General features: G+C 34.4%; 2 protein-coding genes and 1 pseudogene across 2 annotated transcripts; 1 reads left to right on the forward strand and 2 right to left on the reverse strand.

The window, feature by feature from the left end:
* The first annotated feature begins 9981 nt into the window (after window positions 1-9981).
* On the forward strand, window positions 9982-11187 carry LOC142641401 (zinc finger BED domain-containing protein RICESLEEPER 2-like). Its single transcript, XM_075815868.1, has one exon. The coding sequence runs from the start codon at window positions 9982-9984 to the stop codon at window positions 11185-11187; it is 1206 nt and encodes a 401-aa protein (XP_075671983.1).
* A 6001-nt stretch (window positions 11188-17188) lies between these two features.
* On the reverse strand, window positions 17189-38678 carry LOC142641495 (xanthotoxin 5-hydroxylase CYP82C4-like; annotated as a pseudogene).
* Window positions 38679-43544: 4866 nt separating this feature from the next.
* On the reverse strand, window positions 43545-46188 carry LOC142637804 (cytochrome P450 CYP82D47-like). Its single transcript, XM_075811790.1, has 2 exons — window positions 45089-46188; window positions 43545-44260 (listed from the first exon to the last, which is right to left on the reverse strand). The coding sequence occupies exons 1-2, from the start codon at window positions 46022-46024 to the stop codon at window positions 43637-43639; spliced, it is 1560 nt and encodes a 519-aa protein (XP_075667905.1). The 5' UTR covers window positions 46025-46188; the 3' UTR covers window positions 43545-43636.
* Between the last annotated feature and the right edge of the window lie 25901 nt (window positions 46189-72089).

Raw genomic sequence — 72089 nt, forward strand, 5'->3', positions numbered from 1 at the left:
AAATGTGGCTAGAGTTTTCCCTTTTATACCTAGGGCAAAACATAAAACCCTACACATCAAACTGGGCTTGGGCTGAGTTGGAAAATTCTGCAGAAAAAACAATCTGCACGAACTTCGACAGATCGAGTCTAATTTTCGATCGATCGAGCCAGGTAGATTTACACAGTAAATCCTGCAGTGCACTCGATTCTTACTTTACACTTAAACATACTTTGAGCAAGTTTAAAACAAAACCAAACATTTTGATTATGGTTTTTCAACATTACAAATTGAAGTTCTAATACATTTAAACCTAAATTCTTAGAACCCAACAACTTCATCTTATAGTAGCATTCTTTCCTTTTGATGCACAAACCTCCAATTTGTGGCTAACTCTTTGCACGAATCCCAAGTATGTGACTAACTCCAACAACTTGAGCAGATGTTATTGGTTGCAAAGTTCTTCACTTCATCAACAATGAAGATCAGGAAGCACTCGGTTAAAAGACCCTATGGCGTACAGACGCAATAACTTCACACAGAGAAAATAAGTCTCATGGTCTTTGTATCCATATGTGACAGCCTTTAAAATAAGCCTTATATATGTCTAGGGTTGTGAGAAAATAAATCCTATCGAGTTGCCTTTGTATCAAAACTAGGCCGAATTTCAGATCTAGAAAATCAAAAATTGTAGTTCTCGATAAATCGAGCTGCTATCAACCTATCGAGCTTCACATTAAGCCTCAATAGCAAGCATCTGTCAAGCTATCTGTCGAGACTAAATAGACAGCTTTTCTTCACTTGTTAATTGGATCAATCTTCATGTCTTTAATATTTGACTTGATCAAAATGTTTCTTGAAGTACAAAACCCATCTCAGATCTACCAAATTATAAGTAAAGTGTATTTTGTCAAAGGATTAACCAATTACAATAAAATATGACCCTAAAAAGGTTTGGGTTTGGTTTTATTCTGGGATTTGGGTTCCTTGGCCATGAATAAGAGATAACATAAGATAGGCCAAGAATATATTGACCCCTTGTGATAAATTAATTGATTAATGAGCCAATTTAATTAATTAATCCAATTAACATGCAAAACATGTGATAACACAAACAAATCACCAACTAAGTTAATATGCAGCGAAAAATAAAGTTGACACGGTGATTCTTTTAGGAATGAGGAAAACCTCCAAGGCAAAAATCCCACCGGGTGATTTTAAGGTCACTACTCCCAAAAGTTCACTATTATCACAACAAGTGGTTACAAGTAAAGAAATCTCAGTACCTTATACCAACCTACAGTTGAACCCTTACCCCAATACACAACTAGACTTGTTCTGTAGTGACAATCTCTCATTTTCAATGCACGGCTCCTAGTACGTAACTAACCAATAAATGTGCGAATCCTAGTACGCAACTTAATCACCAACTTGAGAAAGATGTTGGTTGCAAAGTTCTTGAATTCATCAACATGATGAAGATCACAAAGCTCATTGGTCACAAAACCCAACAGCGTACAAATGTAGTACCTTCTTCAAGAGAAAGATGAACTAGGGCAAATTTTGTCTCTGGTCACAATTTGCATGAACAAAACTTTGCTTTACACTCGCGCAACTGTGCAACCTTTGATGGCCCTTAGAATAATCCTTATGTATGTTTAGGGTTGTGAGAAAAGAAGGCCTAAACATGTACACATGAATTGGAGTGAAATCAGATCTGAAAAACTAATTTTCATAAATCTCGATAGATAGGATATCTATCGAGCAGTTGTCGAGCATTGGGCTAAAGCAGCCTTTTAAACCTCGATAAATACTATCTATCGAGCTAGCTTTTGAGTTTTAAAATCCAGCACTTGTTCACTTATTTCTTGAATAGATTTGCATGGCTTTAACACTTGGACTTGAAATTTTGTTCCTTGAAGTATTAAACACATCCAAGATCTACCCAATTACAAGAAAGTGCATTTTGTCAAAGGATTAGCCAATTCTAAATGACATATGTTCCTAACATGATTCTCGTATGTCCTAACAATATAAATTTAATTAGTGGATTCCACCATGAATGTGAGAGCAGAGAGCATCATTCTTCGTGCTCCGGGAGTGCGTAAGAATTACTTATATTATAAAAGTTAGATCCCTCAAATTGGTGGATACACAAAATGATGACTTGTGTCTCATTCACAATACATAAAACAATCTATAATCTCCTATGACACGTGGTAGACATCTCTCTCTCTCTCTCTCTCTCTCTCTCTCTCTCTCTCTCTCTCTCTCTATATATATATATATATATATGTGTGTGTGTGTGTGTGTGTGTGTGTGGGTTCCATCATTTCTATGGTTACTTCTTAAACAATGAAATCCCTTCTTAAAATTAGCAAAAAAAAAAAAAAAAAATTCATAAGTAGTATTCAATTTATGTTAGAATTTTAATATGTGACTAATTACATTTACATTTTTTTGAAAAAAAAATTGATTAATTATTTAAATTCTTATGATAAAAAATGTGTTTAATTTCAAAGGTATCTATAAATATGCATTAATACATGTGTTACATGCTATTTTTTATATAATAATTTCACTAACTATTTATTTTTTTATAATGAAAATTGTGTTTAATTTTAAATTCATCCATGCATTTGTTACAGGATAGTATATTATAAAAGTTGGATCCAAGTCTCATTCACAATATAGAAAACAATCTATGATCTCCAATGCTATTTGGTAGAAAATTATTGATTCATGCTGCTTATCAAACGCCACATGGCATACAACCATTGACAAGTGTCAATCATTTTGCCATGTATCACAAATAAATAAAGAAACATAAATCTCCCTTATCAATCCCACCATCTAAATAATTACCCACTATAAACTCAAATTAATCCATTAATTTTTCCATTCTTTTTATTTTTTTACTTTGCATTAGTTACATGATAGTATATTATAAAGGTTGGATCCCCTAAATTGGTGGACACACAAAATGATGACCCATGTCTCATTCACAATACAAAAAACAATTTATAATCTCCAACGCCATGTGGTAGAAAATTATTGATTCACTTAGCCTATTAAATGCCACGTGGCAGACAACCATTGGCATGTGTCACGCTTTCTACTAGGTATCACCAATAAATAAACCTAAATCTTCATTATTGATCCCACCATTTAAATAATTACCCACTATAAACTCCTCAAATTGCTCCTGAATATTTCCTTTCTTATTATTTTTTTTCTTTGCATTAGTTACATGAAAGTATATTATAAAGATTGGATCCCTTAAATTGGTGGACACCCAAAATGATGACCCATATCTCATTCACAATACAAAAAATAGTTTATAAACTCCAACGCCATGTGGTAGAAAATTATTGATTCATGTAGCCTATTAAATGCCACGTGGCAGACAACCATTAGCATGTGTCACTCTTTCTACCAGGTATCACCTATAAATAAACCTAAATCTTCATTATTAATACCGTCATTTAAATAATTACCCACTATAAACTCCTCAAATTGCTCCTGAATTTTTCCTTTCTTATTATTTTTTTCTTTGCATTAGTTACATGAAAGTATATTATAAAGATTGGATCCCTTGAATTGGTGGACACCCAAAATGATGACCCATGTCTCATTCACAATACAAAAAACAATTTATAAACTCCAATGCCATGTGGTAGAAAATTATTGATTCATGTAGCCTATTAAATGCCACATGGCAGACAACCATTAGCATGTGTCACTCTTTCTACCAGGTATCACCTATAAATAAACCTAAATCTTCATTATTAATACCGTCATTTAAATAATTACCCACTATAAACTCCTCAAATTGCTCCTGAATTTTTCCATTCTTATTATTTTTTGCTTTGCATTAGTTACATGATAGTATAGCATTAGTTACATGATAGTATATTATAATGGTTGGATCACTTAAATTGGTGGATATGCAAAATGATGAGCCATGTCTCATTCAAAATAGAGGAAACAATTTATAATCTCGAAGGCCATGTGGTAGACTATTATTAATTCATGTCGCTTATCGAACACCACGTGTTAAACAACCATTGGCATGTGTCACTCTTTTCGCCATGGATCACAAATAAATAAAGAAACTTAAATCTCCATTATCAATCCCACCATTTCAATAATTACCCACTATAAACACCTTAAATTCCTCCATAAATTTTTCCACTCTTTTTTTTTTTTTTTTTACTTTGCATTGGCTACATGATAGTATATTATAAAGGTTGGATCGCTTAAATTGGTGGATACACAAAATGATGATACATGTCTCATTCACAATACAAAAAACAATTTATAATCTCCAATGCCATGTGGTAGACAATTATTGATTCATATAGCTTATTAAACGCCACGTGGCAGACAACCACTGGCATGTCTCACTCTTTCTGCCATGTATAACCAATAAATAAACCTAAATCTTCATTATTAATCCCACCATTTAAATAATTACCCACTATAAACATCTTAAATTGCTCCATAAATTTTTCCATTTTTTTTAGTTTTTATTTTGCATTAGTTACATGACAGTATAATATAAAGATTGGATCCCTTAAATTGGTGGACACACAAAATGATGACCCAAGTCTCATTCACAATAAAAAAAATTAAAAAAAAAACAATTTATAATCTTCAATGCCGTGTGGTAGAAAATTATTGATTCATGTAGCCTATTAAATGCCACGTGGCAGACAACCACTGGCATGTATCACAATTTTTACCAGGTATCACCAATAAATAAACCTAAATCTTCATTATTAATCCCACCATTTAAATAATTACCCACTATAAATTCCTTAAATTGCTCGTTGATTTTTCCATTCTTTTTATTTTTTACTTTGCTATAGATACATGATAGTATTTTACAATGGTTGGATCGCTTAAATTGGTGGGTATACACGTTGATGAGCCATGTCTCATTCAACATGAAGAAAACAATTTATAGTCTCCAACGCCATGTGGTAGACAATTATTGATTCATGTCGCTTACCGAACGCTACGTGGCAAACATCCATTGGCATTTGTCACTCTTTTTGCCATGTATCAAAAATAAATAAACTTAAATCTCCAATATCAATCCCTCAATTTAAATAATTACCCACTATAAACTCCTCAAATTACTCCATAAATTTTTCCATTCTTTTTATTTTTTACTTTGCATTGCCTACATGATAGTATATTATAAAGGTTGGATCCCTTAAATTGAAGGACACACAAAATGATGACACATGTGTCATTCACAATACAAAAAACAGTTTATAATCTCCAACGCCATGTGGTAGGCAATTATTGATTCATATAGCTTATTAAATGCCACATGGCAGACAACCATTGGCATGTGTCACTCTTTCAACCATGTATCACCAATAAATAAAGAAACTTAAGTCTCCATTATCAATCCTGCCATTTAAACAATTAGCCACTATAAACTCCTTAAATTACTCCATAGATTTTTCCATTCTTTTTCTTTTTTACTTTGCATTTTTGCATGATAGTATATTATAAATTTTGGATCCCTTAAATCAGTGGACACACAAAATGATGACACATGTCTCATTCACAATACAAAAAACAATTTATAATCTCCAATGCCATGTGGAAGAAAATTATTGATTCATGTAGCCAACTAAATGCCACGTGGCAGACAACCATTGGCATGTGTCCCTCTTTCTACCATGTATCACCGATAAATAAACCTAAATCTTCATTATTAATCCCACCATTTAAATAATTACTCACTATAAACTCCTTAAATTGAAATTTTTTCCATTCTTTTTATTTTTTTACTTTGCATTGGTTACATGATAGTATATTATAAAGGTTGGAACCCTTAAATTGGTGGACACGCAAAATGATGACCCATGTCTCATTCACAAAAAAACAATTTATGATCTCCAATGCCATGTGGTAGAAAATTATTGATTCCTGTAGCCTATTAAATGCCACGTGGCAGACAACCATTGGCATGTGTCACTCTTTCTACCGTGTATCCCAAACAAATAAACAGAAATCTTCATTATTAATCCCACCATTTTAATAATTCCCACTATAAACACCTTAAAGTACTCCATAAATTTTTCCTTTTTTTATTTTTTTACTTTGCATTAGTTACATGATAGTATATTATAATGGCTGGATCCCTTAAATTGGTGAATACACAAAATGATGAGCCATGTCTCATTCAATATACAAAAAACAATTTATAATCTCCAACACCATGTGGTAGGCAATTATTGATCCATGTAGCCTTTTAAACGCTACGTGCCAGACAACCAATGGCATGTGTCACTCTTTTTGCCATGTATCTCCAATAAATAAACCTAAATCTTCATTATTAATCCCACCATTTAAATAATTACCCACCATAAACTACTTAAATTGCTCCATAAAATTTTCCATTCTTTTTATTTTTTTTACTTTGCATTAGTTACATGATAGTATATTATAAAGGTTGGATCCCTTAAATTGGTGAACACACAAAATGGTGACCCATGTCTCATTCACAATACGAAAAACAATTTATAATCTCCAACGCCATGTGGTAGGCAACTATTGATTAATGTAGCTTATTAAATGCCACATGGCAGACAACCATTGGCATGTGTCGCTCTTTCTGCCGTGTATCACCAATAAATATACCTAAATCTTTATTATTAATCCCACCATTTAAATAATTACCCACTATAAACTCCTTAAATTGCACCATAAATTTTTCATTCTTTTCATTTTTTACTTTGCATTATTTTCATGATAGTATATTATAAAGGTTGGATCCTTTAAATTGCTGAACACACAAAATGATGACCCATGTCTCATTCACAATAAAAAAAACAATTTATAATCTCCAACGCCATGTGGTAGGCAATTATTGATTCATGTAGCCTTTTAAATGCTACATGCCAGACAACAATTGGCATGTGTCACTCTTTCTGCCATGTATCACCAATAAATAAACCAAAGTCTTCATTATTAATCCCACCATTTAAATAATTACCCACTATAAACTCCTTAGATTGCTCCATAAATTTTTCCATTCTTTTTATTTTTTTACTTTGGATTAGTTAAATGATAGTATATTATAAAGTTTGGAGCCCTTAAATTGGTGGATACACAAAATGATGACCCATGTCTCACTCAAAATAAAGAAAACAATTTACAATCTCTAAAGCCACATGGTAGACAATTATTGATTTATGTCGCTTATCAACGCAACGTGGCAAAGAACCATTGGCATGTGTCACTCTTTTTACCATGTATCACAAATAAATAAAGAAAATTAAATCTCCATTATCATTCTCACCATTTAAATAATTACCCACTATAAACTCCTTAAATTACTCCAAAAATTTTCCGTTCTTTTTATTTTTTACTTTGCATCAGTTACATGATAGTATATTATAAAGGTTGGATCCCTTAAATTGGTGTACACGCAAAATGATGACCCATGTCTCATGCAAAAAAAAAAAAAAAAACTTATAACCTCCAACGCTATGTGGTAGATAATTATCGATTCGTGTAGCTTATTAAATGCCACGTGGCAGACAACCATTGGCGTGTCACTCTTTCTACAAGGTATCACCAATAAATAAACCAAAATCTTCATTATTAATCCCACCATTTAAATAATTACCCACTATAAACTCCTTGAATTGCTCCTTGATTTTTCCATTCTTTTTATTTTTTACTTTGCTATAGTTACATGATAGTATATTATAGTGGTCAGATCGCTTAAATTGGTGGATATACAAATTGATGAGCCATGTCTCTTTCAAAATAGGGAAAACAATTTGTTAGGGCTGTCCAGTGACCCGTGATATCCGACCCACCCGACCATACCCACTCAACCCGAAGGTCCACGGGTGAATCCGAGTGCTTCTATGGGTCGGTCACGGATATTGCTTTAATAGGAACCGATTATTCGGTTTGGGTCTCGGGTTACACAACAAAAAATCCGAATAACCCGACCTGGCCGAATATTTGTTAAAATAAACTCAACCAACCAATTTCCACTCAGCCTCAAGCACTCACATCATGTAAGTAAAGTCAAATCAGGAGCTTTGGTTAGTGGGTAACATGTAGTGGAGAGCAAAACCTGTCACTTTTTGGACACAAGTTCCCAATTTTAAATCCGGCTGTTTAAATCTTCAAATCAACGGCTATGATTTTTTTTTATCAAAGTGATGATACACATCCGGCTGATTTTTTTGGACAGACCACAGAGACATCACATCATATCAGTATCACTTTAACTCTACATACTAGTATACTACAAACGTAACAATTAATATCAACGGTTCAAATTAAAACCAACAGTCACAATTAAAATTTTAAAAGTAAAATATTTGTCACCTCACAGGCTTCAAATCATGACAGACCACACCACACTCACAATCCAACGGTTACAAATCATGAGAGAAATATGTAAATTTTAATCTCATATCCCCTAACAATTCAAATCAACAGTTCAAATTAAACTCATATTGCAATCCAACGAACCTAAAATCTCTCTTCAGTCTTCACCTAATCTCATTCTCATATCTCTCACTCTCAAACTCTCACTCTCAGTCTCAGACAGACTCAAACGTTCTCTCTCTCTCTCTCTCAAAACACCAAATCCTCTTAAATCTCTTCACCACCAAATCCTCAAATCCCTTCACCAAATCCTCAACCTCAAGTCTCACACAGTCACAGACGCTCTCTGCCTTCACCAATTTCATACGAAATCTCTTCACTCTTCATCAGTCTTCAATCTTTAGTTCTTCACTCTTTAAAAGCTTTGATCTTCACCAATGGACAGACCGCACTCTCAAACTCTCAGTTCTCACTTTGCCTCTCTCTACTACCAGTTCTTCACACCTAGTGGCCGCCGCCACCACTAGTAGCAGCCACTCCTCTCTCTAATCTCTCTCAAAGTCCCAGTTCTCACTTTGCCTCTCTCTCTGAAGTCACTGGTTGTGAGGTACACAAAAAGCAATCTTCTTTTTCAATTTTCATTTGCTTTTATCATCTGGGTTTTCTTTGGTTTTTGTTGTTGCTAAGTTTTTTGTTCAATCAGTTATCTGGGTCTCGTTTCATTTTCATTTTTTTGGGGTTTAATTATTCTTTATTCGGGTCTAGCAAGCTTGATAATTTTTCGGAAACTGAATTTTTACCAAGCCATGTATTATATATATATATATATATATATTTTTTTTTTTTTGGTAAAAGCCATGTATTATTTATCACTATATCTGTGTTGTGTGAAACTATCAGGCACAAATTATAACAACTCTTTTGAAGAGAATCTTAACTGATTCATAAGTGCTTTGCTTTGTTAATGATGGGTAATGCTAAATATGAATGAAAGATCTCTAAATTATTAAATAGATAGAGATTTTTGTTTCCCTTTGTTTTTTGTATTCAAAGTTGGGATTTTGTTCGTTTTTTGTTAGAGACTTAGAGTTGATGCGTGTAATTTAAGCTGCTGTGAATGTGTTCAATGTTTTTGTTTTTATTATTTAGTAAAATTTATACTGTTAAAAATCAAATAAACTCCCAAGTTTTATAATTTGAAACACTAACCAAAAAAAATTGAAACCCTAACCATTTTACTTTTTTTGTTCTTTGTTTATTTGTTTCATTAATTTTGTTCCTATTTTAATTTTACTCAGGAATTGAAAGTTGTCCAAGTGGGGTTTTCAGTCTTCAAATTCAAAACTCCAACAACCCTGGTTTCTTTAAGGTATGATTTTTGTTTCCCTTTGTGTTTTGTTTTAAAAGTTGGATACTGTTTTATGTTAGAGTTTATGTAGGATACTGTATTATGTTTTCTGTTTAGTTTTTTGTAGGATATTGTTTTATGTTAGAGTTTTATGTTTTATGTAGAATACTGTTATCTGAATTCACGCATCAAAGATTTTCCTTTTTGGTTTGTTTGATTATTATTATTAATTTTTGTTGTTCTAGTTTGCTAATTTCTATATTTGATTTTTTGAGGTCATGGATTCCTCCACTACACAACTTGATGGTTCCACCGCCACCCAAGCTAATGGTGCTACTACCACCCAAGAGGTTGCTACTGCAACCCAAGCTGAAGCTACTAATGGTGAGTTGCCCCCAGTTCCACCTAGTGTAGTGAGTAAGACTGGTAATGGTAGGAAAAAGTCTTTAGCTTGGAATCATTTTGAAAAAGTAAAGGTAGATGAGGATGTCACTATGGCTGTATGTAATTGTTGTAAAAAATCATATCGTGTTGATAGTAAGAGTTATGGTACTAGTAATTTGTTAGCTCATGAGATAATCTGTCCCAAGAACCCTAATAGAGAAGATAAAAGGCAGAAAACCTTAGCTTTTGAACCCAAAAATGATGGAGATGAAGGGTTCAAACTTGTGTCAACAACTTTTTCTATTGAGGCTTCTAGAAAGGCACTAGCTGAAATGATTGTAATTGATGAGTTGCCTTTTAGGTGTGTTAAGGGTTATGGGTTTAAGATATATGTAAATACCTTACAACCTAAGCTCCATCTAAAGGATATTCCATCTCATCAAACTGAGGCTAGAGATGTGATTGGAATTTATAATAGTGAGAGAGAGAAGCTAAGGAAGTCCTTGAAGGGTTGTAGGGTGTGTGTTACTACGGACACATGGACTTCTATACAAAATTTGAATTATATGTGTCTCACATGTAACTTTATTGATGATGCTTGGAAGTTACATAAGAGAATTTTAAATTTTTGTCAAGTTGAAGATCATAAGGGGGAGACTATAGGTAGAAAAATTAAGATGTCTTCGCGTGAGTGGGGTATTGATGGCATATTCACTTTGATAGTGGATAATGCGAGCTCCAATTTAACCACAATTAAATTTTTGCAAAGGGTAACAAAAGATTGGAATGTGGCAGTTTTAGAAAATGAGTTCATGCACATGAGGTGTTGTGCCCATATCCTAAATCTCATTGTTGGGGAGGGTTTGAAAGAAATTGATGGATCTATTGCTAGGGTGCGTGAAGCTGTGGGGTATGTGAAGTCCTCGCCCAATAGAAATCAAACTTTTAGGAATTTTATGGAGAGGTTAGGTATGGAGTCCAAGAGTCTTCTTTGTCTAGATGTACCTACTAGGTGGAACTCAACTTACCTTATGCTAGAAACTGCTGAAAAATTTGAGAAAGTATTCCTTAGGATGGACTTTGAAGATGATGGTTATTAATCATACTTTAGGAGCAAGGAAGATAATGGTGGTTTGGGATCTCCTTGTATGAGTGATTTCCAAAATTGTAGGGCATTTGTGACTTTCTTGAGGCTTTTTTACAATGCAACAAAGAAGTTCTCTGACTCTTTGTATGTTACCTCAAATGCCTTTTTTGATGAGATCTTTGTTATTCAGGAGAGTATTTCTCATTTAGTTAAATCCTAAAGCATCCTCTTGAAAAATACAACCATAAACATGCAAACTAAATTTGAGAAGTATTGGGGGGAAGGTAATAAAATTAATCCTCTTTTGTATGTGGCTGTGGTTCTTGATCCACGAAAAAAATTGAGGTTTTTGAAGTTTTCTTTTCTGAAATTTATGGGAATGAAGTGGGGAAAGTGAAGGTTGATAAGGTGAAAGATATTTTGATGAAGTTGTATACTTTTTACTATTCTGTTAATTCTCCAAATGTGCAAGAACCAAGTGGGAGTGAGAGGACACAAATGGTAGGTGATGCTAGTGATCCATATGTGATGGTTCACTCTCGATATGAGCTTTTATTAGAAGCTGAGCAATCTGTAGGCTGTACTAATGAGGTTGAAAAGTATTTGGTTGAAAATTGTTATGGTAGAAGGGATGTGAATTTTGAGGTATTGGGGTGGTGGAAGGACAATTCTAGTAGGTACCCACTGTTGTCCAAAGTGGCTAAGGATGTGCTGGCTGTACCAATTTCAACTGTTGCATCTGAGTCAGCATTTCGCACCGGAGGCCGCATTGTTGATCCATTTCGAAGTTCTCTCTCTCCTCTCATGGTTCAAAACCTTGTATATGCACAAAATTGGCTTCAAGCCACAGTACCAATTTCTCATTGCCAATCAAGGGATGAGGTTGAGGCATTGGAGGAGGAATTTCATGATTTAGGTAATATGTTTAAATTCTAGAACTTATACTCTATTAATTATTATTGAATGTCTCATGTTCAAACAAATTTTAATATGTTGTATTTATTTCCTTTTCTTTTCTAGTTTTAAATCAACAATCATCATCAAGTGCATCAGCAAGTACCAGCACCAAATTCAGTTCTAGCTCAGGCAAACAACCCATAATTAGTGTTGAAGATTGATAACTGACTTGGTATGTTATTGCCTTTGGCTTCTTACTGTTATAAACATGCTGCCTTTTATATTTGGTCTTGTATTTGGTAGTAATATATTATTTGTTATATATATATATATATATATATATATATATATATATATATATATATATATATATATATATATATATATATATATTGTCTTTGGAGGCGGAATCATTTATTTTGTAATGGAGGCAGCCTTTTGGGAACATTGTGGAACCTTTTTTGTAAATTACTTTTCTAACAATACTAGTCTTAATGCTTATAGAAAAGAAATCCTAGGAATCATATAGGTTTTCTTTTCTATTAGTTATAAGCTTGAGTATTTGTCATTTAGTGCTTGGGAAAAGCTATTTTTTTGGAAATACCTGTGGTATTTTATAATTGTAATTATATTGTTGGGAATATTTTATAGCCAACAAGGTTACTGCCTTCTTATGATTTACTGCCTTATAAACTTACAGTAACCTCATTTTAGCCTATATGACTTGCCTATTATATAGATGGAAGTATTGCAATATAAATCTGTAGCTTATGCTTGCTGTGGTTGGAAATACTACTTGTGTGGTTGTTGGAAATACACGTTTTGTGTATTGGTTTGCTATTTTGTCTAGGTTATTTGTTGTGTTAATTTTTGGGTAGTCATTGTGGCTATTTAACAAGTCACAAGTGATGAAAAATGAAAATAGGAAGTTTTCAAGGTAGGTTGTTGAGGTATTTTTTCCAGAAAGTTTTTGTTTTGAATGCGCAATATATTATAAGTTAAGTAGCTTAATTTAAGTTTACTTGAAGGCCCATTAAAAAAAGAAAAAGAAAATGGAGGCCCAATCTATTTTATATGGGAAGTTAAAAAAATGACAACCAAATAATTTTTAAAACTGCCACCAGACTCGTTAATTTGGGCCTAAAGGGCTGAAAATTTTGAACCAAAAAATGTTCCATAGAAGTCCAAAAACTAGGCCCAGTAATGGCCCAAACCCGCCTAACCGCCAACTCTGACCCGCCCATCTGGTGGCCTGAAGCGCCGGATCCGACCCGACTATTTGCTCGAATATGGGCCTGAGATCCAACCACCCGACTCAGACGAGTTGAGTTCGGTTTAGGCCCAGACCCGAACTGGCCCGACCCATGGACAGGCCTAGTGAAGACTGAAGAGAGATTTTAGGTCCGTTGGATTGCAATATGAGTTTAATTTGAACTGTTGATTTGAATTGTTAGGGGATATGAGATTAAAATTTACATATTTCTCTCATGATTTGTAACCGTTGGATTGTGAGTGTGGTGTGGTCTGACATGATTTGTAACCATTGGATTGTGAGTGTGGTGTGGTCTGTCATGATTTGAAGCTGGTGAGGTGACAAATATTTTACTTTTAAAATTTTAATTGTGACCGTTGATTTTAATTTGAACCGTTGAGTTGAATTGTTAGGGTTGTAGTATACTAGTATGTAGAGTTAAAGTGATACTGATATGATGTGATGTCTCTGTGATCTGTCCAAAAAAATTAGCTGGATGTGTATCATCACTTTGATAAAAAAAAATAAAAAATCATAGCCATTGATTTGAAGATTTAAACAGCCGGATTTAAAATTGGGAACTTGTGCCCAAAAAGTTAATAGATTTTGCTCTCCACTACACGTTACCCACTAACCAAAGCTCCTGATTTGACTTTACTTACATGATGGGAGTGCTTGAGGCTGAGTGGAAATTTGTGGATTGAGTTTATTTTAACAAATATTCAGTCGGGTCGGGTTATTTGAATTTTTTGTTGTGTAACCCGAGACCCGAATCGAATAATCGGTTCCTATTAAAGCAATATCCGTGACCGACCCGTAGAAGCACTCGGATTCACCCGTGGACCTTCGGGTTGGGCGGGTATGGTCGGGTGGGTCAGATATAACGGGTCACTGGATAGCCCTATACGTACCCAAAGATTTTCTCTTGTCTTACCTCGATGTCATTTTACTTTGCAAATCTGGCCTAATTTTAGTATGGGTAATTATTGGATATTCTTTGAATACCATAAATGCGTATTCCTTCCTTTTACAGAACTGTGGGTCTTACTAATTAAATTTATGGTGGGACCCACAATTTATGTGAGAGAGGGGAGTATGCATTTTTTATTGTCTCGGAGTATTCAATAATTTTCCTTTTAGTATTTTACCACAAATCCAAAAACAGAAACATTGATGGGGAAGGATCTTTGCATTAAAATCCTTCATTTTTCTCTAATTTTAATTCTGGCACATATAAGATACGTGATATTTAAAAAATTAATGGTGTTAAAAGATTCATATAAATCACACAAAATCAAATAAATGTTATATGTCTTACATTTATCTAAAAGTTAAAGAGATTTAGAAGATTTAAGTTGGAGTAATCTTATTCTATCAAGTTGTTGTTTGTTTGACTCGATCATAGCTTATATAGCTTATAGTCAGTGGTGGCTCCACATGCAAGCCAGGATGGTCACAAGATCACCCTGACATAAAAAAAAATTGTATATATACAGTTGCTAATATATATATTCGTGGTAAGTTGTTATGATTATAATTTGGGCCTAATACTAATATTATTTTTTTTACCCACCAATAAATAGCTTTTTGCACAACATTTATTGTAAAAATGCTGTGGAAGTACCATTACTCCAAAATCAATTCTACCCCCCCCCCCCCCCCCCCAAACATGATCCTTAATCCTTTTTTTTAAAGGCTTAAATAAGAACAATAAATATTAGCCCAAATAATAACAAGTATAAATCAAACAAAATTAAGACAAGACCAAACAACAACAAGTGAACAAATTATTCAACAAAAAGCTTACTATAAAACAAAAAGATAAAAATTGATAATCATTCAAATTTGTAATTTATTCAATCTATTCAATAAAAATAATCTTTAATTTTATTTTTCCTTTAAAAATGATATCAAGAAAAATATTGTAGCTGTGAGTTTTTCTTGATGATGATGATAGTTATATTTTTTTTGGCTTTGTAGTCGCAACAATTTTGCTCTCCTTAGCAACTTGGCATGCAGTTACAGTAAATATTTAAGTTATTACTATATTAGATTTTGTATAATTTAAATTTTATAGCGACAACCATTAAAAAAAAAAAATTTCCTAGAATCACCATTACTTAAGTAGGGCAGGCTTTGGAAAGGGAAGGTGCCGACGAATTCTGCTTCTTCTTCAAAGCTGCTGGTTGTACAGAATGAATGAACTTTTGTGATGGGGCCAAGAAATCAGAAACTTGAGTGATTTAAACGATAAGTCCAAGAAATTAAGTAAAGACACATGTGGAAATTAACGCATCAATTTTGTTTATTATATCGTCAATCACAATAATTGTTAATTAAGTATTATTATACTTTTGGGTCCATATATATACAAGTACGATTAAGTCAGTAGAAGATCTTCTCAAAAAAAAAAAAAAAAGTCAGTAGAAGATCTTTGGGTATTTCGAATGTAAAATGACAACCCAAATTTCGTTTCAGCTTGCTTGTTTGTTTGAGCGTGAAGTCAAGGATTTTGACAGAAAAATAGAAGAGAAGGTCATTTCTTGCTTTTCCCATACATGCAGAACAGGGAACGATTCTGCACATGCCCCGGCAAGATTAGAGAAGGAAACAGAGGGATCAAACGTTGGGCCAGAAACTATACCACGAATATTAGAACGTATAAAGCAACCAAATCAACCTTTATTATTTTTTTAAAGCTGATGGTTCTATAGAATGGATGAGTTTGTACGATGGATCCAAGAAAATAAGTTAGAAACCTGTCAAGTTTTTCAATTAACTTCTTCTCAATTTTTTGACTTCTGTCTCAATTTTCTTTACTATATCATAATTCTCAATAATTGTTATTATGATATTATTGGGTCAAGATCCATCTTACCTCATCAGTAAAATGAAATTGATAAAATATCATTTTGTAGGCATAAAATTTCTCTTTTACAAATGTAGCCGTTACTATCACTTAGATTATGATCGAAATATTTCACTTACTCCTTGGTAATCCAAACTTTCAAACGTGTACCGATAGGATAGGTGAGTGTGTATGGATAGCAAAAGTTCCTCCCAAGTATACTTAGGGATGGAGGAAAATTCTCAATATAATAAAAGTTATACTTAGCAAAATGGACCGAATAGATGGAAGTGGACCGACTTGGATAAAAGTGGACCAAGTTTGACTGTCATGTTTCTATTTTCAGATCGAGCCATGTCGACATTCTTTTGAGGAAGATCGAGCCATCAATGACGAGCTATCAACGACATGGCTTTAGCACGTCAGTGTCGTCATCAATGACGTGCTATCAACGACATGGCTTTAGCATGTCATGTTTCTATTTTAATCTACATCTTTAAATCAAGTTCTTCCAAGTTGGGAAGAATTATTTTGTACATCTAATGTATTACGCATTCTCACATAAATATGTTGGTTCCATGCGCAAGGCTTACATGTGGACTGGGGAGTGTTTGGTTGATCAAAAAATGAACGAAATTTGGTCAAAATAGATCTCAGTAATCTACAGTAGGTTGTATTAGCAAAGATGGGAGCATATGGAACCCACTCTAAGAATTGATTTATTTCATTTTTTTAGTGAATCTTTTAGAGCATGCTTGCTTGCAACGGTGCTTATAGAACTCATAAACAAGAAGTTAGCCCTATGAAAATCCTCCTTGCTCTTACCTTTTCTGCACTTTGGCCATTGGCATTGTTGAGTGGTTGCAATTGCAGTTTATATGGATATTGATTAAGTAGGCTTTTTAAAAATCTAAAGTTAGTCCATATGAAACTGATAGCCAATGCTTGTGATACTTTCTTGGCTCTTGCTTGGTTTAGGAATTCATAAATCATGAATTTTCTTTGAGCAATCAACCATAATATCCAATACATTCTGCGAGAGGACATACATCTTGTAAATGTCAATATGACAATATCCAAAACAAAGAATAAAATATATACAAGAACAAATAATAAACTAAAAACTACCTAAAATTGAGGAATTTATTGGCTAAATTCTAATACTAACAGACTACTAACAACTCTCTTGGATAACTGACACTCTGCTTACGACCTTGCTAGTCATTTGTCCATTCTGTTGCTGCAAGATATTCACATTATTTATGCTAAAGTGATGTTGTCGCTAGAGTACCCTTGTTGAATGCCAAGGCTTCTTTGAATCATAACAGAAGCGTGCCACTTAGTCCAACAACTTCACTTAATAAATTGAGAGGGTATAGTGCAGTAGCTGCAAGCATGTTGAAGCCTCCAACATCAAGTCAATTAAAATCACAAAACAAAGAGAAGTTGCACTTCACAAAGACAAAGTTATGTAACCAGGGTGGTACTGGTATTATGACACCAAATGGGTTTGCAAATTAAAGCATTGTGTTCCTCATAGAATTAGAGAGAATAAATTAGTCTTTAAGAAGATTTATAAAGTAAAACGCAATCAAAACCAAAATGAAAAAAAAGAAAAGTGAAATATTGTAATTTTTACATGATATAAGACAAAATAAACTTATTTCTGTTTGAGAAATAAACTATTCAATACACCAGATTTCACAATTTAAAAAAAAAAATTTGAGACAAACAAAAATTCTTTGAAGCATTTCAACAAGCACTTTCTATGCCACGGGAAAAACAAATTGTGGGAGATTGACTCTTTGCCTAAATCTAGTACTTCTGATCCCAGCCACTTCCAGAAGCTATCTGATCGGATCAAATCCAACAAAGACTAAAACATTTTTTTTCTTTGTATATAGGAAGCAAAAACTAAAACTATTCCCCATATTTAATAATGGATAAAGTTAAACTATAAATCAAATCTGAAATCTATTTTCATGCTTTATAGAACCTAAAACTTCAACAAAGTGCCACTCAAGTAACACGATTAAAGCTTGACCCATTTAATATAAAACAAAAGAAACCCAACAAGAACTTAACCAAGATAATACTGAGCTAAGAAAAAAAAAAAACCGAAAAGACTTCAAATTTACCAAGTAAAATAATTAAAAGATTTATCACCTAGGTGGCTCACATTCAAGGTCAAAAACCAAAATTCATATGATGAAAATGGCCGTGAGATAGCTAAAGAAAACTAATATATTTATAGTGATCCAAATGGAGAAAACACACAACTTTGTGGTACAACTCATAAGATCAAAGGTTTTTACATATTATTTTCATATAACATATGAATTGATATTATTTATCACAAAATACCATGCAAATAAGGTGTAAGACTGACTTCTAATGGGGTGGCTTTTAGGTTGGAAAGCCCAACTTTCTCAGTCATGTGCACTGGTTCATTAGATGGGGTTGCAATTTCGAAAGCATGCAACAAGGTAGTTAGTGTGAGTTGTGTAACTTGTAGAGCAAATGAAATTCCAGGGCACATTCTTCAACCACTGCCAAATGGTATCAACTCAAAATGTTGGCCCTTAACATCAACATCCTTGTGAGTTGTAAGGAATCTTTCAGGTCGAAATTCAGTTGGATTCACCCACAAAGTTGGGTCTCGATGGAGTTTTTGAACATTAACAAGAAGTCGTGTACCTATTGGGATGTTAAAGCCCACCAAAGTACAGTCTTACAAGGACTCATGTGGCACTAAGAGTGGTCCAGCAGGGTATTGTTTCTTTAAGGATAGCTTGGAGATACTCCAAATTTTTCACATCTGATTCCTTCACTTGCCTTTCTCTACCAACCTGGATGTCTAATTCTTGTTTAGCTTTCTTTAGAGCTTCACGGTTGTTGAGAAGTAAAGAGAGAGCCCATGTCAATGTTACTGTTGTTGTATCTGTGGCCGCTAAGATAAGGGTCTGCAAAAGTAATGTAATTGGAATAAAAGGACTTAATAAGTGGCTTGTACTCCGATTGTTTTAATGCAGCCATTATGTGAGGATAATTTTTCACATTTTTCATAATTTGGTAGTATTCAAAAAAATGGGTTAAAAGGAAAACTATTTCTTAACTTTTTTTATTTAGCTTAGCATGAGATAGAGTTATTTTCCTCTAAAATTTTCTAGAAAACAATTATATCTCACACAAAACTAAAAAGAAAGTCATGAGAGAGTTTTTCAACTCATTTTAAGGTCGCTACCTAGTATAGGAATATGAGTTTTTTTTTTTTTTTTTTAAATAGTTTTTGGAAAACAATTTATTTTCCAAAAAATATTACTTTGAAACAAACAAAGAGAGAGCTTTTTACATTGATGCTTTTAAGTTAAAACTAGTTTGGTGGTACGTGCGAGGCATGTGTTGCCTCTTGAGTGAGAAAAATAAAATAGAACTTTTATTTGAAGAAGTATGAAACCACTTAAACTTATAATAACTATTTGATATATGAATATCTATTTGACATGATAGGTTCTTAAAACATATTTGCTAAAAGCAATATCCACTCACTAAAAACTTCTAAAAATTGTTGGAAAATTTAGATTCCGGTTGATAGAATTAACAAGTTTAAAACCCAAGTAGTTAATTAGATTTTTTTATGCATAAAACTTGTTAAAACAAACAAACATCAATATCATGTCAAAATCATATGCAACAGAAAAGTAAATAAGACAAAATATGATGACCTAGGAAAACCAATGAAACCAACCAGTTTCAAAGTAAAAAACCTAGGGGAAAACCTTCCCGAAAAGAAATTCACTATAGTAAAGAGAAGTTTTAGATCTAGTACAAAACTTTTGTCCCTAGACTCTACAATCCGCATAGATGAACTTATTGCAGAAACCTTTTACCGCTTCAAAACCTCTAAACTCTTCAATATATGAACGCCACCCTTTGATGCACGGATCCCAGTACGTGACTAACTCCTTTGCATGAATCCCAGTACGTGACTCACTCACCAACTTGAGGAAGAAGAATGTTGGCTGTAAAGTTCTTCACTTCATCAATAATGAAGATCAAGAAGCACTTGGTTACAAAACCTTAAGGCGCAAAGACACAGTAGCTTCTTTTTGAGAAAATAAGGCTTTGGTCACCTTTTTCATATGTTCTCCTTTTATTCTCTTATGTGACGGCCTCTAAAATGAGCCTTATATATGTCTAGGGTTGTGAGAAAAGAAACCTACACAAATACAAAAGCATGGGCCGAAAATCAGATTTGAAAATTCTAATTTTCGTAATCTCGATAGATACCTCGATAAATAGCAGGTGTCGAGCCTCATTAAACCTCGATAGATAGCAGGTGTCGAGCCTCATTAAACCTCGATAGATAGCTATCTGTTAAGAAGCTGTCAAGAAGCTGTCCGCAAGTGTTCGCAGGTGTCGAGCTATTTGTCTAGTTTTAGTGAACACATTTTCTTCACTTGTTTTTTGGTCCAATCTTCATGGTTTTGATACTAGACTTGAACAACATGTTCTATGAAGTATTAAACATATCATAGATCTATCCAAATACAAGTAAAATACATTTTGTCAAAGGATTAGCCAATTACATAAAAGAACGACATATGTTCTTAACAAGTGAACCACATATATTCTAACAATCTCTCCCTTTGGCAATACGTGACAAAACCACAACAAATAAATGAACATATGAGAGAAGTCATAAATCACTCAACTCATACTCACTTGTTAAGTACAATAAAATTTATCCTAACACAAACTTTTGAAAAACTTTGCAAGAAAAGAATTTATGGCAAGTAGACTTTGACAACCTGTATTTTTGAAACACTTTAAACAAAACACATCAAGGCATCTTTGTGTGAAGTAGAAATAATAGATTGCATACAAATAAGAAGTATATGTATAAAGAAAGAAAAGAAACAACACATGTAGAGGTAGGTGAATAAAACATACATTATCATATATATCACTTGATAAGCATCATGTATGTGAAAATGGTCACAAGACCTAGAGTACAAGAAGAAGAAGCTAAAAGTAGCTCCTACAACAACAAGGAGGTAATCACTGCCCCTAACTAGATAAAACACATCTCCCCCTTACAAGGACATTTATTTCTCCTCCTAACATGTAGAATCTTAAAAAGAAACCACATATTTCCAAAATTTCTCCTCCTTTTTGTCATGATTGACAAAGCGTACAAGAAGCTATAAAGCTTCACCGAGAAACATAAAGATGATCAAGGGGGCACAAAGAATCCATATAAATGCATGAATGTAATGAAACAAAATGATATGGATGACGAGATAAGAGAAACATGCAAAACATGTGAAAAACAATGCATGTAGAGGATCTCGATGGATCGAGAAGGTGTCGAGGATCTATCGAGCAGACAGGAGATATCTTGATCGATCCATCTAGCTATCGAGAGGTGTTGAGATTGCGATAAGATGCAACAGAATAGCTCGACAAATAAGCCAGGTATCGAGAGGTGTCGAGAAGATTTCGAGATGGCTTAAAACTAGTTTTTCAAGAAGGGAAAACACACAGATATGAATGCAATCAAACATGCAACTCAACCAAAGATCCAACCAACATTTTAGCCTCTCAAAAACATCTCTTAATCAACAAAGAGTTAAGCATTTAGCTCCCAAAACACACACACATACACACACTAAACAAGTCTAACGAATTTTATATTTCAAAAACAAGTTAAGACAGTTTAGTGAGCATACATTAACACATGTAAATCTTGTGATAGCCAAATCACATTGTACCTGCACATGTATCAAAAGTAGCAAAGAATATTGAGTGTTGTGTGTGAAAAACATTGCAAAATTGCATAAGTGTCTCAATATTATGACGATTTGAGATATGAGAAAATCATTTAACTCACACACAATCATAACTGTTTGATGGGGACTATCACCTTCGAGGTACATCCTATAACTCCTACATCTCCTAGAAAACACACTTGCAATCATATTTTAAAGCATTTTGTTCTTTTTGCTTTTATTTCTTTGCATATTTTCTTTTTATTAAGCAAACCATGCATGGGTATACAAAGGAGAGAAAAGAAATACCCAATTATGTTAAGCTTTTTGACATTGCATTTTTGCTATGCCGAAGCATACAGATCTCATTGACATTGCACTTTTGCTATGCCAAAGCATACAGATGTCATATCATGATTGGCGGTTAACAGTGGTGAGATAATTATTTATGCCTTTCTCTTAGGATTTTCTAGTCTTTCCCGTCAAAAAGAGTAATACGAATGTTAAGTACAAGAGATCACTTAACCTTATTCATCACAAACAAAGTGCCACAAAACTCACTTACTTAGTTGTGCATAGAAATACTCATCTAAGTTACAAAAGATACAAAATTTAGAAAACTCTATTTCAATGACCATTTTAAGGTTCATAAGAACCAATATACACAAACGCACACACTGTTTTTGTATTTTTCTGATTTTTCCCTTTTTTTATCTTGAAAACAGAACAATATAAAAACTAAACAACCAAACAAAAAGAGACAAACAACATGAAAGAATGAAAGAAAGATGTATATATATGAAAGCATGATAGAAAGGTGCAGATGCATGCAAGCATGATTCTAAAAGCAAATAAGAAATCAAGCAAAGAGAGTTCTACTTTAGATAGAAAGAATTAAAGTAAAGGATAAACAGAAAAGACAATTAAGTCTTAGGCTCCTTCTTCACTCACACAGCACGAGTCTTTGGCCGTGAAGATGAAAAGGCACCTATCCTAGTTAGACTACTAAAGGACAAAGAGGAATTAGAATTCCCCTGAACTTGAGTTAAAAAGCTCAAAACTTTTAATAACTCACCAAGAGTTTCCATAACAACTAGGGCCAAGAATCACACTCAAGAAATTAATCCAATCAGAGTGAACTCGCTTTGATACCACTTGTTGGGAAATTTAGATCCCGGTTGATAGAATTAACAAGTTTTAAACCCAAGTTGTTAATTAGATTTTTTTGTGCATAAAACTTGTTAAAACAAACAAACATCAATATCATGTCAAAATCATATGTAACGAAAAAGTAAATAAGACAAGATATGATGACCTAGAAAAACCAATGAAACCAACTAGTTTCACAGTAAAAAATATGGGGGGAAATCTTCTTGAAAAAGTAATTCACTATAGTAAAGAGAAGTTTTAGATCTAGTACAAAATCTTCATCCCTAGACTTTACAATCCCCGTAGATGAACTTATAGCAGAAACCTTCTACCGCTTCAGAACCTCTAAACTCTTCAATATATGAACGCTACCTTTTGATGCACGAATCCCAGTACGTGACTAACTCTTTTGTACGAATCCCAGTATGTGACTCACTCACCAACTTGAGGAAGAAAAATGTTGGCTGCAAAGTTCTTCACTTCATCAACAATGAAGATCAAGAAGCACTTGGTTACAAAACCCTAAGGCGCAAAGACGCAGTAGCTTCTTTTTGAGAAAATAAGACTTCGGTCACCTTTTTTATATGTTCTCCTTATATTCTTTTATGTGACGACCTCTAAAATAAGCCTTATATATATTTAGGGCTGTGAGAAAAAAAACCCTACACAAATACAAAAGCATGGGCCAAAAATCAGATTTGAAAATTCTGATTTCTGTAATCTCGATAGATACCTTGATAGATAGCAAGTGTCAAGCCTCATTAAATCTCGATAGATAGCTATCTGTCGAGAAGCTGTCAAGAAGCTGTCGGTAGGTGTCCGCAAGTGTCAAGCTATCTGTCCAGCTTTAGTGAACACATTTTCTTCACTTGTTTCTTGGTCCAATCTTCATGGCTTTAATACTAGACTTGAACAACATGTTCTTTGAAATATTAAACACATCGTACATCTATCCAAATACATGTAAAGTGCGTTTTGTCAAAGGATTAGGTAATTACATAAAAGATCGACATATGTTCTTAACAAGTGAGCCACATATGTCCTAACAAGAATGACGATAGAATGATAATAAATATCATCATCTTACAACAATAAGCAATTGAGTTTTGCTAAGACATTGTCACAATATTTAAATTATCACAACGAATGATGCATATGCTACAATAAAATTGAAGGTCTTCATAAAAAACCTACAATTATCGACAATGAAGATTTTGTTATTGATATTTCCTTTTATCATCTTGCATTTTATGAGTCTAGTTACGATGTTTTACTTAGGCATGTGCCAATGAAGTTTCAATTATATAAAATTATAAGTGTAGAAGATTTAAACCTAGTAAATCAAAGTTCTTTAGGCAACAAATAGAACACCTTACATCACCATTCCAACTTTTCAAGTATGAGTACCACATAAAACTCAATATACATGAAGAAAATTTTTGTGATATTAAAATTTAATGGAGGTATTTTAGACATTACACAATGAAATATTCTTGAAATCATAAGACTTCGTTATAATTTAATTGAGAAAGTAACAATAACGGGTACTTGTCCGATTTTAAAAATTAGGGAGAATGAAACTACCCCAAACATAAAGAGGTCCTTTTTTGGGTGTAAAACTAGGGTTTTTTTTTTTTTTTTTTTTTAACAAAAAAATTATAAAAAACACAAACAAAAAGTACGCCTAAAAAATTGTGCATGAAACAGTGAATTTTGGTTCCCCAAATTTTACTAAAAAAAAAAAAAAAAAATAGTCTAGGAACATTATAAAATGTTACAACATTTTCATAATACATTTATTTTCAACTCTGTTGGATCCTAATCTGATATTTCATTTTAATTTAGTTTGACCTATAAGGAACTTAAACCTTAAATAGTTGTGAAAATATTATAATGACAACAAAAATGTCACGACAGTTTTACAATACAATATCTTTATTTTCAGTTATGGTGGATCTTGGTTTGATATTTTATTATTTTATTTTATTTTGATCTATTAAGAATTGATACCTATGTCACAAAATTTTCACAATATCTTTATTTTCAATTTTGGTTGGACCCAGCCTCAATTTTTATTATTTTATTTTATTTTGACCTATAAAAAATTGATACCTCTACAATTATAAAAATATTGTAGCAATTTTTTGTAGAGAAATATTACGTCCACAACAATTTGACAACAAATTATATGTGGTAAATTGTTATTAATTTTAATTTAAAACTACTACTGAAATTACTTTTATAATAACCTATCACTTATGATTTGTTGTAAAAATATTGTGAATATATATATATATATATATATATATATATATATATATTTTTGTATCAGTATAACAACCCCTAAACCAAAATATGCATATAAACATTAGAGAACAAAAATAAGCTCAAACCAAACTGGGTGTACTTGAAACAAATAAAAACAAAAGAACCAAAGCCATCTCACCAAATTGACCAAACCAAAGCCAGTATAGAAAGTATGAAATAGAGCATTTTTTTAGCCTCGTGAATCTTTTTATATAGTTAATACAAAAAGAAATAGATATAACTCAACAACTGAATTTCATAGTAATTGTAAAATAAGGAAAATTTTTTTTTAAAAAGTTTCAAAACGTGATCCTAACTCCACAAGTCGACATCCACAATAAGACGTGTGAATCAGTTTTACTATTTTATATTCTTAGGATCCAAAATGTCGCCCTAAATCACTAAAAAAAAAAAAAATGTCGCCCTAAGCTTTGACAATTTCAGTAACATGTCGTAGACGATTTCTTCTTTACTGGCGGTTTAGTTGAATAACTTATTTGAAAGGTTGATATTGAACCACCGATTTTGATTCTTTGAATGGACTCAGATCATTTATAAAATGGCTAAAGAAATAGCTTATTTGAAAGGTTCATATTGAGCCACCGATTTTGAATGGAGTCATTGATTTTGATAATTTCATGATTATCAACAAAAAGAAAAAACAAAAAAAAAGAATCAAATTTGATTGTTACTTTCAATTTTTGGGAGTTGGGATCACATATGGCTTCTCAAAGGATTTCTTGGAGGGTTCAAATAGCTCTTAAAAAATACTACGTTTACCAATGCATATTTGATACTGGAGATTGTGACCTATATTTTATTTCGAATAAGGAAATATTCTAATTCACTGGTTAATATATACTCTGTATTTACTAACTTGCAGTGTTTATAATTTCACATATCTTATTCACAATTTTTAAATACATCCACACTTAACATGTGAAATATTTAATATATACAAACGATGTACACAAAAGAATATGCAAGTAACAGTACCATATTCGATATTAGCAAGGTTTCTAATGGTGTACAATGCAAGAGAGTCAATTTTGTATTAAAGTGTGTTTCATTTTAACTATGAAAACAATATATTTTATATCCTTTCAGAGCTACTGTTATATTTGTGTTTCAGTTTAATAAATGAAAATTTACTATAATAAATGTTTTGTAAAATGCTATAAATACTACAAATTTTACAACATAAAATTTATAAATTGATAAGATAATAAACATAACTAGTAAATTACTATAACAAAATAAATAAATATCAAAATTATTTTTTATGATCGTAACATATTAATTTATAATATTTTTAACATTTGTTGCTTTTTAAATTTCTTTTATTCTCCTCCATTCGTCCTCTCCACCTTTATGTTTTTTCTTTTAATTTTTTTTTCATCTTTTAATCTCCTCCTACATGTTGTCTGTCATCATGCATGTGACCATGTGAGCGTTTTGGGTAGTAAAGTCTTATCTCATTTTCATCATCACATGGGAAATCAAAATGTAAAAAAAAGAAACAAATAGAGAGAAACAAATGGTCACAAAGGAAAACATGAAGGTCTGTGAGGGGAAAAATTAAAGACAGAAAGGAGCTGAAGATTGATCAGGAGCACACTGAGAAAGGGAAGAAAAGTAAGTAATGTGAAGCAAAGAAAAAACAAAGATGAAGAATAGAAGAGTCTGAGATAGGAGAGAGTCAGAGCAGATTGTGAAATTTGGGGAGAAATCTGATCTTAGGTGAGTGAAAAATACTAGTATTAGGTGTAAAATAATATGGTTATGAATTTTAAAGACTTTGAATTTTAAAATTATTTATTATATAACAAGATTTGGGTTCTAAAAACCACTATTAAATCAAGTTCCTACATTCTCCCTACGCCAAGCAGCTAACATTTATTAATGACTTTGATAAATTACATAATTTCGCCGCAAGTTGGTTCTTCGATTTCCTTTAGAATGAAAGTAGCTATGAAGTCCCTTTCTTTTAGTTTGGGTTAGGTTCAAATTAAACTCTAAGTTTGGAAGAAGGCGATGAATCTATATTTGCTATGCAACCCCCCAACTCAATGGCTAAACGTAACGGATTGGGGTATGAACAATCGGAAAGAAAGAAGCCTACAATCTGTTATCAGCAAGCTGTGATGGGGGGTTATAGTATACCACATTTGAATTCAAAGAAACAAAATTTTCCATGGTAAACAAATCAAGTATTAAAAAAATATTGTCCAGTACGTCTGTCAGATTGGAGATTAAAGTTCACGTGGATGTCAAAGGAAGGTTCAGCGATTTTGTACCATATTAAATATTTTTCGTTCAAGTGAAAATTTCTCTAACAGTTAGGTTGTTGTTTAAATTACGTAATTATAATATTATATTATATAAATTGAGAATGAGTTTTTAAAATGATTTTTTTTAATAAAACATAATTGATTGATTAATTTGAACATATCTAAGAATATTAAAAAAATGTACACCCCAATTCTACAGCACATATTAAACATGTGATATTAAATTTAACTTATTATATAGGTTTATTACAATTATAGCATTTTTTTTTTCTTTCCAAATATAAGTATAATGCTTATATTATTGAAACTTGAACTTTAAAGTAATATTTCAATTCAAATATTTAAATATATATTTTTTTTAAGGGTTCATATCTCTAATTTCTATACCTATTTTATTTGTATTTTTTAGCCCAAAAGTAAATATTTTAGCCCAAATAGGAAAAAAAAAAGTCATACTTTCAACCCAAAATTAGAGTGGTACTCCCGAAGTGCAGAGAATGGTGCTCCATTCTTTTACATTCATAATGGGGCTCACTCATTAAATTTATGATAGGATCCATTATGAATGTGAGAGGAGGGAGCATCATTTTTTCATACTCTGAAAGTACCTAAGAATTTTCCCAAAAATTAAGAAACAAAAAATAAAAATTTGAGCCTAAAACTAGAAATGGACCGAAGTAGACTGAGTGGACCAAACTGGACCAAATAAATCAGGAATGGACAAAATTGGATAAAATTAGAAATAATGGATCGAAACGGACCGAATGGACCAATTTTACTGTAATATTACACTGATATGGCTCAATAAGAGTGTATAACAATAATAAATACAACTCTTTAAGATAGCTTGACCCCGATTAATTATTCAATTACCCAAGTTGATTAATTAAATTCAATTTGCATGAAAATGTGAAGGCACCAACAAATCACCCAAATGCTAAGTACAACGGAAAATAAATTTGACACGGTAATTTGTTGACAAATGGGGAAAACCACGTAAGGCGAAAACCCCACTGAGTAATTTTAAAGTCACCACTCCCAAGAATCTACTAAGCAACAATTAAGTAGTTACAAGTATAAGGAATCTTACCAACTACCCTAGCCTATTCCGAAATGCCAACCTACAGTTGAACATTTGCTCTAATATCCAATTGGACTTAATCTTGTAGTAGCCTTCTTTCCTTTTGATGCACAAATCTCGAATTTGTGGCTAACCTTTTGCATGGATCCCAAATATGTGGCTAACCTTAAGCAACTTGAACAGATGTTATTGCCTGCAAAGTTCTTCACTTCATCAACAATGAAGATCAGGAAGCATTCGGTTACAAAACCCTATAGCGTATAGACGTAGTAGCTTCCCACAAAGAAAATAAGTCTCATGGTCTTTGTATCCATATGTGACGGCCTTTAAAATAAGCCTTATATATGTCTAGGATTGTGAGAAAATAAACCCTAAACAAATATGCAAGACTAAGCTGAATTTCAGATCTAGAAAATCTGAAATTGTTGTTCTCGATAGCTCAAGCTGCTATCGAGCTATCGAACTTCACATTAAGCCTCAATAGCAAGCATTTGTTGAGCTATCTGTCAAGACTAAATAAACAGCTTTCTTCACTTGTTACTTGAATCAATCCTTATGTCTTTAATACTTGACTTGAAAAACATATTTCTTGAAGTACTAAACTCATCTTAGATCTACCCAATTATAAGTAAAGTGCATTTTGTCAAAAGATTAACCAATTACAATAAAATATGACCCTAAAAAGGTTTAGGGTTTGCTTTTATTCTGGGATTTGGGTTCCTTGGCCATGAATAAGAGATAACATAAATTTAATTAGTAGATCCTACCATGAATATGAGAGCAGAGAGCATCATTCTTCGTACTTCGGGAATGTCTAAGAATTACTCATATTATAAATGTTGGATACCTCCAATTGGTGGATACAAAAAATGATGACCTGTGTCTCATTTACAATGCATAAAACAATCTATAATCTCCTACGCCACATGGTAGACATCTATGATCTCTCTCTCTCTCTCTCTCTCTCTCTCTCTCTCTATATATATATATATATATATATATATATATTTATATATATGTGTGTGTGTGTGTGTGTGTGTGTGTGGGTTCCATCATTTCTATGGTTACTTCCTAAACGACGAGATCCCTTCTTAAAATTAGAAAAACAAATGTTCATAAGTAGTACTAATTAAATTTATTTAAGAATTTTAATATGTGACTAATTACGTTTACTTTTTAAAAGAAAATTGATTAATTATTTAAATTCTTATGATAAAAATTGTGTTCAATTTTAAAGCTATCTATACATATGCATTAATGCATGTGTTACATACTATTTTTTTATATATAATAATTTGACTAAATATTTATTTTTTTATAATAAAAATTGTGTTTAATTTTAAATTCATCCATGCGTTTGTTACATGATAGTATATTATAGAAGTTGGATCCATGTCTCATTCACAATACTGAAAAAAATCTATAAAATCTTATGCCATTTGGTAGACAAATATTGATTCAGATCTCTTATCAAAGGCCATGGCAAACAATCATTGGCAAGTGTCAATCTTTTTACCATGCATCACAAATACAGAAACTTAAATCTCCATTATCAATCCCACCATTTAAATAATTACCCACTATAAACTCCTTAAATTACTCCATAAATTTTTTCCATGCTTTTTATTTTTTACTTTGCATTAGTTACAAGATAGTATATTATAAAGGTTGGATCCCTTAAATTGGTTGATACAGAAAATGATGAGCCATGTCTCATTCAAAATAGAGAAAACAATTTATAATCTCCAAGGCCATGTGGTAGACAATTATTGATTCATGTAGCTTATTAAACGCCACGTGGCAAACAACCATTGTCATGTGTCACTCTTTCTGACATGTATCACCAATAAATAAACCTAAATCTTCATTATTAATCCCACCTTTTATATAATTACCCACTATAAACTCCTTAAATTGCTCCATAAATTTTTCCATTCTTTTTATTTTTTACTTTGCATTAGTTACATGATAGTATATTATAAAGTTTGGATCCCTTAAATTGGTGGACACACAAAATGATGACCCATGTCTCATTCACAATACAAAAAAAAATTTATAATCTCCAACGCCATGTAATAGACAATGATTGATTCATGTAGCTTATTAAACGCCACGTGGCCGACAACCATTGGCATGTGTTACTATTTCTACCACGTATCACCAATAAATAAACCTAAATCTTCATTATTAATTCCACCATTTAACTAAGAGAAATGCTAACGAATGCCCTTAGGGCATAATTACCCACTATAAACTCCTTAAATTGCTCCATAAATTTTTCCATTCTTTTTATTTTTTATTTTGCATTAGTTACATGATAGTATATTCTAGGGTAAAATGCAAAACTAACCCTTTAAGTTTCTTTAGATTTCATTTCAGTCCTCTAACTTTGCTTTTGTTCATTTCAGTTCTCTAACTTTCAAGTTTATTCAATTAAGGTTTTTCCATAAACTTTTGTTATATGTTGTAGTTAATTTTTCAATTTTATAAATTTTTCTTCAAATCTTTTAAATTATAAAAAATTCAATTAATGATTGAAAAATATTTTTCAGATTTCTTTTTAAAAAAAATTTTAACAAAAGTTGACGGAAATGCTTTATTTGAATAAATCTAAAATTCAGAGGACTAAAAGGAACGAAAACAAAGTTAGAGGACAGAAATAAAATTTGAAGAAAATTAGAAGGTTAGTTTTGCATTTTAACCTATATTATAGAGGTTGGATCCCTTAAATTGGTGGACACACAAAATGATGACCCATGTCTCATTCATAATACAGAAAACAATTTATAATCTCTAACGCCACGTGGTAGACAATTATTGATTCATGTCGCTTATCAAACGCCATGTGGTAGACAACCATTGGCATGTGTCACTCTTTTTGCCAAGTATCACCAATAAATAAAGAAACTTAAATCTTCATTATTAATCCCACCATTTAAATAATTTCCCACTATAAACTCCTTAAATTGCTACATAAATTTGTCTATTATTTTTATTTTTTTTAATACAAGATAGAAATTCTATTACCACCACACACCCTTGGTGTGATGGTCACTCCACAAGTATAAGTGCTTGTGGGGTGTGGGGGGAAAGGCCGGGGTTCAAGTCTCCAAGAAGGATCTTCACACACATATACACTTAGATTAAGCTAAAGTAGAATTCTATCTTGTATCAAAAATGATGAGCCATGTCTCATTCAATATACATAAAACAATTTATAATCTCCAACGCCACATGGTAGATAATTATTGATTCATGTCGCTTATCAAATGCCACGTGGTAGAAAACTATTGGCATGTGTCACTCTTTTTGCCATGTATCACCAATAAATAAAGAAACTTACATCTTCTTTATAAATCCCACCATTTAAGTAATTTCCCACTTAAACTCCTTAAATTCCTCCATAAATTTTTCTATTCTTTTTATTTTTTAATACAAGATCTCATGCGTACCTTCTAGTATGTATAGTTAGTGTCATTAAATAAAGGATGTATAATAAGAGATTGTCATCTATCCATGACAAATAGGGGTCAATGGATCACACAATAAAGATTAACTTTAATCAGAGTGTGCCCACTCTGATACCACTTGATAGGCCAAAAAATGTAGTGACCCATTTAGCAAATCAATTAATTAATTATCCAAGTTAATTAATTAAGTCAATTTAACATGCAATAGTGTGGTAGCACAAACAAATCACCAACTAAGTTAAATGCAATGGAAAATAAATTTGACACAGGTGATTTGTTTTCAAATGGGAAAAACCACCGAGACAAAACCCTACCGGGTGAATTTAAGGTCACCACTCTCAAGAATCTACTATTATTGAAATAAGTGGTTACAAGTAAAAGGAATCCCAGTATCTAATACCAACCTACAATTAAACTCTTACCCCAATACCTAATTGGACTTGTAACGTAGCAGCAATCTTTCATTTTAATGAACAAATCCCAGTACAAAACTAACCAATGATGCACGAATCTCAATATGTAACTAACTCCTTTGCACGAATCCCAGTACGTGACTCACTCATCAACTTGAGGAAGATGTTGGTTGCAAAGTTCTTCAGTTCATCAACATGAAGATCAGGAAGCTCCTTGATCACAAAACCCTTGGCGTAAAGACGCAGTAGCTTCTACAGAGAGAAAGATGAACTAGAGCAATTTCTGTCTCCGGTCACAAAATACATGTAGGGATTCTCCACAAGACCTTTTGACGGCTCTTAAAATAATTCTTATACATATCTAGGGTTGTGAGAAAAGAAACCCTACACAAATATATTTGGATATGCATGTAATCAGATCTAGAAATTTTGATTTCGTAATTCTTGACAGATATAGCTTCTGTCAAGCTTCAACATTAACCCTTGATAGATAGGCTTCTGTCGAGATATAATGAACAACACTTCTTCACTTGTTTATTGTGATAGGCGAAGAATGTATTGACCCCTTGTGATTAATTAATTGATTAATTACCCAAGTTTATTAATTAATCAAATTAACATGCAATGTACGAGGCACCACAAACAAATCACTAACTAAAGTATAATGTAGTAGAAAATAAAGTTGACACAATGATTTGTTTACGAATAGAGAAAACCTCCGAGACAAAAATCCCACCGGGTGATTTTAAGGTCACCACTCCCAAGAATCTACTATTATCAAAACAAGCGGTTACAAGTAAAGGAATCCCAGTACCTTATACCAACCTAAAGTTGAACCCTTACCCCAATATCTAATTGGACTTGTTTTGTAGTGACAATCTCTCATTTTTAATGCACGGCTCCCCGTACGTGACTAACTAATCGATGTGCGGATCCTAGTACACGGCTTACTTATTTGCACAAATCCCAATATGTGACTAACTCCACTACAACCCTTTGATTGTTGTAGTTGATTTGCAGCAGCTTCACATAAAAACATCAATAAGATCTTCATTATTGGTGCAAGAGACTTTGCTTGGTTACAGAACCCAAAAGCGTACAAGAAATGCAGCAAGAACTCTGTCTTTAGTAGGAGAAGGCTAGGGTTTCAAAAAGAAAACCTTATGAAGCTCTCTAGGGTTAGGTTTTTCTTTTTCCACCTCCTTTAAATAGGAGCTTAATGGGCTCTCCTATTCCAAATAGGGTTACACAAACCTTGGGCTTTCCTAGTCCAATAAAGATTATATAAACCCACAAACAAATAGCATTTTAGAATAAAAATGTTATTGGCTATAGTCTGAATCCCATAAGCTCGATAGATCGAGACATGTGTCGAGCTTTAATGAATCTCGACAGATCGAGCTTTAATGAATCTCGACAGATCGAGCTTCTGTCAAGGAGCTATCGAGACTTGCAGATTGCAGTTTTCTTGAGCAGTTCTTGAGTAATCTTCATGTCTTCAATTTAACCACTTGTAATGATCATCTTGAACCTTCTTAGATTTACCCAAATACAAGTAGAGTGTGTTTTGTCAAAAGATATGCCAATTACATAAAAATATGTCCTTAACAATCTCTCCCTTTGGCAATCCGTGACAAAACCATAAGAGTACATTGAATGTTCTAGAATACATTTTACTCAAAATTACAGAATAAATAAGCCTAGTCTAATAGATCTGAACCTTGGAAGTTGCTGCAAGAAGAATGTTCGGAATCTTGACTTGGCTTTAACTTGTCTTTCTTGAAAGGCACTAAACAAAACACATCAAGGTACCATGTAGAAAATAATGACTGTGTGTATAAAGAGAGAAAAGAAACAACACATGTGAGATAAAGAGTGAAACACATACATCATCATCAAATATAGAAACAACACATGATGTATGTAAATGGTTACAAAACCGAAAGATACACAACAAAAAAATATATATAAATATCAATATGTATCAAACTAACTCTTCCCCTAAGTTAGTTACATAAAAAAATTTCTTCCATTTAACATAAAGTTCTCCCCCTAAGTCTATTACTCTCCTTGAGAATAACATTCAATTCTTAAATTTCTCGCCCTTTTTGATACGATTGTCAAAGGGCATAAAAGCCAAAAGACTTGACTGGAGATAGACAGAAAACTAATATAAAGGGAATGAGGAGAACAAGGAACCATAAACCTGCAAGAAAAAGAAAAAAAAAAGATGCTATGGACACAAAGGAAAACAAATACAAAACAAAGAAAAATGAAATGTATGCAAGGATATCTCGATCGATTGAGAGGTGTCGAGAATCTATCGAAAAGAAGCCAACTTCAATGGATCGAGAATATGTTCAGGATCTATCGGCCAAACAGAAAGTTTCTTGATGGATAGAGAAGCTATCGAGATTGCAATAAAAAGAAGCTGAAGAGCTCGATAGATAGCCTAGCTGTCGAAAGGTGTGGAGGAGCTGTAGAGATTGCTTAAAAACAGTTTTTCAAAGAAGAGAAAAACACAGACATGATTGCAATCAAACTTGTAACTCAACCAAGGATCCAACCAACATTTTAAGCTCTCAAAATCATCTCTAAAAAAAATGTCATGCATTCCAAAACACACACACACACACACTAAACAAGTCTAACCAATTTTATATTTCAAAAACAAGTTAAGATAGTTTAGTGAGAATACATTAACACATGCAAACCTTGTGATGGCCAAATCACATTGTACCTGCACATGTATCAAAAGTAGGAAAGAATATTGCGTGTAGTGTGTTAAAAACATCGCAAGATTGCATGAGTGTCTACATGTTATGACGATTTGAGATACGAGGAAATCAATTTAACTCACACACGATCATAAATGCTTTATGGGGACTATCACCTTCGAGGTACATCCTATAACTCCCACATCTCCTAGAATACATCCTTGCAATCATATTTTAAAGCATTTTGTTTCTTTTGCTTTAATTTTTATTTGCATATTTTTCTTTTGTTAAGCATATCATGTATGGGCATATAAGAAAGAGAAAAGAAATACCCAATTATGTTAAGTTTTATGACATTGCACTTTTGCTATACCGAAGCATACCGATGTCATTTCATTATTGACGGGCAACAATGGTGAGATGGTTATTTATGCCTTTCTCTTAGGATTTTCTAGTCCTTCCCGTCAAAAAGAGTGATATAAGTGTTAAGTACAAGAGATAACTTAATCTTACTCATCACAAACAAGAGCCACAAAGCTCACTAGCTTAGTTGTGCATAGAGATGCTCATCTAAGTTATAAGTGATACAAAGTTTAGAAAACTTTGTTTCATTGGCCATTCAAGGTACACAAGTACCAAGGTACACAAAACACACATTGTTTTTGTATTTTTCTTATTTTTCTCTTTTTATTTAGAAAAACAAACAAAATAAAGACTAAATAATAATAAAAAAAAAAGACAAATAACATGAAGGTGTGAAAGATAAATGCAAATGCATGATTCTAAAGCAGATAAGAAATCAAGTAAAGAGAGTCTTACTTTAGATAGAAAGAATTAAAGTAGAGGACAAATAGAAAAGACAATTAAATCTTAGGCTCCTTCTTCACCCACACAGCACGAGTCTTTGGCTGTGAAAATGAAAAGGCACGTGTCTTAGTCTGTATACTAAAGGACATAGAAGAATTAAGATTCTCCTGAAATTGAGTTAAAAAGTTCAAAGTTTTTAATAACTCTCCAAACAAAGGTGTAGGTTTTTGAGAGAAAACCTGTGACCATTTGGACACTTGCTTTTGTGGATACAATTTAAAGTAATTAGGACGAATGTGTCCAAAAACACCATAATGGTGACAAACATGAGCAGTTTTAGAGCTACTTCGCTTCCTAGAAGGAGGTCTAACCTTAGAGGTTGACAGACACCTCAACTTAGGACAATTTGACCTAATATGACCAACAATATAACAATGATGACAAGTGTGGACAAATTCAAAATTTTTATTCAACCTAGGAGGAGTTTAGAAATAGGTTTAGAAACTTTAGCGTTAACATCAAATTGTTTACCTTTATTTATCCTAGTAATATTAGCCTTCAACTCTTCATTATTCCTTTTAAATGGAGGAATACAAAAAAAAAAAGAAAAAAAAAGAAAAAAAAGAGTTAGGCTCAACAATAAGTTTGGCACTAGTTAATTTTTCAACTTCAATTTTAAATTCAACTAGTTGCTCTTCCAAACTCTTTATTTTGTCCACCTGAGATGAAATTTTATTTTTAAAATTCTCATTCAAATTATTAGCTTCATCCAATTTTCAATCAAATCATCTCTTTCAAGTTTAACCTTTTTAAAATTAGCTTTTGATTTTGTAGAAAGTTTAAGAGATTTCATACAAAAATTATAAAGCTTACTATAGGCATCTTGAATATCATCATCTTCATTCAACACAAAATAATGCAAATCAAAACAATTAAGAGTTTCCATGACAACATGGGTCAATGGATCACATAGCGAAGATTAAACTTAATCAGCGTATACCTGTTCTAATACCACTTGATAGGCTAAGAATGTATTGACCCCTTGTGATTAATTAATTGATTAATTACCCAATTTTATTAATTAATTAAATTAACATGTAATGTACATGGTACCATAAACAAATCACTAACTAAAGTATAATGTAGTGAAAAATAAAGTTGACACGGTGATTTGTTTACGAATGGGAAAAACCTCCGAGGCAAAAATCCCACCGGGTGATTTTAAGGTCACCACTCTTGAGAATCCACTATTATCAAAACAAGCGGTTAAAAGTAAAAGGAATCCCATTACCTTATACCAACCTACAGTTGAACCCCCCAATACCCAATTGGACTTATTTTGTAGTGACAATCTCTCCTTTTCAATGTACGGCTCCTAGTATATGACTAACTAATTGATGTGCGGATCCCAGTACGCGCTTTACTCCTTTGCACGAATTTCAGTACCTTACACCAACCTACAGTTGAACCCTTACCCTAATACGTAATTGGACTTGTTTTGTAGTGACAATCTCTTCTTTTTCAATGCACGGCTCCCAGTACGTGACTAACTAATCGATGCGCGAATCTCAGTACACGGTTTACTCCTTTGCACGAATCCAAGTATGTGACTAACTCTACAACAACCCTTTAATTATTGTAGTTGATTTGTAGCAGCTTCACATAGAAACACTAATAAGATCTTCAATATTGGTGCAAGAGACGTTGCTTGGTTATGGAACCCAAAGGCGTATAAGAAATGCAACAAGAACTCTTTCTTCTATAGGAGGAGGCTAGAGTTTCAAAAAGAAAACCTTATAAAGCTCTCTAGGGTTAGGTTTTTCTTTTTCCACCTCCTTTAAATAGGAGCTTAATGGGCTCTCCTATTCCAAATATGTTTACACAAACCTTGGGCTTTCCTAGTTCAATAAGGATTATATAAACCAACAAACAAATAGCCTTTTAGAATAAAAATGTTGCTGGCTATAGTCTGAATCCCGTAAGCTCGATAGATCGAGACATGTGAGCTTAACATCTTGGATAAACTCGCATGGCTTTAACACTTGACTTGAACAATATGTTTCTTGAAGTCTTAAACCATCCTAGAACTATCTAATTACAAGTACAGTGCGTTTTGTCAAAAGATTAGCCAATTATGTCAATAATGTCCCTAACAAGTGGCTTTTGCTACTCTCCATATTAAATCCCTAATCAAAAGACCATGATGTTGCTTCCTCAAGTTGTTGTATAAATGTCTACAAGAGATACTATGCTCATAATGAGGCCAACTATCTGCAAATGCCTGCACTAACCCCTGCCAAGGTAAATATAAACATAAAATAGAAAATATAAACATAAAATATTGTAATACCTTTTTCTAGTCTGTTATGAAAGCCCACCTCTTGCTATCACCAATGTCAACTAGTAGCAAGTTGATAAACCAAGTTCATGGTTTCAGCTTCCAGCACTGTAACAACCAGAGGAAAGTATTCTTCATTAGGATCCCTGGCTACTGCAACCATCAACTGCCCCCTACCTTGTGTTTGAGATGGCAAGCATCAAATCCAATTGATGGCCTGTAGCCTACCAAAAATCCATTCTTACACCCAGCCTAGCATATATACAACCTCTTTAAGTAGGGCACTCCAGTATGTAAATTCATCTTAGCTACCAAGTCTCCCTCATGAAAAGTGTGAGTCTTCATTTGAACTGTACTACCAGGACTGGATCTCTTCAGTTTTGTACAATAATTCCAAAGTTGATTGTACTGCTCTGTGAAAGGCCCATCTACAAACTGTTAAGCCTTTTCTTTAGCCCTGTTGGCCTTTCCAGCATTGATATTCACCACATACTTCTCATTAACAACATCTTGAATATCCTTCAATTTTATGTCAGGTTGCCTCCTCACCCTTTTCATCAACTTCTAGTTAGGATTAGTGCCCTTAAATCCTATTGTCTGATGCTATGTATGATATTAAGTATGACTTAATATTGTGATTAATAAAGTTGTTCTATTATTATCTAAAATAATAGTAACATGAATATTCAAACATTATCATATAGTCTATGAGATGCATAGTATGCGATTTATGTGAAAAGTCATAGAAGATATAAATCACAAGTTTTTTGTAAACTCAGAATTTTAGTTCATAGTCGGTGATGAAATTGGGCATTTCATTTGCGAAGACTATAACATATCAATTAAGATGATTTGTCTTGATTATGGAAGTGAAGATTTCTAGTTGGTATGTTGATATATTTTAAGAGTTAAAACATATTGAATTGGATCACTGTGAGATTTATTATTCTCCTAATGACTGTCAAATGAATAATAAATCTCACGACTTCTATTTACATGACCTCTTAATCTTGAGAAGAATGAACTCTTAATCCTGAGAGGATAATAGACCTGATCATGAAATGTAGGTTGCTTTGATATATCAAAAGTGAGATTTAAAGTAACGGTTAAAACCTTAGTATGTTGGGCAGTCACATTTAGTGTTGATAGAATATATATTCTCAAGATGAAATTTATAGTCTCTTAACAAAGATACAAAATATTCCTTTGAGATAAGTTTAATGAGTTTGGTTATGCAAAGTGTTAGGCCTAACCACTTTAATAAGGAGTTACTAATGTATATATTAATGAAATTGGATTTCATAAATATAGGATGAATAACATAGAGGATTAAACCGGGTACATAATGATTAAGATGTAGTAATTTACAAAGTGACAATCTACATTCGCGACTTTATATTACTACGAATATTTTAATGAATGGGTTGCATGTATAATAAAGTTTTGGGATATAATTTATAAATAAGGCCTAGAGTGCAATTATATTTATATAATGGTATTAAATATAGTTGATGGTAACTTTGGACTTGTCAAGAGTTGACAGAAAAGCTCAAGACCCATTGGAGCTAGTGTCTTATTGGTCCTTTTTGGTCCCACTCCAAGCCACACACTAAAGCCCAATTGGAAAGGCCCAAAAGGCTAACCCAATTAGATAATCAGTTATAAGGAGAGAACCATACAAAATTTTTGTAAGAACATGAAATGGTGTGTATGTGAGTGTGAGATACTCTCTTATTCTCCTTTTGAAAATTGATTGAGAGATCACACTTCTTGGGCGTAAAGCGGAATTGGAGTGAAGATTAAAAGTATTCTCAAGTACTTCTGATCTTTTGTTTTGAATTTCACCGCACCAAGGTACGCTCTCTTATTCTTGAATTTTGAAATTTGAATAGTATATGTTAACAATTGCGAATGAAGTAGATCCGTTAATTGTCCGCTGCGTATGTTTTGTATGTGATACAAACATGTATTTTCCATCACTTCTTTGCAAGGAACTTGGCAGTACACCTTGGATTTTTGTAGCTCCTTGTAATGTGTGCTCCAAGTTCAGGGTCTTAAGTTGATAAGTCATCTCCTTGGACTTCTCTACTAGGTAAGTTGTAAACTTACATGGAGGTTGACACTTGGCTCTAACCCTTACCTTATCATTCTTCACAAACCTCACCCCCCATCCACCCCAAATACATACTCTATGATAGCATCCTTGAACTATTTAGGAGAAATAAACAACATATCTTTCTCAAACCACAGGTGTTCAGGATTAGAGATTGGCTTAAACACTAGAAAATTGTTCCTCCTAGTGACATTGTCCACCTATCCATGATCACCTTCACCATGACCCTTACTGCCATTATCATCAAGCCCCCATCATCTGATCACTCAATAGGACTTAACAACTCCTCACTGGTGTAACCTGAGTTCATTACACCAGTCCCCATCTGATCTAGCATTGGTACCTCAACTTCATTGTCCCAACTGTCATCACTATCTTCTCCAACATGCCTTTGGTTGGGGTTCATTTCTCTGGTCCCTTCCATATCACTATCATCATTACTGTCAGAGGTGACAGCCCCATCCTCTTCTGGTTTATCAACAATTGGTTCCGGTCTCTTGCATCCTACTATTTCAACATTAGAATCAGTTTGGATACCATCTCCATTGGTGGGAGCAAGATTTTCACCACCATCATAACCACCCTCAGACCTAACAACACCACTATCCCTATCACCCCTGTCATCCCTAACAAAATCATCATCCATGTCACCCTTATAGAAGTACTGATAACCATCAAAATCATCATCACCACCAAAGGACCCATCCTCATCATTAGAACCACTACTACAAAAGTAGCCCTTACCATTTACACCATAAGTAGGATCCCCTCAGAATCACTAATATCCACAAAGTCAGCATATTCATTTCCTACAACAACCTCCAATGTTACACCATTACCCCCATTAATGGGGATAGGATCACATGAGGGTCTCGTGGGTTTGAGTGGACACGTTGGCATTTTTTGTAATATTTTATTAGTTGGCTTTGACACCTAGCACTTCTCTTTGTCACCTCAGCTTTTTCCGTAACTGAGTTGATGGTAGGGACAATTTTGAAAACGATTTAAAAAAATCAAGGACTGACCTAGGAGCAAAATCAGTTTAGGAACCAAATCAAAAAACGGCTCAAAATATAGGGACCAAACGTGCATTTACACCTAAATTATATGCTTTTAACTTTTAGATATTATATAGATTATAATCTTTGTTTGTATATTAAAACTGATTGAATTGTAGTTGATGTTGAGTTTTCTTTCTATCAACAATAAATGAGTTTGTGTATAGACAAGTGTTCAAGCTTCTATAAGTGAGTCTCTAAGTGTGTTCAAATAAATTTCCAACTTGCTCATAAATAAGAAAAAAAAAATTAAACCTGTACTTACAAATTTGGATGAATGGAGTCAACCCATGAAAATAAATCAATTTTAGGTTGATATAGCATCTCGCAACTTCACTATCAAGAGAGAACGAACTTTGACATGACAAATTTTTTTATTTTATATATATATATATATATATGGAAGATTTAAACCTATAACAGGTTGTAGCTAGCAAACAAATGCTCCTTAATAGGGTGTGCACAAAACTGACAAACCAAAAAAGCCGGCTGAAACTGACCGAACCGTTGCCAAAATTTTGGTTTGGTTCGTTTTTGGTTTTTAATTTTTAAAAACCGAAAATTTCGGTTCCGTTTTGGTTTTAGGTTTGAATACACTGAACCGACCGAAATCAAACTGAACATATTATAATATATTTTACATAAATTTTTTAATATAAAGTCTATATATATTTGCAATTTGGGCCTCCGTTAGTTATTATTTTTTTTCTAAAAAATGGGCCTCTTGTTAGTTTGTACATTAGTTGGGGCTCCAGCCCTTTCACTTTATTTTAAACATTAGGCCCATTTGGGCATTATATATATATATATTGTGATCAGATCAGATCAAATCCGGCTTCTTCATTCTATGATTCTTTCTATTTAAAAGTTAACACCCATTAGATTAACTAATTACGATTACACTAAGTAAATTTTTAATAAACTAATTAAACTATAAAAATAAAAGTTAGAAAACCCTACCCTGCATACCCAACACAGCCACACTTTTCACTCTCACTCTCACTCTCCTCTCATAGATAGCAGCACACTCCACTCTCACGGTCTCTCACTCTCACGGTCTCTGCTTCTACCGCCGCTTCCCCACACCAGGCTCCCCACAATCCCTCTTATTTGGATGGTTAGAAAATTTATCCAAAAAAGCACATACAAACTATCATGTTGCTTTAGTGCTTCTTCTTTGTTCTCCTTCTTCTTCTTCTTCTTCTTCTTTTTTTTTTTTTTTTTTGGTGTTTGTGTTTGCGACTTGCTTGGTGCTTGGTGCCTAGTGTTTGGGTGGTGAGAAAACGTGGGAAAGCAAAGGAAATAATTTTTTTTTTCTTATTTTGGTATGTTTTCTGATTATATACATGATTTTGAATTTCTTTTTTGTTTTCTTGGTGTTTGGATGCTGAGAAAATGTGGGAAAGCAAAGAGACATAAGCTTTTTTTTTTTGTCTCTAATCTATTTGGTTTTAAGAAATTGGAAGCAACCGAAAACCGACCGAACCGAACCGATTGAAATCTAGTCAGTTTGGTGTCGGTGTTCCTCCCTATCAATTCGGTGTCGGTACCAAATTTGTTTAAATCGAAAATTTCAATTTGGTGGAAAAATCGCACTTCAAACCAACCAAACCAATTACACCCCTACTCCTGAAAATGAGATAAGATTCTAACTCCAGATCACCTGCTACTCTAATATCATAGTAAATTATTGATTATCCTAAAAACTTAAATTGTTATGAAATAATGAATCTAATCATTTAACTAACATTCTAACTAATCTGTTTTATTGAGAATAATATTTAAAACTTTGACAAGATAGTTTTAGCTAAAGAAAACAAATATATTTATAGTGATCTATATGGAGAAAACACACAACTTTGTAGTACAACTCATAAGATCAAAGTTTTTTGTTTATTATTTTCATATTACATATGAATTGATACAATTTATCATACAATATCATTCAAATTATGCATATGCTTGAGCCGCAAGACGAGGAGTAAGATTGACTTCCAATGGGGTGGCTTTCAGGTTGGTAAGTCCAACTTTCTCAATCATGTCCACAGGTTCATCAGATGGGGTTGCAATTTCGAAAGCATGCAACAAGGTAGCTAATGTGAGTTGTGTAACTTGTAGAGCAAATGAAATCCCAGGGCACATTCTTCTACCGCTGCCAAATGGTATCAACTCAAAATGTTGGCCCTTAACATCAACATCCTTGTGAGTTGTAAGGAATCTTTCAGGTCGAAATTCAGTCGGATTCACCCACAAACTTGGGTCTTGATGGAGTTTTGAAACATTAACAAGGAGTCGTGTACCTGATGAGATATTATAGCCAGCCAAAGTACAGTCTTCCAAAGACTCATGTGGCAGTAAGAGTGGTGCAGCAGGGTATAAACGCATTGTTTCTTTGAGAATGGCTTGGAGATACTCCAAATTTTTCACATCTGATTCCTTCACTTGCCTTTCTCTACCAACTTGGATATCTAATTCTTGTTGAGCTTTTTTTAGAGTCTCACGGTTATTGAGAAGTAAAGAGAGAGCCCATATCAATGTTACTGTTGTGGTGTCTGTGGCCGCTAAGATAAGGGCCTGCAAAAGTAATATAATTGGATTGTAGGAATTATTAAATGGCCTACAGAAATAAAGAGAGAACCCAAATTTTTCTACGTTGATGCTGGAAGGTTATAAAAATATAACTCAACTGAATTTCGCAGTAATAACAATTACTAAAAATAATAATTCAAAAGTTTCAAAAAATGATCCTAACTCCACATCCACAAAGACAAGAGGGAATCAATTGTTCAATTTTATTTTTTTAGGATCCAAAATGTCGTCCTAACCTTCGAAAATTTTGTCTTCTTGGGCGCTTTGATGAATGAGTTATTTGAAATGTTGATCTTGGACCAAAGATTTTGAATGGACTCATCGATCATTTATCAAATAGCTAAAGAAAAAGAAAGAAAATCCAAAATTTGATTGTTTCTTTCAAATCTTGGGACGTCACATATGAGGGAACTCTTGGTCGTCTCATAGGATTTTTTGGATACGTATTCAAAGTAGCTACAACTTTGCCAAATTAAAAAAAAAAAAAAAAAAAAAAACTACGTTTGTCAATGCATATCTTTTTTTTTTTTTTTTTTTGAGATTGTCAATGCATATCTGATACTAGAGATCGTTCACACAATCATTAATATATATATATATATATATATACACACACACCCATTGTCCACAATTTTTATATACATCGACACATAAGTAATATGCGTTTCAACGATATACACTAATTAATGAGTGTGTCATGAACAGTATCTTATTCAATATTTATCAAGGTTTCTGGTAGTGTATAATTTATATGGAATTAATATTGTCATGAAGAAAAAGGGCCCAAGAAAAAGAGAGAAAAGAAACCCTTACCAGGCATGTAGCTTTGATGATTGTATCAGCATCATAACTGGAAATTTCATCCTCGTCAGTGACAGTGGACAACAAAACATCCATAAAATCATGGTGTTCCTTCATCCCACCAAACAATAATTTTCTCTGCTTATGTTCTTCTAGCCATTCTCCAACCATTTGATCCAATTCTTTGGCTGTCTTCTTCATAGCTTTCTCATACCCTCCCATGTCCAACCACCTTAGATAAGGTAGTGCATCTGATACCGCAAATGTCCCAGTCAAATCGAAGAACCGCCTCAATGCCTTTCGACATTGATCATTCCCTTCATTCTCATACTTGGTTGTAGCCCCACCAAATCGCTTCCCTACAACCATCCTAGATACCATATTTAGTGTTGTGTACCCAAACCATCTTTCCATTTCCACAAACGCCATATTTTTCTTGCCCAATAGCTCAAATATCTCTTTAATAGAATCATTTACCTCGGCCTCTCTAATGTGTTTGAGCATCTCAAGGCGGTGGTTTGAGAGGACTTCCAGCACGGCCATCTTTCTCACTTGGCGCCAATAGGGACCGTAAGGGCTAAACCCAAACATGGCATAGTTGTAGCCCAATAGTTCTAGAGCTAGAGCTTTTGGACGATTGGCAAAGGCTTTGTCATTAGTGGTAAAACATTCTTTAACTATCTCCCAACTGCTTACTACTAGAGTTCGATGCACACCTAACCAGATAGTGAAGATTGGTCCATACTTGTCAGCCATGTTACCCAAGGTAATATGGGGTGGTTGTGACCCTCCTAGTAGGTGGAGGTGGCCAACCAAAGGCCATGCACTGCTAGCTTCCGGTGGAACTTTCCTTTTACTATCAGATTTTTGAACTCTGCTTGATATCCGTAAGTATGAAAGAAAGAAAAGAAATAGGAAAAAGGCGAAGATGCTGGCCATAGAACTCATAGAAGATAGAAGCTGTGAAGGAATATTGTAAAAGAAGGAAGAGCATATGTTTGCTATTTATGATCCCTTGGCTGCAGCGAAGGGGGTTTTTATAACGTGACATTTCTTATTTCTTTAACATTTGTTTAGGCACACACCAACCTCAGTGGAATTTAGCGTAATGTGAAATATACCATCTCCATTTGAGTGAGGCTTTCTTTATGCATTGTGTTTAGTCTACACACGCTAGTGTTTTGTTTATAAAACACTCATGTTTACCCTTAATTTATTATGACAATATATAACTCAAAAGTCAAAACTTTCAACCAGAAATTTGAGAGTTAGAGCTAGGAGAGTGGCTTTGTTACTAGTTGTGTACAATGGCTGTGGCCTTCAACTACTGCTTAACTGCTAAGGGTTTTTTTTTTTTTTTGGGTTGTTAATACCTATCGTAGCAGCCAGTATGACTGAAATTTGACATACTAGTCAATGAACCGGTACAAAAAGTCCCTTAATCATACCAATAAAAAATCCAGTGTGTATCACACTGTACCATACATATCATCGAAAATGGGCCATTTTAGATGGAAAGTAGAAATCGGTTAGTACAAAGAGTTAATAAAAAAAAGGTGATTATTTGTAGCTCACATTGCCACCACTTGGCCGGTCTTCAACCCTAAGTCTTCGATCTATACCCATACCTCGCCACCTTCTTCTTCTTCCTTCTTTTTTCTCTCTGTTTTGGTTTCTTATTTTTTCATCCCAAAATATTCTTTTTATTTTTGTTCTCTTTGTTGTGTGGCTGCTTTCGTTTAATGGAATTAATATGCTGGGTTGTGTCCTACTCATTCATGTGTTAAATGATTATATTTATTATTTCATAAAAACTCTTAGGGCAATTGATAATCTATTGCATGTGATATCATAGTAGGTGATCTGGAGTTAGAATCTTGCCTCTTCTTGGGGAAGTATTTGTTTGCTAGCTACGTAATAATTTGTGAGTGATGGAATTGTGGATCCAACCTATTATTTTTTTCCACCACTTACAACTCGTCACGTAGCTGAGTTGTGACCAAAATTGTGGAAATTGTTGAACCCTTCTTGATATCCATAAATATAAAAGTAAGAAGAGAAATAGGAAAAAGGCAAAAGTGCTAGCGATAGAACTCATAGAAGATACAAGCTATAAAGGAATATGGAATATTGTAAAAGAAGGAAGAGCGTATGTTTTCAACTTTTGGTCCCTTGATTTCGGCAAAGGGGTTTTTATATTGTGACATTTCTTAGTTCTTTAACATGAATTTAGGCACACACTAATCTCACGCACAATTGAGTGTGATGTGACATATACCATCTCTATTTGAGCAAGGCTTTATATGAAAAATGCTAGAACCACGTAAAGTTGGGATGTGTTTAGTTCACACATACCAGTGTTTAATTTATTAAAACACTAATGTTACCTGTAAGGACACGTTTTGTTCCCAAATGCCAAAAGAAAGGTCAATGGCCCAAAGAGTTCAAATCAATGAATTTTTAGATAGTGGGCTTGAAACTTAACTTTCAATGAGTTAGGTGCTCAATGATCACAGTAAGTTAGCTAATATTGTAAAGCGTGAAACAAACAGTTTGAGCAAAGAAAATCCTCCTTGGCAAAGTCCGAGGAAGGTTGTTCTTATGTATTTCTCTTAAACTTAACCACAATTACAGTTTTTTAGTGTAATTTTCTATAGATTTTATATAGATTATCTGATGATCATAGTGATTTTCTATAATTTTCTATAGATCACAATGTTCTATAGATTATTTGATGACCCGCTCGCAATGGGAGTTTCCTTCCTTATATTTCTCTCATTTACTCCATCTCAGCCCTCCACGTATAGATTAGATTGCTGGCTTTGATACTTGTCCCATCAACACCTTCCTTTCCTAAAGTCTTTGTGGGCAGCTGTAAGGCTAGAAGTTACTGTTCAAGTATCACTTCCACATTAATGTGGTCAGGGGATTAGCTATAGAGTATTCAATGTGGTGGTAGCTACTTTCTCCTCAAATATTTCCCAACTTTCTTTTATCTTATCCCCTCCTTATGTTTATCCTTGCCAGAATGATAGTCTATTGCCTTGTTCTTAATGAAAGGTTGGACGTATGACCTCTACTCTACCCTGCCGAGGAGGTACTTCTCCTCGGACAACATCTCCAATTCCTCATGACCAAACTTCTTCCACAGTCCATTGCTCTGTAGGTCTCCGTCATTATTACCTGACCTCGGACTACTTGACGTCCTCAGACACGGCCCACGGCCCAATGCCCATGTCTGGGCCCTTTATCCCTACAATAGCCCCTCGAAATTCCACTCTTTTGCTCCTTGGAAAAAAGAAGGGAAGTTTGATTATTCTGGTGATTGCCATCCTCACTCTTACGTCATTTCTCTCTGCACATGTGTCTCTACAACTACAAAGAGGCACGCTCCTAACACTTTAGCATTCGGGACGCCCCAACATTTATTTCATTCGGCGCCCTGTCCCCCACATCCTATAGTGTGATGGAAATCCTGTGGTGGAGAAATTTTATGGGGATTTGGGTGGGAATTCTCCCGCTCACTTTTCCCTTACTCATATATATTGCTCGAAGATTTTGGTTGTTCCGCTTTTGCATCTCCAATTCTCAAGAACCAATCCGAAGAGCCCTTCTTTATTTTCATAAGTTACCTTTTACATTTCTTTTTAAATTTAGAACATTTTCTTCCTCAGCCCCTCTAACTTCACCTCGTCACCTAAACACCCTCAGTTATCTTTCATTGGTAGACACCCAGAGGGTATAGAGAGCTTCAAAGCCTGTTATCGCATTCCACATAGGGTTTCCATTAGGTATTGCCGCCGAGGGGAGTGGCATGCCTTAAGGCAAGAGGGAGAAGTAGTAATCCCAATGATTGCCTTTATAGAGAGAGGGATGAGAATCCCCATGGGTAGAGTGACTAAGGACTACCTCATTGCCCATAGACTTTCACCCACCCAGTGCACCCCTAATGTGTTTAGGATTTTAGGTAGCGTAGACGCCCTTAACAAAAAGAAGGGTGTGAACCTCACCCATCATGACGTTAATTGGGTATACAATCGTCAACTCCTTAACAGCCAGGGGCACTATCTGAAAACTAAGGTCCCTACAGTCAAGCTGATATCACGTCTCCCCGATACTAATAAGGGTATGGACAAGGATTTCCTAATTGTCTTAGGGGAGTGACATGATGGACTTCATTGCCCAACACGAGATGGAACGTTAGGTGGGGTGTTTAGGTTTAGGTTTAAGACTCTAACAATACCCCTTTACTCACTAATATTGTTTTGTTTTCGCTTCTTCTATTTACATTTGTAAATTGGTTTTTATTTTATTTGTGTTGCAATCTAAAAATGTTTTTATTTTTGTTGAATTTACAGATAAGTATTCTGCCATCCCTAATTTCAGTCTTGTCAACAAGCCCGACCTGACAAGGATATTGAAGGCTGAGATCTTTGTCCATACTGATGGCCAACTGAAAGCAGCCCCTCTCATTCTCAGCTACGATCCCATCTCCTCTAACTTTCAAGCTCTCAAATACGTCATAAAATCTAAATATCCTCGCTTGTAGCTAATCAACATTTTTGTGACTTGCTTCCTTGCTGGCGTCCCTCTAGAAGATACACAGAAAGTAGAGTTGCCATTTCAGTGCACTGCCGAGGAAGAAGCAACCCCTTCCCAGCCAGCTCTTGAGGAAATAGTGAGAATAGTTGAAGTTTCAGACTCCGATAAGGATTTTGAAGTTTTCAACCAGCTCTCCAGAACCCTCAAGCACCGACTTTAGCCACCTTCCCCCTCTACAAGTGAGTAATGTCCAAGAATCCCCTAGTGTACCTGACATGATGGTGCTACAACGCAAGGTCGAGACATTCACGACCTTATTGAGTCTCAAGTGGGAAGTACAGTGCTCGAGGTGGTCACATAAGCCAAACCTCTCACCTCTCTTTTCGCCCAAACCTCCCAGCTTGATCCTGCAAACAAGAAGAGGAAGTGGGACAAAAAAAGAAAAGATGTAGTGGAGGAGGAGGAAGAGGTTATCCCCTCAAAAGAACCCAAGCCCCAAAAAGGGGTCAAAATAGCAAGGACAACTCAGACGAGGTCCTCTAGCAAAGGGGCCATTGTGGAGAGGGGGCACAACCGTCACACCAAGGTCCCAACCTAAAACCCTTATCTAGTTCTGAATGGGTCTCCCCTTCTCATGGATGCCTCAATTAGGGAATTCTAGAAGGGGAAGTTGGATACGTGGCAAATGCTTCAGAACAGCCCCTCCTGCTACCTGATGTCATGGCTAACCAAGGACCACGAAGAAACACGAAGTGTTTCTAACGCTGAAGATGGATCTAGCATTGGTAAGTTCTTCACCATTTCTTTTACTAAGTGTTCTAGTTGTTTCGTCTCATTCATTTTTTCTAAAAGGCAATTTAAGTTGCGCATATGACCGAGGAGTTGGTGAACAACTCCCATAGGCAAATGAAGGAGGAGGAGGGTCAGTTCATAATTGCCATGGAATCCTTCACGCTAGCCCAGAAGAGGATCTAGGAGTTAAACACCAAGCTGACTGAGGCTGACAAGAAGAGAAAAAGTGTCGAGGTTGCTATACAAAGCGCTGAGAGGCAGGTGGCCATAGCCAAATAGCGAAACTGTCAACCAGCTGGCCATAGCCAAAGAGCGAATAGAGGCTCTCAAAAAGAAACTAGAAGAGGCTAAAGAAGCTGCTGCCAAGGTTGAGCAAGAGGGGTATGACATTGGGGTAACAGAAACAGAGGAGACCCTCAGGGCCCAAGTCACTAGGGTTTGTAGAGGTTACTGCCTCCAAGTATGGAATGAAGCGCTAAACCAAGCTGGGGTAGACACGTCTTCCCCACTAAGGAGGGCAAAAAATGCCTACTACCCCCCTGCACTCCGCGTGGCAGGCCCCTCTAGTTCCTCAACTGAAGCTGCTCCTCAAGCACCTGAACCCAATTAGGTGGAATATGTTGCTGCCCTTCCTACCCCTCCTATCCTTTCCAAGGAGACCGACCAAGCCAAGGCAATGGAGAAAGGCAAAGAGACAGCCAAGGATGTAGCCCTTGACAGAGAGGCAGTTAAGGAACCAGCTAAGGACTTTTCCAAGGGGAAGGGGGCATCCTAGAGCCAGGTATTAGTACTAGCTACGATCCCTTTCACCCTTAAGGAAGATCCTAAGAGCAAGGGTGTGGCCCAAGCAACGGCGTACGAGGCTACCTCTCAGCCTACAGCAAAGGTCAATCTTCTTCCCAAACCCACTTAGGACCCTAGTCATATTTTGTAGGCTTTTTTTTTTTTTTAAGAGTGTATTTCCTTTTGTATGTAATTGTTATTTATATTCCTGAATATGTACTGTCCTTGCCTTTTCAAGGCTTTAATTAATGAAAAGCATTAACTTCCTTTATGTTTACTTGTGTTTATGGAAAATCAAACATGATGTCTTTTGATTCAAGATACATCTTTACTCTTAACTTTAACAGTTAGTTGTATAGGTGGCAATCTAATTACAACGTTCCATGCAAATGGCAATATAACAGACTAACTTTTCCCAACCCATAATGTTCAACAAAGTGTAAATTAACTTCAAAACATACCTTTTGTATCTGAGATAAGTAGCTCAAGGGATTATGCATACTGTTGGATTCTCTTTTTAACTTCAAATAATGGCAAAGCATCTATCTATCCACGGCTTCACATAAAACTCCACTTAGTAGAAGATCCATATAGTTGTAGGTGTTAATTTACCCATGAATAAATCATAGATATACTTGCAAATGCTTTAAGTGATGCTTAGGGGCATTTTTTCAGTTAAGTTATTACAACAAGAGTCTTGGTTATCCATCATAGATAGATTGGGTACTAATTTACGCAAGGTGAGATTCTGTTTAGTACTCAGATGACCAGAAAAGTGTTAATTTACCTGAGTTATGTGGTCCGAGGAGCCAACCATGACTAAGGTTCTATATAACACTTAAAGGAATAAGAAGTATTAATTTACCCAAGGTATGTGGTCCGAGGAGCCAAGCATGACTAAGGTTCTATTTAATACTTAAACATACAATGAGGAGTATTGATTTATCCAAGGTATGTGGTCCGAGGAGCCAAGCATGACCAAGGTTCTGTTTAATACTTAAACAAATGATGAGGAGTATTAATTTACCCAAGGTATGTGGTTTGAGGAGCTAGGCATGACCAAAGTTCTGTTTAATACTTAAACAAATAAGAAAACACAACATATAATATTTTAAACAAAAATGTGGCCAAAATGCCTTTCATTAATAGTAATACCTTCATATGTTATTTACATTCCAAGGGTGTGTACAACATTTTCATCTAAATCTTCCAAAAAATAAGACCCTATACCAGCCACTAAGGTGATGCGATATGGTCCCTCCTAGTTGGGTCCTAACTTTCCCCACGAAGGATTCTTCGTAGTGCCCATAACTTTTCTCAATACCAAGTCTCTTAGGGTTAAGGGCCTTTCCCTCACCTTCGTATCATATCCTTGTTTAAGCTTCTGCTGATAATATGCTAGCTGAACCATGGCTGCTTCCCTTCGTTCATCAATGAAATCTAAGCTTTTCTCCAATAACCTGTCATTATTGTCAGGGGTGAACATGCTCATCCTCAATGTTGGGAACCCAGTTTCCAAAGGGATCACTGTCTCGGTCCCATAAGTCATTGAGAAGAGTGTTTCCCTTGTTGACCAACGAGGAATAGTCCGATATATCCATAGAACATGTGGCAGCTCCTCCACCCATTTACCCTTTGCCTCATCCAACCTCTTCTTAAGTCCACTCACTATAACCTTGTTAACTGCCTCAGCCTGCCATTTTCCTTATAGATAAGCTAGAGTTGAATATCTGTTTATGATTCCTAACTCACAGCAATATCTCTTAAAGGCCTTACTATCAAACTGAAGCCCATTATCCGAGATGAGGGTGTGAGGAATCCCAAACCGAGTCATGATGTTTTTCCATACAAACTTCTTTGTATCCACATCTCTAAAATTGGCTAATGGCTCAGCCTGTGAAGTGATCAGTGTCGACCAAAAGCCATCTTCTATTTCTCGAAGCCTTAGGAAATGGTCCTACAATGTCCAAGGCCTATTGAGCAAACGGCCATGGACTAGACAAAGGATTAAGGACACCTCCTGGTTAATGAATGTTTAGAGCAAAGTTCTAGCATTGATCACATTTCTTCACATGCTCCTGTGCTTCCTTCTGCATACTTGGCCACTAATACCCCTGAGTAAGGGCCCTATGGGATAGTAACTTGCCTCTTGTATGACTTTCATAGATCCCCTTATGTAACTCCTCCAAGAGCGGCTCTACTACTTCAGGGTGAACACATAACATATATGGTCCAGAAAAAGAGCATTTATACAACCTTTGCTCCTCAAACAACCAAAAACGAGAAGCTTTCCTCCATACCTTGTCTACCTCTCCCTCCCCTTCAGGCAGAGTACCATCCTTGAGGAACAAAACTAAAGAATCCATCTAGCTACGCCCAACCTTAATCTGGTGAACTTGGACCTTCTCTCTCTTCTCCTCAGTGGGTTTATGTAAATCTTCAACAAGAATAACACGAGGTAAACTTTGTCTAGACAAGGTTACCAAAGTAGCCATAGAATTAGCATGTGTATTCCTGTTTCTTGGAATTTGTTGCTGTAAGATTGAATTTATTCAATCATTTTGTTAGCTTTATTCCATGCCAATTTGCTTGTAATTCAGCATTTAGAAACCCTTGTATTTAGGTGGTAATCATGTAAGGGTAGTGTGTGAGAGAGTGTGAAGAAAAGCTCAAGAGTGTGCACTCAAGCAGTGGCTCGCGACTGGACCTCGCGACTGGTGAGTCGCCAAAAAGGCATACGTGTGAAGCATGCAATGGGAGCTGAAGGGTCACGCTAGCTGTCGCACTACATGACAAAACCTCTAGCTGGCCATGCAATTAGCTCACGACTCAAACTCGCGACTCGTTCCAGTCACGAGCTCGAGTCGCTAGAATACCCTGTTTGGCTAAAAATGAGCTTTCGCATTCCAAACACACACCAGTATAAATACCCTTTATACCCACGTATTGTAGAGAGCTTCTAGAGAAAATTTTGAGAGAGAAACCCTAGAGAAAAACAAGATTGACTCATCCATAATCTTCATCCTTTGATTCTCCAAATTCCTCTACTCTCACCCTCTCCATTGTTAAATCCTTGAGAGGTACATTTTAGCCAAATCATTTTCTCACCATATTCATATCTGTGAGAAGGCTATTTGGTGCTTGGGAAGTAGTCAGGAAGGGACCAATTGATATTGGTTAATGCTATGGACTATAGTGGAATCCGGTAAGCTAGAGAAGACAAAGGTTCGGCGTAACCTCGTTGAAGCAAGAAGTTTGGAAGGCTTAGGTACACTAGGTAGATTAGGCTTAAAGGGTCTTCTGCTGTTCATGTATCCCAACTTCATTCTCTAGTGGATTATTGACTGCTTGGAGGGCGGCGGAGAGGTTTTACGCCGAGGACTTTGGTTTCCTCTTCAATAACACATCGCTGTGTTGTCTTTGTGTTTGCATCTCTCTTCCCTTAATCTTTACCTTTTAATTGCTACTGTGGTTGTGATTAATTTCGATTTAGATTGTTTTACCAATTCTGATTTAGCTTATTTTCATATTCCACACATACATTGTTTGACAATAAGCTTGTGTTGGTAATTTGTATTTTAGGGGTCTAAACATTCTAAGGTGTTTTACACACTTTTTGAACTTTCAGTTGCAGAGTAAAAATTCAAAACCTGATTGCAAGCACCTAGATTGATTCAAATACTCTTGCATTCTCAAATCCCTAGCTTCCAACTCTCCCCTTACTTGGCCCACCACTAACCTTGAGTCCGAGAATACTGCTTTTCCTCCCATCTTTTGAACCATAGCCATCCGTACAAACAAAGCTTCATACAACTTCATTATTCGTGGCTGAGAAACCTAACCTTAAAGACTTCTCAATAGTTATCTTTTCTAGGGACACCACAACTAGTCCCACCCCAGATCCTCTTTGATTAGCCGCACCATCAACATACAATTTCCACGATAAAGGTTCTTGTAGTAAGATTGTTTCAATTGGCTTTCCCCCTAAGCTTTGCTCCTCGCCGGGTTTGCTGGGGATTTAGTAAATTCTGCCACTAAATCTGCAAGAACTTGAACCTAAATAGAGGGCCAAGGCATATACTTCATGTCAAAGGCCCTTAAAATTGTTCCCCACTTGACAATCCTTCTGGTATAATAAGACTTTTAGAGTAACGACTGAAGAGGAAGTTGGGTTAAAACTACAATTGTATGAGCCTAGAAGTAAAGAGGGAGCTTTTGTGTAACATGCACCACAGCCAAAACAACCTTCTCCAAAGGTAAATAACGAACCTCTGCTTCGTGCAATGACTTGCTCACATAACAACCGGCCGTTGTACCCCACTATCTACCTTTACCAGTACTAGGCTAACTGCATGAGAGGCAACAACGATATAGGCAAAAAGAATTTCTTCCTCCTTGGGTCTAGACATAATGGGTGGTCAAGAAAGATAAACTTTCAACTGCTGAAAAGCCAAGGCACATTCTTCAGTCCACTCAAATCCCTTCCACTTATGCAACAACTAGAAGAAAGGCCTGCATCTGTCAACGTACCATGAAATAAATCGGTTCAAGACTGCAGTCATTCTGTCAACTTCTGGACTTCCTTGGGAATCTGAGGAGATTGTAGATTGTTGATTGCTTTAATATGATCAGGGTTGACCTTAATTCCACGATGAGTGACCATATAACCTATAAATTTGCTTGAATTGACACCAAATGAACACTTAAAAGCATTAAGGCATAGTTTGTGTTTTCTCAGTACTTCAAAAATACTTCCGAGATCATTCATGTGCTCAGACTCTAACTTGCTCTTCACCACCATATCATTAATGTAGACTTCAATATTTTTGCCAAGTTGAGATTCAAACTTCCTAGTCATCATCCTCTGATAAGTAGACCCTACATTCTTCAGTCCAAAGGGCATTACTTTATAATGGTAATTCCCAGTGGGTGTAACAAAAGCAGTTTTCTCCTAATCATCCAGTGCCAAGGGTATTTGATGATACCCCTGGAAAGCATCCGAAAAGCTCATCCGAGGATGGCCAACTGTTGCATCCACTAATTGGTCTATCTGAGGTATCGGGAAGGGATCTTTGGGGCAAGCTTTGTTTAGATCAATGAAGTCCACACGTATCCGCCACTTCCTATTCTTATTTTTTACCACCATTGTATTGGCCAACTACTCAAGATAAAACACTTCTTTTATTGCTCCGGCCCATTTAAGTTTAGTCACCTCCTCCTTAATAGCATCTGAATGTTCTTTAGAAGAATGCCGAGGTGGTTACTTAGGGGTAACAGAGGGATTAACGTTTAGGTTATGACAAATACAATTTGGGTCCACCCAGGAGCTTCATAAGCACTCTATGCAAACACATCAACATTCTTCCTGAGGAAAGGAACTAACTCTTTCTTCTCCCGATGAGATAACTAAACTCCCACTTGGAACAACTTCTCTTCATCATCATCAATGAAAATTTTTTCTAACTCTTCACACTTTGCCCCTTCTACTACCACATCTGTGGACAAGGCTATCCTCCTTGATTACTATAAATCTTGTTCCACAAGGCTCGAGAATTCACCCCCAGACTAATGTCTAATTGCCGCCACCAAACATTGCCTGGCCATAGATTGACTCCCAATCAGCTCCTCAACTTGATCTCCCAATGGATACTTCACCTTCAAGTGCAGGGTGGAAGAAATAGCCCCCATGGCATGAAGCCAAGGTCTTGCCATAATAACAGTGTAGGGGGAATATGCATCTACTACAATGAAGTCCACCTCCACGACTTCTGACCCTGCCTGAACAAGTAATCTGATATTTCAGTCACAATTTGCATGAATAAAGCTTTGCTTCACACTCGCGCAATTGTGCTCACTGTGACGACGCTTAAAATAATCCTTATATATGTTTAGGGTTGTGAGAAAATAAAGCCCAAACACATACTCACGGATTGGAATGAAATCAGAACTGAAAATTTGATTTTCATAATTCTCGATAGATACCCTATCTATCGAGCAACTGTCGAGCTTCGGGTTGAAACAACTTTTTAAGCCTCGATAGATACTAGCTATCGAGCTTTAATGAACAGAACTTCTTCACTTTTTTCTTGGACAGACGTATGGCTTTAACACTTGAATTTAAAACCTTGTTTCTTAAAGCATTAAACACATCCTAAATCTACTTAATTACAAGTAAAATGCGTTTTGTCAAAGAATTACCCAATTACATAAAATATTGACATATGTTCCTAACATGATTCACATATGTCCTAACAACGTAGATTTCTAGATGTCGCTCACACTTAGAAAATGTGCATACATAACAAGCTAACCTTGTAAATGCACTACACCATTAGTATGGAAGTACTAGGCCAAACTCACATGTGATATACACAACACAAGTGATCAAACTTTTTGAGATTTTTCACTTTTTACGGGTTTTTGAATTTTTCAACACACTCAAAAATAGAACAAGCAAAGTAAGATCAACAAAACAACAAACAAAAACTTGAAAAAGAAACACGCTACAAACTGGAAGCAATGACACAAGAAGATTGCATATGTCATGATGCATGAAACTATAACCCTAAAACATTGGAAGAATTAATGCATGGGCATAGAGAGTGATCATGCATGAGTACCCTTCTTCACCCATACTGTACGAGTGTTTTAGGTGAGATCCTTAGATGGAGAGGTACAATTCACATAACTTTTAAACCTCGGGGTGAAGCTAGTAAGGCATAATGAAATGTTCTTCAACATCTCCATAACATCTCCAATGAGTTATCCCTCATTTTCTCCTTTAGGTTGTTCTCCCTTTGGCATCCTTCTTGAATTTTCTTGGCCACGCATAAAATCAGCCCTCTTGAGTGCTTGAAGCTTGAAGCAATTTTACCTTGTGTGCCCTAGCACACCACAATGATGACAAAAGTGCTTCACTTGAGGTCCCCTTTGATTTTTGGGTAACGACTTCCCTTTATCCTTTGGTTTTGCACCAATGGTTCTCTTTGCAATAGCAGGGGTCTCAATCTCAGGCTTCTCCATTTTGGGTTTCTCTATATTTTTGGCCGATACAAACCTTACTTCCTTCTTGGGTTCGCTGCTTGAGCTTCCTTCACCGGTATAGCCTAAATCGGTCTTGTCATGTGAAGAGTTTTGAGAAGAAAGCACGCTGTCAAGTTTCTTGGTGGAAATGCACTCCACTTTGACATTAGCTTGAATAATTTCAAGTTCAAGAAACTTGATTTTTGAATAGGCTTCCATCAATTCTCCCTTTAGCCCTTCAATTTCACACTTTGCCTCCTTAAGTTGCACAAGTGTGCACTTATGCTCTTCTTCAATTTTCTTCATCTTCTTGATGGCGTTGTTTGCAACCTTGGCATATTTGCCACAATCTTCTAGTAGTGCATCATATACTTCTTGAAGGTTCTTCTCACCTTCGTTAAGGCACACATCCTCATCTTCCGAACCTTCAACTTCCTCACCTTCCAAAAGCACACCAAGCTCATCAACCAAGTTGCTTAATTCTTCACTAGAGTCAACCGCGGTGATTTCCATGAAGGCTAAATAGTTTCCCTCACTATCACACTCTCCTTCCGCATCAACATTTGAGCTTTCAGAATCACTAAGGGTAGTGGCAAATATTTTACCCTTTCCTGTCAAATAGTTTGGACATTCCTTCTTAAGATGTCCATGGCTGTTGCATTCACAGCACACGAGTCCTTGAATGGATGTAAAGTCCTTCCCATCTTTCTTCTTGAACTCCCTTTTGTCATTCTTGGAGGATGAGAACTTTCCTTTTCCAAATGACTTCCCATTGTTCTTCATTTTGAGAAATTTTTGGAAGTTCTTCGCAAGAAATGCCACCTCCTTCTCTACGTCGTCTTCATTGGAAGAATCACCCACTCTCTCATTTATAGTTTTGAGAGCAAGTGATTTGCTGGACTTGTGAGAAGGCAGTCTGAGCTCATATGTTTGGAGAGATCCAATGAGTTCTTGAATCTTTCTCTCATCCAAATCTCTACTCTCCTCAATAGCTGTGACCTTAGCTCAGAAGCTTTTGGGTAAGGATTTCAAAATCTTTCTCAGCACCTTAGCATCTTCAATCTTCTCCCCAAGATTGAGCTTGGCAATCACTATCTCGTTCAGTCTCCCATAGAAGGAATCAAACGACTCATCGTCGCTCATCTTAACTTCCTCAAACCGAGTAGTGAGCATTTGAAGCTTGGTGTCCTTGACCTTCTTAGTACCTTCATAGGTTGTTTCAAGAATGGTCCACGCCTCCTTGGCGGTCTGTCAAACTCATTAGTAGAAACACCACAGAAAATAGTGTTAATTGCTTTGCTATTGGCATTTGCCAAAGCAAGAATAGCCTTATTCCACTTGGATTTGGTAGGAGTGGGTCTTACATTCCCATTTTTAATGGAATCCAATACCGTCTCATCAATAGCACAAAGAAAAGCACACATAAGTACTTTCCAAAAAGCATAATTGCTCCCATCAAAGAATGGAGGAGCATTAAGAGATTGGGATCTATCCATCTCACTTGGGGTCTAGGATCACACAAGGATAATGAAATCCAATAAGTATACCCGCTCTGATACCGATTGAAAGCTCGAATTTGTATAAAAATACAAGAGCTTGTTCAGATCCCCAAATAAAAAATACGGCTAGATTGCTTTTATTCTAACTTAAACTAAGTGCGAAATAGGAGTAAATGAGCGCAAACAACCGATACAACTACCCTAAGCCATATTCATGCAATATCAACAATAAAAGATAAGCTTAAAGAGTAGGGAAGAGAGATACAAACACAAGATAACACCGCGATGTGTTATCAAAGAGAAAACCGAAAAACTCGTCGAAAAACCTCTATGCCGCCCTCCAAGCGGTAAATCGATCCACTTGAGAATATTTTGGCGTACATGAATAACAAAAGACCCTCCAAGCCTAGTCTACCCAGTGTACTTGAGCCCTCCAAACTCCTGCTACCAACTGGCTTTTCGGAACATTGTCTTCTCTAGCTTTCCTAGATCTTGTAATTCAGCTCGATTGCATCCGCCAATGAATGGCTCCTTCCAATGCTTCCCAACATCACCAAAATCTCACTTGACACTCAAATTGGATGTGATAAGTGTTTGGGCTATCAACCTCTCATGAATTTAGAGATGGAGAGGTAGGAGTAGAGGAAAACCACAAGGAAATGTGTAGGTGATTGTGGGCATAACAATCTCTAACTCTCAAGTATATGTTCTAGGATTTTCTCTTTGAAAAACACTCCTTACAATATATGGGTAATGAGGGTATATATAGTGTGGGTAAAGACTTAGTAAAACAAAACATGGAAAATTAACCAAATAGAATGTTTTGCAAGTATTTCGCAGGAAGGCCTTACTCGTGAGACACTCGCATAAACTCCAAGCTGGCATGACTCTTTGCATTCCAGTCATGTGCACTACACATAGCTTTTTCGCGGGATAACTTTTTCGCGGGATAGCTTCTCGCGAAATCCATTTCTTCATCGTTTTAAGCTTGAGTCTTCACACTCTCTCACACTCATCCCTTACAATTAAAAACCCACATAAATACAGGGAAATGGTTGAAGAAATTACAATCAAATTTGGCACGAAATTAAAGCTAATATAAAATAGTTGTAAATTACAACTTTACATAAACTATTAGAATATTGTAAATTTAATCATTTAAATACATACTTCTAATAAAGTATCTTATAAATTTGACCTCCAAAGTATCTCTCCTTGTCTCTCCTTTGTTTTATATTCCATTTTTTATGGCCGTATTGGATTCATTAGTTAATTGTAGGGTAGTCAAATTCCTTAATAATTGTCTTCTTTAAGTTGCATCTTGGACAATTCAATTTGAACTTATCACATTACAAACTTGATTCAAAATATAATGTCACAGAATTTGCCAATCACAAAACATCAACATATAATATAACATTTTTTTTTACATGTGATGCAAGATATATTCATTGCATTCACATAAATTACATGTTCTTTTGATTTAGGGCGTAGCCCTCCCACTTTTGTCAAAATAATAAATTTAGAGACACAATTTTTTTTACAGCTTGCTAAAGTAATAGGTTATAAGTGGTGAAATTAAATATGATATTAGTGATGATCCATATATACATATGATATCTGCCACTCAGAAGTTGCACTCAAAACTATACACGAAATGGTTGTGCTCTCCTAGTCATTTAACCAAAGGCAAAACACTCTGTCATTTAAATATAAGCCACGCAAGTCTATTAGAAAGAAAATGATATATCATGGAATAATGTTTATACAGAACAAGAAGATGACTCAGCAAAGTACTAGAGACTGTTTCAAACAAAAGAAAGATAAAACGAAAATGGATGCCCATATACAGTATGGACTTCGTAGGGCCGAAGATAAGTGCAGTCCCCACAATATCTATCATCATTATATATATATATATAGTGATTAGTTTGACCTGACTCTCACTGCAACCATGCCTGATTAGTAGGTCTGCACAGCGTCCAAAGATTTAGAAAAAAATTCAAAATGAAAAAAAAAAAGATGATTGGATCGTGTTGAAATATTTGATTTTGAGAGCTAGTAATTTGTGTCGAGGTAACAGATTTTCTTAGAGTGATTGTTAAAAAATTATATTAAAAAAATTTTGATACAAATTTTGACGTTATCATACGTTATCATGCTTAGGACTTAATGCAATCACATTGGAGTCTATTGCTAGCTGTTTCTTAAAGTAGAAAAATGATACCAAAATTCTTTTTTATTTTTTTATTTTTATGTTTTGATAACTGAAATAAAGAAAAGCGCTACTTTGAAAAGTAAGAAAAAAATTAATAGATAAAATAAATAGATAATATTTTACTAAGTGAAAAAATAAAGTATAGAATAATGAATATGATACCAGAGCTGAAATAAAAAAAATTAAAAACAAAAAAAAAAAAAAATTATCTTGAAACAAAAACAAAAAAAAAAATTTAGAGAGACTAATTTAATTGCTCTTTATCTTAGAATCCTTTCTACTGTGTTGTCCAAAGAAAATCTTAGATTGTGATTGCCACTAGCATGTAGCAATCACAATCTTATCGTCAAGATTTTCTATGGAGTCATGGACAGTCAATTGTGCTTTCCACCGTCCAATAATGATGAAGAAAATAATGAAAAAAGACAAAAGAGGGAAAAACTGAGGAGATATTTTCTTATCTAATCTTTCAATGTCAGACAGGTAGGTGTTGTATATCTTATCTTATTTGGTTGTCCGTCTAATATTCGAAGATTTTGGCCTTTTGTACTTATTGGGTAAAATATTTGGCAATATGTTCCTGTTTTGAAACTATTTAGATTTGTGCCCCTATTTTGAAACTCGATTTTAATAAAATCGAGTTTCAATCCAAAAACTTAATTGCATGGAACTTGGGTTATGCCAAAAAAAAAAAAAAAACATGTATGGAACTCGAGTTCAAGGAGCTTGAGTTCCATAAAAAAAGCTGCTATAGACTCCCTAAATGCAACTATATGTATGGGGTGATCAAACTTAACAAAAAAAAAAAAAAAAAAACTTGCATAGAACTCGAGTTCAAGGAGCTCAAGTTCCATAAAAAACGCCGCTATAGCACTAAAAAAAGCCACTATAGGTATGGAACTCAAGCTCTATGAACTCGAGTTCCATGCAAGTTTTTTTTTTTTTTTTTTTTTAAAGTTTCATTTGGCATAACTCGATTTTAATCCAATCGAGTTTTTGATTGAAACTCGATTTTATTAAAATCGAGTTTCAAAATAGGGGCACGACCCTAGATAATTTCAAAACAGGGGCATATTGCCAAATATTTTTAAAAAATAGGGTAAAATGCTAGAATCCCCTCTAATATTCTCGTAACTTAAAAAAGACCCCAAATACACAAACAAAAGCTTGAAACTCCTTATCCTCAACATTATATGCTCTAATATGTCTAATATCATTTTATCATATTTCCATCCAAATGAATCATTTAGGTAGATTTGAAATTGTTTCATAACTTTAAGTAATATTTACACCACCTAATTTTTTTACTTAGATGTGAATTTTGATAAATCGACCGCTAGATTATATTATCTTCTTATATTCTTCATGCTTACAAAATTTAAAGATGATCAAAGATTAATAACCACATTATCAATTAATTGTTTAAAATTCGAGTTTTTATAGTTTAAAATAATGCATAAAATATGCGTTTAAAGATCAAATGGTAAATTACATAAGATTGGCATGCAAATTGGTATACATGTTAAAAACATATAGAATATGTAATTCAACAATTAGATTTTCAAAATATAAATTCAATAACAAGTTATTGAATGGTATAACATTATTTTTATTAGTAACACTTAGAGAGATTTGTTATGTAAAAATGTGTTTTTGTTTTGGAAAGGATCATTGGACATAGGAATGGGTGATGTGATCTATTTATTTTTTGGGTTCTTGGATCGAGTTTTAATTTTAAATTTTTGACAGGGGAAGGGGGAGAATAGTGTTTTTTTTAATCCTAACCTTTGAATTTTATATATCTCCATATATCGTTTAAAAATAAAATTAAACTTTAAGGGGGCCAGGGTCTTTTGAATTATTAAAAACTAGTGTGTAATCTCGTGCATATGCATGAGTACATTTAAAACCAATCAAATTAAACTTGGTTTAAGAATGACAATTTACACATTTTTCAAGCCATGAATTTCTAAAATATGTAATGATTTCTCATTATATATATATATATATATATATATATATATATATATGATTTAGAATCTTATTGGATCTAGACTTTTCAGTTTTTGAACCCAATAATTTACTTGCCACAAAAATTAAAAAATTAGATGGGACACATGACACATGGCAAAAAATTGAACTTTAATTAAAATTTAATTTAGAATCTAATTGAATTTAGACTCTTTGATTTTTACACCTAATAATTCACTTGACATACAAATTTAAAAATTAGATGAGACATGTGGTGCAAAATTAGACTCCAGTTTAGAATTTAATTGGATTTTCTCTTAACTTTGGTTATATAGACACACACACACACACACACATAAATGATTTAGAATCTAATTGGATCTAGACTTTTTAGATTTTGTACCCAATAATTTACTTGCCACAAAAATTAAAATAATAGATGGGACATATGGAACAAAATTGAATTTCAAATAATTAAAATTCAATTTAAAATCTAACTGAATTTAGGCTCTTTGATTTTTACACCTAATAATTCACTTGATACACAAATTTAAAAAGTAGATGAGACACATGGCACAAAATTAGATGTGATTTAGAATCTAATTAGATATAGACTTTTAGGTTTTTGCACTCAATAATTCACTTGCCACAAAAATTAAAAAATTAGATGAGACACATGGTACAAAATCGAACTTCAATTATAATTCAATTTAGAATCTTTAAATTTAGACTTTTCAGTTTTTGCACCTAATAATTCAATTAAGAAAAATAATTAAAAATTAGGTGAGACACGTGGCGCAAAATTAGATTTCAATTTAAAATTTAATTGAATTTTCTCACAGTTTTGGCTACATAAATAAATAATATATATATATATATATATATATATATATATATATATATATATATTCCGTCCATAATACACACCAAATATATTATATAACAAAAGTTAGGTATTGCAAACCGTGATTGGATTTAGTATTTTTTTTTATACAAGATAGAAATTATACTCTAGCTTAATTTAAGAAATTGTACTCTCTTTGCACCAAGTGACATGCAACAATGCAATAAAATCACAAACATATTGCTCTAAGTAAAACTCTACTAACAAATTTTTTGAAATTTACAATACTATTTTGATTAAAACTAAATATGAAGATTTTCAAAAGGTTTTATTCATTATTTATTTTTATAATTAAATATTATAAATTTTGCTTTCAATAATCATTTAGTTTTACATGATTTGCCCTATGTAACTTGAATTTTTTACTATAAAAAATAACCTATTTTATTCTTTAATTTCAATTACCTTTTCTTAGTTTATATATTGTAAAGTTGTAATTTACAATTATTTTGTGTTGGTTTTAATTCCGTGCCAAATTTGATTGTAATTTTGTTCAATATTTTGTACCTTGAATTTTATGTGGGATTTATTTGTAAGGGTTGCGTGTGAGAGAGAGAGTGTGAAGACTCAAGGCAACATTGAAGACAGAAGAAGTTTTCGCAGGTAGCTCGTGAATCGCCTTCCCGCGAAGTGAAGCATGTGCTCAGCACATGACTAGAATGCGAAAAGTCATGACAGATGGTGACAGCTGGTTTTCATGAGTGTCTCGTGGTAAGGCCTTTTCGCGAGATATCCACGAAACAATCTGTTTTGCTATTTTGTCATATCTGCTCCACTACATCCTCATACACACTATATATACTATCATTACCCACATATTGAGTAGAGAGCTTTTCAGAGAGAAAACCCTAGCCATAAACTCTTGAGAGTTAGAGATTGTCATACCCACAATCCTCTATACCATCCATTGTGGTTTTCCTCTACTCCTACCTCTCCATATCCAATTATTTGAGAGGTTGATAGCCCAAACACTTATCACACCCATACTGAGTGTCTAATGAGGTTTTAGTGCTGTTGGGAAGCATTGGGAGAAGCCATGCTTTGGCAAATGCAATCGGGCGCATTATGGGATTCGAAAAGCTAAACAAGACACAGTTCCAAGAAGCCTTGTTGGAGTAGGAGCTTGGAGGGCTTAGGTGCACTGGGTAGATTAGGCTTTGAGGTTTTCTTGCTATTCATGTATCCCAACTTATTGTCTAGTGGATCGACTTACCGCTTAGAAGGCGGTGGAGAGGTTTTTCGCCGAATTCTTCGGTTTCTTCTTTGATAATACATCGGCGTGTTATCTTGTGTTTGCATTTCTCTTCCTAACTCTTTTAGCTTTCATTTTACTATTGTGTTGTGATGAATATGGCTTAGAGTAGTTGTATTGTTTGTTCGCTTGCATTTACTCTTTTCTGCACTTAGTTTAAGTTAGAGTAAAATCAACCGAGCCGTAATTTATTAATTTGAGGTCTAAACAGCTCTTGTGTTTTTAACACAAATCCGAGCTTTAATATATGAATTTAAATTTTCTTTGCATCACACTTGTATAATATTAATATACTTTATAATGAAGTGGTGTTTCACATGATGTGATTGAACCAGCTATTGGGCCTTATCTTTTTCTTTTTCATTTTCTCTCCTTATAATTTACATGGACTTTATTCTCTCATCTCTTTCTCGAGCAAGCTTGGAAATTAAGATGGTGTCAAATATGTTAGAGTTGAAAGAAAAGGAAAAATACCAAATATATTTAAATTAATTATCAAATAATAATACAAAGTATTAGTAACCTTCATTTTATGGCACTATGAGGAAGGACCCCAAACAATGCTAAAAAATCATATCCCAAGGTGTTGAACCAATAGAGTTCATTGCAAACAAGGACAAATAACTAGACCTTTTCCTGATTGACAGACATGACATAATGCCATCATCTATTGGAGATGGACATAAGCTTTTAAGATTTCAAAGAGTACTGGAGTATAAAAAAAATCTAAATAGATATTTTATAGTATTAAAAAATTATAAATATATAAAATTTTTATTTTTAAATATATTAAGATGTAATCCTCAACAAATAAAGATAAAATCATAATAATAATTTTTTTTAATACTAGGTTGGCTATTATGATTTTTTTTTTCGTTGAAGTTAGAGCATTTAAAGTAATGGTGCTAAATATTTTAGCTTTTATAACTTCGATAAGCTATTTTATTTATTTTACCATCTCACTTTACAATACATTTGATATATTAAATGTTCTATTTTTCTATCACTTCATTTAAAATAATACAGACAACTCATTAAAATAATAAGAAAAAGAGAGCATTTGAGTTTTTTTAAAGGAAAATGTTGGGAAATTTAGACCCCAGTTGATAGAATTATCAAGTTTTAAACCCAAGTTGTTGATTAGATTTATTATGCATAAAATTTGTTAAAACAAACAAACATCAATATCATGTCAAATATAAGTGCAGCGAAAAAGTAAACAAAACAAGATATGATGACCTAGGAAAACCAATGAAACCAACCAATTTCACAGTAAAAAACCTGGGGGGGAAACCTTCTCCAAAAGCAATCCACTATAATAAAGAGAAGTTTCAGATCTAGTACAAAACTATTGTCCCTAGACTTTACAATCCCTGTAGATGAACTCACAGCAGAAATCTTTTACTGCTTTAGAACCTCTGAACTTTTCAATATATGAATGCCACCCTTTGATGCACGAATCCCAGTACGTGACTCACTCCTTTGCACGGATCCCAGTACATGACTCACTCCTTTGCACGAATCCCAGTACGTGACTCACTCACCAACTTGAGAAAGAAGAATGTTGGCTGCAAAGTTCTTCACTTCATCAACAATGAAGATCAAGAAGCACTTGGTTAAACCCTAAGGCGCAAAGACGCAGTAGCTTCTTTCTTAGAGAATAAGGCTTCGGTCACCTTTTTCATGTGTTCTCCTTGTATTCTCTTATGTGACGGTCTCTAAAATAAGTCTTATATATGTCTAAGGTTGTGAGAAAAGAAACCCTACACAAATACAAAAGCATGGGCCAAAAATCAAATTTGAAAATTTTGATTTCCGTAACCTCAATAGATACCTCGATAGATAGCAGTTGTCGAGCCTCATTAAACCTCAATAGATAGAGGTGTCGAGCAGCTGTCGAGCTATCTGTCCATAGGTGTCCACAAGTGTCGAGCTATCTATCCAGCTTTAGTGAACACCTTTTCTTCATTTGTTTCTTGGTCCAATCTTCATGGCTTTAATACTAGACTTGAACAATATGTTATTTTGAAGTATTAAACACATTCTAGATCTACCCAAATACAAGTAAAGTGCGTTTTGTCAAAGGATTAGCCAATTACATAAAATATGTCCTTAACAATCTCCCCCTTTAGTAATTAGTGACAAAACCACAACAAACAAATGAACATATGAGAAAAGTCATAAATCACTCAACTCATACTCACTTGTTAAGTACAATAAAATCTATCCTAACATAAACTCTTGAAAAATTTTGCAAAAAGAGAGTTCATGACAAGTAGACTTTGACAACTTGTATTTCTGAAACACTTTAAACAAAACACATCAAGGCATCTTTGTGTGAAGCAGAAATAATAGATTGCATACAGATAATAAGAAACATGTGTATAAAGAAGGAAAAGAAACAACACATGTAGAGGTAGGTGAAGAAAACATACATCATCATATATATATCAAAGATAAGCACAATGTATGTAAACATGGTCACAAGACCTAAGGTACAAGAAGAAGAAGCTAAAAGTAGCTCCTACAACTACAAGGAGGTAATCACTCCCCCTAACAAGATGAAAAACATCTCCCCCTTACAAGGGCATGTATTTCTTCCCCTAAATTGTAGAATCTTAAAGAAAGAAACCACATATTCTCCAATTTCTCTCCCTTTTTGTCATGATTGACAGAGGGTACAAGAAGCTAAAAAGCTTTACCCGAGAAACATAAAGATGATCAAGATGATCAAGGGGTACAAGGAGTCCATAAAAATGCATGAATGTAATGAAACAAGATGCTATGGATGACAAGATAATAAAAAGATGCAAAACATGTGAAAAAAAAATGCATGCAGAGGATCTCGATGGATCAAGATGTGTCGAGAAGCTATCGAGCATACCTCGATGGATCAAATAGCTATCAAGAAGCTATCGAGAGGACATGAACTTTCTTGATTGATCCACCTAGCTATCGAGAGGTGTTGAGATTGCGATAAAAAATCAATTGAAGATCTCGACAAATAAGCCAAGTATTGAGAGGTGTCGAGGAGGTGTCGAGATTGCTTAAAAACAGTTTTTCCAGAAGGAGAAAAACACAAACACGAATGCAATCAAACATGCAACTCAACCAAAGATCCAAACAACATTTTAACCTCTCAAAAACATCTCTCAACAAAAAAATGTCATGCATTTTGATCCCAAAAACACACACACACTAAACAAGTCTAACAAATTTTATATTTCAAAAACAAGTTAAGACAGTTTAGTGAGTATACATCAACACATGTAAACCTTGTGATGGCCAAACCACATTGTACCTGCACATGTATCAAGAGTAGCAAAGAATAATTGCGTGTTGTGTGTGAAAAACATTGCAAGATTACATAAGTGCCTCAACGTTATGACGATTTGAGATATGAGAAAATTACTCTAACTCACACACAATCATAACTGTTTGATGGGGACTATCACCTTCGAGGTACATCCTATAACTTCCACAACTCCTAAAAAACACGCTTGCAATAATATGTAAAGCATTTTGTTCTTTTTGCTTTATATTTTCTTTGCGTATTTTCTTTTTATTATGCAAACCATGCATAGGTATATAAAAAGAGAGAAAAGAAATACTCAATTATGTTAAGCTTTTAGATATTGCACTTTTGCTATGCTGAAGCATACAGATGTCATTATCATGATTGGCGGGTAACGGTGGTGAGATGATTATTTATGTCTTTCTCTTAGAATTTTCTAGTCCTTCCCGTCAAAAAGAGTGATACGAGTGTTAAGTACAAGAGATCACTTAACCTTACTCATCACAAACAAAGAGCCACAAAGCTCACTTGCTTAGTTATGCATAAGAATGCTCATCTAAGCTACAACCGATACAAAGTTTAGAAAACTCTGTTTCAATGGCCATTTTAAGGTTCACAAGAACCGTTGTACACAAACACATACTGTTTTTGTATTTTTCTAATTTTTCCTTTTTATTTTTATTTTGAAAACAAACAAAAAAAAACAAAAAAAAAAAAACAAAAAAAAGACAAACAACATGAAATCATGAAAGAAAGATGCAAATGCATGAAGGCATGATAGAAAGGTGCAGATGCATGAAAGCATGATTTCAAAAGCAGATAAGAAATCAAGCAAATAGAGTCCTACTTTAGATAGAAAGAATCAAAGCAGAGGAAAAATAGAAAAGAAAATTAAGTCTTAGGCTCCTTTCTCACCCACATAGCGCAAGTCTTTGGCCGTGAAGATGAAAAGGCGCGTGTCCTAGTATGTTTACTAAAGGACATAGAGGAATTAGAATTCCTCTTAAATTGAGTCAAAAAGCTCAAAGCTTTTAATAACTCACCAAGAATAGGTACAGAGCCTTTAGACAAAGGATGAGACCTATTGGACACTCGCTTATGAGAAAACAACTTGAAACAATTAGGACGAGTGTGACCAGATACACCACAATGGTGACAAATATGAGTAGTTTTAGAGCTACTCAGCTTCCTAGAAGGAGGTCTAACCTTAGAGGTTGACAGAGACCTCAACTTAGGACAATCTGGCCTAATATGACCAACAACATGACAATGATGACAAGTGGGGACAAATTCAGAATTTTTATTCAACCTAGGAGGAGTTTTAGAAATAGGTTTAGAAATTTCAGTGTTAACATCATATTGTTTAACTTTGTCTATCCTAACAATATTAGCCTTCAACTCTTCATTATTCCTTTTAAATAGGGGAATATAAAAATCTTTTTCTTTTTGTGTTAGGCTCACCAACAAGTTTGACACTAGTTAATTTTTCAATGCAAGTGTCATGTGGGTGAAGAAGGGTACTCATGCATAAGCATTATAACATGTCCATGCATTAATACTTCCTATGTTTTGTGACTTTATTTGGTGGTGTGCTTTTTGTTATCACTCCAACATGTGTTGAAAATTCTCTTTTGTTTGCTTCTTTTTGCTTTGAATGGCTTTAAATTCTTGTGTTTTGATTAATCTTTTCTTGCTTTTATGTCAAAAATCCAAAAACACATAAAAAGTAGAAAATTGAAAAAGCTTGTGTTTTGTCACAAGCATATTTTTCCTTGTACCTTTGTACTAATTGCTCTGTGCATTTGTGAGCGTAGCTTGTTCTTTATGCACTCGTATCATTGTGGGTGAAATCTTGAAGCTTGTGTAATTGTTGTAAATAGATCTTCAAACTTGTCATGAATGATTAGTCAATGGTTTTGTTGATCTTGAAACTTGCATAAACTTGCGCCTATATATCTTCCCACTTTTTTATTTTTTTAAAGCTCAACAAATGTAAATCTCAAAATGAAAAGAGATAATGAGATACAAAAGCCTTCGCACATACTAGTATTTGACTAGGAAAAAGGGAAAACGACTTTTGTGAAATTGTATGATGCCCAAAAAGCCAAAGGCTTGCTCATCAAATTGAAATATAAAATTTTTAGGCATCGATCTCAGAATGAGATGTATTGATTCAAAAAGATCAAATGTTATGATGTAAATGGAGCCAAATGAAAAGCTTCAAAATAATGTTATCAAGTTTTTTGGGAGGTCATATATGTACATTTCTATAATTGAGAAGGATCACTTTTCCTTGTGCTAATTGTGTATGTCTTGATTGAATTAATCATTGAAGCTTCACATTAGACCAATGACCATCTCATCTTTGGTACCCACATACTTCACACATGTCTATCGATTGAGTGTTGGACATGCAAATGATTCTTTGCATTGAGCCTATTTGCTTGCATGTCTGGATGTTCATTCCTTGTGAGAATGATCATTGTAGTCACTATTTATAGTGATTGCCCATTTTTGGTCAAGCCATGCTTTATTGTTGTTATTCATTTTTGCTTAATCGCATTGTGCTTGCTCCATATGCATTTCAAGGTTTCTGCTTACAATGATCGTCTTGTATTGTTGTTTTTTAGGATATACTTGTCCGTATGGTTCAAGAGCTTCACAGATTCTAGAGTTAGGTGTGAGTGAGTTTTATTCAACTATTCTCAACTCACATGTTAAGCCTAGAGTATGT

The sequence above is a fragment of the Castanea sativa genome, chromosome 1 (assembly GCF_040712315.1).
Source record: "Castanea sativa cultivar Marrone di Chiusa Pesio chromosome 1, ASM4071231v1".
Lineage (NCBI taxonomy): Eukaryota > Viridiplantae > Streptophyta > Magnoliopsida > Fagales > Fagaceae > Castanea > Castanea sativa.

Bases quoted from the DNA above. Each gene is read 5' to 3' on its own strand.
- LOC142641401 (XM_075815868.1), top strand. From the start codon at position 9,982: ATGGATTCCTCCACTACACAACTTGATGGTTCCACCGCCACCCAAGCT.
- LOC142637804 (XM_075811790.1), bottom strand. From the start codon at position 46,024: ATGAGTTCTATGGCCAGCATCTTCGCCTTTTTCCTATTTCTTTTCTTT. The intron at 44,261-45,088 runs GTAAGGGTTTCT...TTACTTTTGCAG, and splicing joins TCATCAAAGCTACATGCCTG to GCCCTTATCTTAGCGGCCAC.